This window comes from Aythya ferina, assembly GCF_964211825.1.
Source record: "Aythya ferina genome assembly, chromosome: 1".
NCBI classification, from domain to species: Eukaryota; Metazoa; Chordata; class Aves; order Anseriformes; family Anatidae; genus Aythya; species Aythya ferina.
This window is the reverse complement of record NC_140296.1, coordinates 103306443-103362768: the sequence shown is the minus strand read 5'-3', so window position 1 is coordinate 103362768 and position 56326 is coordinate 103306443. Positions and strand designations below refer to the sequence as shown.

At 38.7% G+C, this 56326-nt stretch overlaps 1 protein-coding gene and 1 long non-coding RNA gene across 7 annotated transcripts; both read right to left on the bottom strand.

Moving 5' to 3' along the window:
* Positions 1–4658: 4658 nt before the first annotated feature.
* On the bottom strand, positions 4659–7901 carry LOC311445977. The gene is made up of 3 exons (XR_014698697.1): positions 7200–7901; positions 6693–6900; positions 4659–4892 (listed from the first exon to the last, which is right to left on the bottom strand). It is a non-coding gene; the product is annotated as an uncharacterized lncRNA (long non-coding RNA).
* Positions 7902–23346: 15445 nt separating this feature from the next.
* On the bottom strand, positions 23347–54125 carry MAP3K7CL (MAP3K7 C-terminal like). Of its 6 annotated transcripts, none has more exons than XM_084538500.1 (7): positions 53758–54124; positions 51380–51523; positions 51099–51159; positions 50736–50844; positions 41721–41782; positions 32118–32233; positions 23347–24524 (listed from the first exon to the last, which is right to left on the bottom strand). In XM_084538500.1, exons 3-7 carry the CDS (start codon positions 51114–51116, stop codon positions 24344–24346), a joined length of 486 nt encoding a protein of 161 aa, XP_084394626.1. In that variant the 5' UTR covers positions 51117–51159; positions 51380–51523; positions 53758–54124; the 3' UTR covers positions 23347–24343. The 6 variants fall into 6 exon arrangements, with proteins under 6 accessions (XP_084394626.1, XP_084394627.1, XP_084394624.1 ...); XM_084538501.1 differs by having other exon boundaries at positions 51380–51492; XM_084538498.1 differs by lacking the exon at positions 51099–51159 and having other exon boundaries at positions 51302–51523; positions 53758–54125.
* Positions 54126–56326: the final 2201 nt, after the last annotated feature.

Genomic DNA, 56326 nt, shown 5'->3' with positions numbered 1-56326 from the left:
ATAAACTTCAAACATCTTCCAGAGCGACACACCTTTCATTCTACTTTTACAAGTTCCTGGATTCTTTAAGAGTCTTTAATGTGGGATGGGTAACAGTTGTCATTTGTAACTGACAATTATGCAGAACAAATAAAAGAACATGAATAAACAGCCTACTATGTTGTCTGTACATGAGATTTAGTCTAGCAAGGCTTTCTCTGAAAGGCCTGGAGCAAACAGAATTATATACCCGTGTGTTAGTCCACGCTAACAGCCAAGATGAAAATGCTGCACGTGTCTTACACCAGAGCTAATGAAGCAGAGGGTATCAGGTCAAAAGAGATGGCTGAAGGACGGTAGAGAACTGCAGCAGTACAAAGTATGGTACTGGGCCACGAGCAGAAGACATGAAAGTACTTGCTGACTGAAAAGCAAATTGGATATTCAATTGCTAATATAATGTATATATGTACACATACATAATTACAGCCTTAGTTTGTTTGTTTTACAAATTGACTTTGTGAGTATTCTGTGAAGGAGGAACAATACCTTTTAGCTGAGAAAAATCTTCCTATCGGAGGAAGGATTGCCTCTCCACTCACTACTTTCCCCTGGAATTTCTCTTGACAAGTTTGCTCACATGCATTTCTGCTAAAGGAACAAGTTATATCCAATACTTTGTAAACAGAAAGAACTCCTCTAACAGTTCCCTTCACATGTAACAGAACTGTTAATCCTGTGCTTATATAGCTCCTGTATTTTGAGTAAGCAAGAATTTGGTGGTGGCCCCAATTTGCTAAATGCAACTGTATTGTAACATGAAGACATGCAATGTTTGTGATCTCATGTGGGATTTAGCAAAATCACACAAGGTGAAGGGAGGGTGTGGTTCTCCTTGCCATTCATGCAAAGAGCGTATAGAGCAAAATTCTGAGACTTTCGGTTTTGCTAGAGGCTAATACCAATTTTCCCTCTTTGACTGTTTCATAACTACCTTTCACCTCCTTAAGAGGGCATTCAGTTATTTTCAGTCGTTATTTTAGCTCTTAATTAGTTGCCCAATATATTCCACTAACACAACCAGGGTTTCATTACAAAATAGCATAAGCAATTTATTGGCAAATATCTTTAAGAACAACTAGTTGGTTGTGATATCCAAAAAGTATCTTTATGTTTGAGATTTGGGTAACGCTTGTTCTTACATTTTTAATAATAACGTATTCCAAATCTCAGTTTTTATAGATGTTCTGTATGTTTTGTACCACCTCCTGCCTTTACCCATGTTGACAATTCCCAATGCCCAAGTACTCAGATGTGAAACAAGCAGCTTAAAAAAAAAAATGTTTAAATGGTAAAAGTAGAGTTACAGAAATAGAGAATGAGTTCAGTTTTTAAGCATAAGCAGAAAATTTAAAATACCACTAGGGTGGTTTGTTTGTTTGTTTGTTTTTCTTTTTTCTTTTTCTTTTTTTTTTTTTTTTTCTTTTCTGATCTTACTCTTAAGATTTTTGTAGGGGAAGCAAGGGAATGAAGGGAGAAGAAATAAATCAAAACAAAAAGAACTCTTACTTTGGCTTGAAGATTGGCTACCAAACCTTGGACCGCACCCACCAAGAAGGGATCTTCATCTCTTGTTCTCAGTCCTAGGGATGATGCAATGCTGACTTCCCACACAATAGAGAAAGAAATTATGGTGTAATAGCTTGTTTCTCACTCATAGTCAGACTGAAGAACTGAGTAAGTACTTTCCTCATTGAAATTAGACACAACTGGAGAGGGGAAAAATTAAAAAAAAATAAAATAAAATAAATGTTAGTCCATTTTTTTTTCCTAAAAAGGAGAAGTAAAACCAGCAAAAAGGAGATCTGGGAGCTAAGCTGAAAAATAAGGAAGTAGATCTTCCTGCAGATGAATAATGAATGTTTTAAAGATTAAACAGTTTTTAAACTGGAATTATAAATGCTTACAGAATTAATGAGAAGAAATGATAATAAAAGAATGCAATTAGAAGAAAATGAAGAATAATGCCATTTTTTGCAATAGATTTTTTTTTCTGATACATTGAAGACAATGGGATTTTAAGTCCCATTATATAATATGCTTTTATTTCCCTAAGAAGTGTGAATATCGCTATCTTTTTCTGAGTGTCATTTACTGCATCAGACACACTGGGTGCACCAGTCTCAGCTCGGTCTCAGCTCATACTAATTTGTGGCTGGATTTCACTGAGCTCCAGCTAGTCTGCATGAGGATAATGACCCAGACATATGAATGTGGTGTAGTTTAGAGTTTTTGTGTTAAACAGGAACAGCCTAAGCCAAGGCACATTTGAAACATCTATAATACTGTGTTTGATCTTTTCTGCCCTTGCCCTTAGTTCCTATGCTGAAGCTGGTTTCATACAGCAGAAACTTGGCTAATAAATTCTCCAGAGCTGAATTGCAACATATTCCAATGCTAAAGGTGAGACTCAACCCACCTATCTTTACCCATCTAAATATTAGCTGTCTAGTCTAAGCTACTTATTTAGGCTCCTGTGCAGTCAATGGAACCAGATAGGCATCTCCACAGGGTAATTTTCCCCTTCCTATGGTAGGTGTCTGAGACAGGTGTGATGAAACTCCTTTTGGAGATGCCTGTTTCACTCCTATGTCTGTGGTGGGAACACAGATAACTGGGTTAGGCTAGGTGGATAACTCTCAGAGGACTGTGGATGAGTTGAATCTGCACTTTCTGCAGGATGCTGGGATCAGAAGATATCAAAAACATCAGCAAAAGTTGTTGAGAAAAGTAAACACCAAGGCCCCATCTCCTTCCTTCTGTGCCCTGCTTTTTCTGGCTGAGCAGGATGCTTTCAGAATAGGGTTTCTGCCTTTGGGCCCGTACCTACACTGTAGCAGACTGATGAGACATACGCAATGAATCTGGCACTTCTGGCCACAAGCCAAATGAGCATACAGTAAACCAGGTGTAAGAGACTTGTCCTAGACACACCAGTTTCATATCCATAGATTGAATGCGCTACATCGGGGCAGGCTTTCCTGGAAGCATTCACCATGCTGTCATAAGCAGTAAAACAAATGGATGCAGGCACAGCAATTCCAGTATCTCCTGCAGGAGGCTGCCACCTGGCCCTCATGGGCCAGAGCCTGGGGACCCTGCTGCGCACACATCCACGTCATCATGCAGCAGACCAGTCCATTGGCACTCTGGTAAATGAAAACCAAACCGCTCCCTCCTGTGGACTTGCAAACACAAAAGCTGTTTTTTTATCTACACTTAGATTGTGTTTTCTTACTGCAGATCTAGCTATCAAGTAGCTAAGTAGTATGTAATGTATTTAAGTGACTTAAACCACAGTGCTATGTCAATATGTATAAGCTGAATATCTGCCTCTTACTTTAAAATTATTTTTAAAGTCTTCAAACAAATTCTTCTAGAAAGCCTTTGAAGACTTTCTACATTTTCTTACAAGTACGTAAGTGAAGGAGCAAAGCAAATTTATTTCCATACTGTCTTTTGCTGTATGTGTGAGGTACTGTTCTCATTCTTAAGAACACACATGCTTATTTTTCATGGTTTTCTTGGTTACAAAAGTCTTTTGTTCATTCTGGGAAAGCATACTATTACTCACAGGAAAATATTTTTAAATTCCCTCTTTATAAAAAAAAAAAAAAAGAGAGAGAGAGAGAGAGGAAAATGTTTTTCATCTAAAGTGAATACTATTCTATTAGACTGTCCTTTAAAAATGCAGTTATAAAAGTGATTATTTCAAAGTTAATTTGGTCCAGAATCTTGTCAAAGCTCCTTGAAGTGAAAACTAGTCTCTCAGTTTAAACTAACTTTCTTTCTCTTTCTTTCTTTCTTTCTTTCTTTCTTTCTTTCTTTCTTTCTTTCTTTCTTTCTTTCTTTCTTTCTTTCTTTCTTTCTTTCTTTTTCTCTCTTTCTTTCTCTCTTTTTCTTTCTTTCTTTCTTTCTTTCTTTCTTTCTTTCTTTCTTTCTTTCTTTCTTTCTTTTTCTTTCTTTCTTTCTTTTTCTTTCTTTCTTTCTTTCTTTCTTTCTTTCTTTCTTTCTTTCTTTCTTTCTTTCTTTCTTTCTTTCTTTCTTTCTTTCTTTCTTTCTTTCTTTCTTTCTTTCTTTCTTTCTTTCTTTCTTTCTTTCTTTCTTTCTTTCTTTCTTTCTTTCTTTCTTTCTTTCTTTCTTTCCTTCCTTCCTTCCTTCCTTCCTTCCTTCCTTCCTTCCTTCCTTCCTTCCTTCCTTCCTTCCTTTCTTCCTTCCTTCCTTCCTTTTTCAGATATTGTTTTTAAAAACAGCATCATTAAACTAAACAGTAATATTTCCACAGGGAAAAAAAATGGGGGGGGGTTGTTTTGTTTTGATTGAAAAGAATGACTTGGGGAGGAGGGAGAGGATTCTGTGAAAGGAGTTATAAACCACATGTAAGCAATGGCAAAAAAGATGGGAAACATATTTAAAAGTTTCTACTTGTGGGACACCAGAGGTCTGCTTAGATAGGCTGAAGGAGGTGTATGAAGAGACCAACAAATGAGAAACGCAGCAGGACAACTAAAAAGACCGATCCAGGTACTTTGCTTGAAAGAGGAAAACAATTGATTTATTCATTAAAAAATGGCTTTTATTTCCTGGAAACCTGGAGAACAAAATGGTAAAAGTTGTAATTTTTTTTTTTTTTTTTCTGGCAGAAATGGTTGATCTGAGGGATCTGTGAAAAGACCAGTAACGCCTGGGAAGTGAGGTGAGATTGCTGCAGTCAGACTGTCCAGGCCATGCATTATCACACAGTGGCTCTTTTGAAGCATGGGAGGAAACTTCAGTGTTTGTGGGAAAGCCAGTGTATGCTGTCCGGAGCTTGATGAGCGTTTTCAGTCTCAAGTAATGCTGTGGGATAGCAGCTGTGTGGATTTTAAATGAATTAGTTCAATGCAGCAGAAAACCACGAAGCCCGAAAACAGCAAAAGCTGTTTTCAGCCAGATACGGATTTGCTAACAGATTCGTGGAAGTGCTGAGTATTTGGGAAGATGTAGGGAGACCTGGTGAAACAACTCGTGGTGGGGTGCTCCTTCACAAACTAAATGCATAACACACTGCGTCGCTTATGTGTTCCCTTTTATATAAAAAGATTGTGCTGGGAAAGGGAGCCACCACCTTAAAAAATACCCTTAGTGGTACTAGGGAAAGAAGAATCATAGAATCACCGAATCATTAGGGTTGGAAGAGACCTTCAAGATCATCTGGTCCATACATCACCCTACCAACAATGTCACCCACTAAACCATGTCCCTAAGCACCACATCCAACCTTTCCTCAAACAGCCCAAGAGCCCATCTGCTTCCTTTAGCACATAGTACAGTCTATCGATAGTCTCCCAAATTAGCAACTTTGATGGCCCCTCCACACACTCCTACTTTAGGGGGGCCTAAGAGCTGGTAGATCACTCTCCCCATCTGTATCAAGCTTGGGGTTCTTCTGTTGCTCTCACTCTAAACTGCTCTGAGGAGTCTGTTCATTAGTGCTAGATTATCAGTGATATCTGGAGCACTGGTTTGCTGCTCTTCTGGAGAAATGCAAACTCTCTCCCACAGAGGAAAACCTGTGAAACATTCGCTGTATCTGTGGAAGGAGGTACCCTGAGTGTTCTTAACAAAAATACTTGTGGGTGAGATCCTTGAAGGTAGGAAAGAAATGGCTTCTCTCTCACAGCAGATTCAAAAATCTCTGCCATACTCGAAACATTAAAACTTTGGACCGATTCCCTAAAAATTGTAGTCATACCCCTGAGAGGAGAAGGATGTTGAGTCATAGTGAAGAAAGGAAAGAAAAGCTGAATGTTTTTTCTATTACAATCATTACAGAGGTCAGACACAACCAAGACAGACAGATGAACAACAAAAACACTGGTTAAATGATTCAAAAGGCTAAGTTTTCTGGCATCAGACAGAAACATTTCAAGGACTCTGAAAGAAAATATGGAAATGAATTGTCATTCCAGTCTATCTGAACATATTTGCCTTTTGAGTCTAATGCCTAAAGAAGGATTAATTTTAAAATTATTTGATGGAAGACTTCTGAAGGACTTATACTTAGGCTATCTGAAGGCTATCATACATATATCAGGAGCAGAACAGCAAACAATGAAATTGCATTTGCTTTTGGAGACGTCTAACTGGCAAAAAGACTTGGAAGCATATGATCTTGTGCAGTATGGTATAACATATGCTTTTTAGGTACCTAAGTACAGTTTTGCTTAAATAAGTTCTTCATTATGATCACCCAGCTTGCTTTTGTTACAGAGGATGATTGCAAAAGTGAGTGATGCATTTGAAGACTTGGCTAAGACTGGAAAGCATACCAAAATTAGGAAAGAATACCATACATTCAAATACTTGGCTAGGTTTTAATTTCACAACATAAGGTTCTTGTTGTAACCTACGGCTTCTATATTGATCCTAGAATGACTTGCCAGGAAAAAGAGTTTGACTGTTCAGCATGTTAACTGTACTGTTACTACAGCTTTCTGAAAAAAAAAAAAAAAAAAAAAAAAAGAAAAAAAAAAAAAGGATTTATTTTTCTGAGGTTGTGTGCTTTCCCGTTTGTCATAACAGAAGAAAAATTGATTCAGAGCCTGCTTCTGTTTAGAACTGCAAATTAAATGCCCCACAACAGAAGCTGTTCAGTTTCTGGTACTGATTACCAAGCTGGAGCCTCAGTCGAGAAGCTGGAGTGATTACAAACATGTATGTCACTGCGGCGATCCAGCAAGAGGAGGCAGCCAGTCTTAGCCCATCTGCCGTGCCTATCTGGATTTCCTCCTGTTCCCGAGCGATTGGCCAGTCCGTTCATCGTTTGCTTGGGTGTGACGGCAAGCCATGATGAGTCATGGTTCAAGTGAACAACTCATACTGAAAGGAAAAGGAGGCCAATTTTAACTCTGCTTTTAATTTTATGTCTAGCTTAGTTAATTCTGTAAAAGTCACAAAGGGTCCAGAACAGCTACATGCAGCAAAAGGTAACCCAATGCATAAAAGATACAGAAAGAGGCATCACCATCAACATGTGGAGGGAAAAAAAAGAAAAAAGAAAAAAGAAAAAAGAAAAAAGAAAAAAGAAAAAACAAAAACAAAAAAAAAAAACAAAAAACAAAAAACAAAAAAAAAAAAAAAAAAAAAAAAAGAAGATATATATACAGAGAGAATTGTACCTGCAAGTCTCTGTGTTGGGTCTGGCTGGGATGGAGTCTCTTCTCCAAAACTAGAATGTCAGATGGTGCACAAATATTAGATGGTGCACAAAGTAGCGGTCGTCTCCTGTTGGAGGATGAAGGTTGCTGAAAACAGCAGGTTTAGATTGGAAAGTGTACTTGCAAACCTGGAACTGGTTATAGAAATGATGGGATTGATTATGTAGTGTCACTTCCTGATAACTCAGCTCTGCGTTAGTCTTTTGTCTTTTGAGGTATTGCCTAGGATACAGTAATCTGCTTGATAGTTTCCTGTTGTTTCTGCTTTTCCTCTCCCTTCTTTGGAAAGCTGGTGATCCACAACTTTTTCCAGAAACACTTTGGGGCTGGATTTCTCACACTGGAAAGTAGGCGCTTCTTGAACGCACTTTCAAAAATAATTTGTCTTGGGAGCATACTGCTTCTTTTCCCCTTTTCCTTCACAGAATCACAGCATGGCTGAGACTGGAAGGGACCTCTGGAGGTCATCTGGTCTAACCTCTGGTCCCTGCTCAAGCAGGGACACCACGAGCAGGCTGCCCAGGGCCATGTCCAAGGCAGCTTTTGTGTATCTCTATGGAGAGGAGACTCAACAGCCTCTCTGGGTGACCTGTGCCAGTGCTCGGTCACCCACACAGCACAGAAATGCTGCCTGAGATTCAGATGGAGCCTCCTGTGCTCCAATTTGTGCCCACGGCCTCTTGTCCTGGCACTGGGCACCACAGAAAAGAGCCTGGCTCTGTCCTCTCTGCACCCTCTCTTCGGGTATTTGTGTATGTTGAGGAGATTCCCGCCCAGGTCTCCTCTTGTCTGGGATGAAGCATTAAAGTAGGGGCTGAAATACGCTGCCTGGTCACTGGCTAAGCTGAAATATCTACTCAGCAAAAACCCCCGGTGCTGTTCCTGCTACTTTCTAATGATTACAGCACTTTTTCAGACACGCTTTTTCTCAGCTGAGTGTGTAAATGTTGCACTTCATGACAGTGCAGATCTTGGGCGCTGGGTTGAGTCTGGACACTGTCCCAGCCAGTTTTCAAAACACTCTGCAAAAACACCTGAAAAAGTCAGTGAATTCTTATTTAGACATCCCAGACCACACGGCAGCCTACCATTCCCATATGCCTTGGGCCTTCTTCAAAATCCAAGCTGTACAACTGTATCTGAGGCTTGGGCACGGTTGTGAAAAGCAGCACATGAGTATGTTGGTGGTGGGTTCTTTTGTATAAGTTGTGTCTTTCCTGAAACAAGCCCCCATCTCCTGTCTAAGGAGAGGACCCCCCTCACATAGGGTCTTCAGTCCCCTGAAGAGTCCACAGGCATTTGGAGGGGTAAGGAAAAGGACGGAGGGAAGAAGTTGCCATTCGACCAGATAGGCAGGAGAAAATCAAATTCCTGCAGGTTTTTATTTGCATAGACTTACTTCCTGACAAGGAGGATTGTAAACACAACCTTAAATTTCCTTGTATGGCGTTTTCTGTTTGTCATTTAGCTTAGGAGATTTTCTGATATTGTTTCATACACCACAGTAATATTTTTTTTCTTCTACACAAAATCCTGATCTTTTTGTCTGTCTAGCAAATTCTGGCTATATTATCTGAGAGGCGACGTAGCTGACTGTACTAGGGCTTTCTGCAAGACTCTTGTCTGTGGTACTCCAATGAATGTCATGACTCATACAGCCTTTCTAAGGGCTGTGACAGCTTATAGCAACTCTGTAGCAATACCTTCTCTACCTGTTTTTACCAAGCCTGCTGCTACTGCTGGGCTTTCCAGAGGGAGCACCTGGCAAAGCAGCCTCCTGTTGACCGACCTCTCAAGACACCCGGGCTCAGGTTGAGGTCTGTGTGTTGTTCACAGGAGCCATGTTCTCTGGGGTGTGTAGTACCTACTATTCACCTCCCTCTGCTGAGGAATCACCTGGAAAAATTTGGGATCCTGGGGTTCAGATGAGTTTTGCAAGTCACAGTCAAGCTACTTGAATCTCCATGTGCAGCCCCGGCAGAGCAGAGCAGTGTTTGGTACTGATAAGATAGGAGCCTGCGGCTCCTGGTGCTTGTTTGCAAGCACTCCCGCCACATGAAAGCAAGTTCTCACCTAAGAAAATGCAAATGCCTTACACTCCATGACAAATATTGCAAATCAGAAATCATTGTAATTACCTCGCGCTAAGTCCTTCTAAGAAGGAACACAATGCTAAGGTTCCAGGGAAATGCTCCTGAATCACTGCCTCGTAAAAAATGACACCACCTGTCGCGTCTCATCCGAGCTCTCAGAAAATGGGGAGGACGTGCTGAATGAGGCACTCAGCAACAGCGTTGTTCAGCGATCACTGTATGACACCGTGGGCTATATCATACTGCACTTTCCTTTCACCCAGAGAAGTGGAGCAGAAGCTGCAGAGCTGAGAAAGTGCTTGGAGGAGAAATCTAAACATAATAGTTTAAGTAACAAAAACAAGCATTTTTTCAGGCAAAGTAGAATACACTCCAGATATTTTTTTCTGTGAACTTAATAAGCACATGCAGAAGTTGCATGTAAATGCACAGTAGTTGCTGTTGCTTTAATATTAGACTGTCGGGTGTAGGTAAGAATGAACAGTTCAGGAGTATTTTTAAAAATGTTTCTGGAACAAAGTAATAAATGAAACAGGAGCATTCAGGATGACAGATGAAGTGCCACTCTTGGTAAGGACATAGGCTTTGGGATTGGAAGGTATAGCACGTGTGACTGTTTATGAAAAATTGCTCAAGTTTAGGGTGGTATGTGAAATAATCCCAAGAGAGCAAAACAGAATATAGTGCACATAGAGTCCTGCACATCTGATAAGACATTTAACAGAGTACATGTCATTAGGCAGATGAGTAGACTCTGAATGAGCAAGCCTTTAAAAATCTGTTTGAAACATATACTGCTATGTTACATATCAAGAAATGTAAGAGTTTTTTTGTTGTTGTTTTTTCTCCATCATTTTCATTTGTGTTATTTCAGTACTGCCTGGCAATTTCACTGGCAGGACATTGTACTTTAGAAGACTGAAATGATGCAGCAGAATGGGAAGGAAACTTCCAGACACTGACCTAGATGTTTTGAGAAAATGCTCTTGTGCAATAATCAATATTGACCAATTTTACAGTCTTTGAAAGACTGCTTTTTTCCCAGCAGGTCCCTACATAAGGCTTCTAAACCTGCCTGCCAAAGTTACTTCAGATCAGCTAAAATATAAACTGATATATACATAAAATACTGTTTGTGGTTGCAGCAGCTCTGTCTCTAATTGTGCAAATGGAGAGAGGTCGTGTGCTAGCATAACTGTGTTTATTTGGATTAGTGTCCGTCCTTGTACCAACCAGAAGTGTAGAACTGCTTTTGTGCTGTTGGCAGCTGTATTGGTTAGGGCAGAAGGACTAAGCTTCACATTTCTATTAACACAGAGTTGCCTGTCCCTGTTATCCATACTTACTGATTCATAGAGCAAGAAATACTGACAGATAACTACTTCTAAATCGCGAGAAACTTCTCAGCTGCACGCTGCTCTGTAGGTTTTGTTTTAAAAGTTCTCAGTTGTACAGTGCCACAGAGGCCTCGTTTCTGTCCGGACGTGAGCAGCTTGCTTGTTTTTTTTCGTTATTTGCCAATTGCAGTGGAAATGATGCAGCACAAAAAACTGCTGACTGAAGAGTCTGTTGTATTTTCTAGGTACTTTCTGGTTTTGAAACAAAACTAGAGTGCTGCAGTTGTTTGAATGCAGCTTCTGCCAAGTTTTTTCACGGCCGATGCTTCTAAGAATAGAGAAAGCTACCTTGGGAGCTACTTTCTAAGTTGTACCTTGGTATTTTCAGTATTAAATTTAGAACAATGCTTAAATTAAATGATTCATCTGATTTGTGATAGCATTCCTTAAATGACATTGTGTGTTACACGCTTGCATAAAGTTTCATAGCGAGTTCTGCAGAGCAGCCACCCACTGCTGCGGACCGCTGGGATTTACAGGGGCAGGGCAACCCCTAGCAGGACATGTGCATGTTGATGTGTGCTGGGGCATAACCCTCCCGGGGTTACACATCAGCTTGCCCCGTGCCAGGTGGCCAGACACACACAGTGATAAAGATGATGCATCTCTTCATCAAGAAGGATTGCATCTTCACCACGTGAGGCCTGCAGTGGGGCTCCCTGGCAGGCAAAGCATAATGCTAAAAATGAAAGAACTGTGTTCTGTTTGCAAGCATTGCTCTTTAGTGTTTCTCCTGGAGGGCTCAAAGATGTAAAATATTAACTGGAGAATGAGGGGACAGAGGCAGCTTCGCAAAGCAAATAGCTAATGTGCTTTAAACACACTGCATTTGGTGTAGCAGCTAAAACAGCAATCATGAGCTTGCAATTGCAGATACTGGAGTATGGGAAATGTTTGGAAATACAGCTGGGTATATCAAGGTATGTAAATATACCTAGGTATTGAAAACTCAAGTCCACTTGCATCCAAAATGTTGAACCAAGCCAAATGCTCCTTGCTTCACCTCCTGAACGTGGCTCTGTTTGCTCCCAGCATCCCTGTTTGACCGGGGCATCCTCTCAGTGCCTCTGGCTGCACTTTTCAAGTACCTGAGTAAGGTGGTGCCTCGTCCCTGCCTGGACCTCCAGCTCCCACATAGCCAATGGGGACACTGCCTGGAAGCTGCCAAAGTTTCTCAATTCTTTCTTCTGAGTGCTTTTAGAATGACTTTGGCAAAAATTACTAGAGTCATGGATAACAAAACTGTGCCCTCACCAGTTTTCAGGAAATCCTCTTTTCATTAGTTCTCAAGACATCAGCCTCTTTGTGTTCCAGCAGCTTCTCTCTGAACACATCCCAATAATTCTGTTTTAATCCATGTGCAGTGCTTTAAGCGAGCAATTGATGGGTTATTAAAATAGGCAGCAGGCCATTAAAAATGTGAAAATTAGCTTGCACTAAACTGAGCTTGTTCAGATGCTGTTGAGGTTTCAAACAGCAATATAAGACACGTTGCCAAATATGCTAACTAACTTCTGGGAATGAGATGTACTTCATTTATTGGCTAGACAACCACCATAGTTGAGTATTATGGGATACATATATTAAAAACAAAGCTTCATCCATTAGGAAAAAAAAAAAAAAAAAAAAAGTTGTTTAGGTAGATAATGCCCTGGGAAACCCTTATAATGAAAGCATAAAATTTAATCATTGATAGAATTAAGTAGAATTAGTTAACCAACAAACCTTCTGGAAAACAAATCAGAAGTGCTGAGAAAACTTGTCTTGCTGCCTGCTGAATTTAAAGACATCTTGCTAATAGAAACTGCTAAAGTATTTTGCATATTAGGACTGTGTTTTTAATGTATTTTCAATATGATTTCAATATGTAAGATACACGTTAGTAACTGCAGCCATGTGTTTGTGTTAGGATTTTACTGGAGCATGGCAAACAACTTCTGTTAAAGCAAGACATTTATGTTTTCAGATAAGGGCAGGAAGCAAACTTCTAGGAAAACGGGTTCCAGGTAGGAAAGGTGCCTTTGACTATCAGTGCCGAAGCAGCCATGCTACCTGACAGGCAATGAGAGAGAAATAAGAACAAACTTGGGATAAAGGTTGTTGCTGTTGTTTCAAAGGAATAAAGAAGTACAGAAAGGGCTCAAAAGAGCAATGAGGAAAAAGAAATCGACGAGTCATGAAGGGAAGCATGTTAATTTGGAGAGCAGAATTATTCATAAAACAGCTAACGTATGTCATAACACTAGTTGTGCAACTAGCATATATACATATATAAATGCTAGTATATTCATAAAAGAACTAGACTCTTACAATCGGGAAAAGCCACCAACCAAAAAAGTTAATCACCTCTTATTATGTTGCTACAAATAAGTTCTGGTTTTCTAACAGTTTTGGTCTGGACATCAAATTAGTTTTTCTAAAGAGAGGAAGAAAGTCTTGTAAAAAAAGCCATCTGACAGCAAGTTGGAGCATTTCTAACAAAAAATACAGTGAATTGGTTCAGTTCTCAAAAGGAAACAAGGGACAGACTTCTAGCAAAATGAACAGGTGATAGAAGTCACAAGAATGCTTACAAGAATGCTTACAAACACCAGTACGGTTTAACATTCATTCATTTAATTCAAACAGATTGCTAATTCATACCACCAATACGTGGATAAATTGCACACAGACTTTCCAGAAATAGGCAGAAGGAAGGAAAAATTGGAGCTGAATTCACAGAATGCGTAGCCCAGCTTTAAAGAAATTTCATAATGAGATCTAGGAAGGAATAATCTGGAATAGGAACTGAAAAAAGAGCAATCCAGATCAGCACATCAGCTGTTGAGAGTGAATGGACAAAGTGGGCTGTAGGAGGGGGCAAGGTGAGGTATATCCTGGGCTTTTAGGTCCCACAGACCTAGGGTGAGGTGTTAAGACATCACTGCATGCTGTTCTCCCCGTGTCCTCCACACATGAAGGAAGCAGTCCCGGAGGGCTTTCCAAGGCAGCCCCAGAAGACCCACATACACTGCCACAAGGCTTGCAGTGAATATTGGCCTTCTTTCCAGAGCTTTATTACTCTAATAAGACACAATAAAAAGTCTATTTTTAAACTGTCATCAAAACCCTCAGAAGGTCAAAGAGTGCAGATGAGTAAAGGCCTTAGGTAATATTTCCTGTATTTCTTATCTCAAATCAGCTAGAAATTTCTTCTTTCAGTATGTTAAAAAAGCAGTGTCTGATACCACTTGCCAGCTGTCTGCTTCCAGGATTTCCACTTTTTATAGGCTTCAGACCAGGAGCATTACAGAGGCAACATCTACCCATCTATCTCTTTTTTTTTCTTCTTTTTCTCTCACAGACTACATAAGTACTAATTAATCTTGTTAGTTAATCTTGTTCCACTTAAAAAAATCTTCAGGATGAACCTTGAAAATGCTCAGCTTCTTCTTGAGTATATAGTTGTCCATACCAACTCCTGCTCTCAATAGTCCATTTGTCTCTCATACCTTCCTTACAGCAACAGAGTGTTATTTTTTAAAACTACTTTATAACAGTACAGTTTCCATTGTCTCATCTGCTTTATCTCCTCTCAGAGTGCTCTAGAGCCTCTATGGAGATGCAGGCGCATCTGATCTACAGGTCTGAAGACTTTTTGGCTGCTTCTTTACTACCTGATGGTGCTTCTCTGCCTTTTGCCAGTCGCATGAAGAGCAGCAGCTGGAATGAGCCAGGCAAGAAGTAGAGCAGCTCCTTTGGCCCTCCCTTCCCCTGTAAAACTTGGAGGTGGCTCCACAAGGAAGGAGTCACACCAAATGGATGCAGTGTACATGGCACACAACAGGGCTTTATGTCAGACCCACTAAATTCAAGAGATCAATGACTATAGCTGCAGAGACAAGCCAGAAGAATTTCAAGCTCCCTTTTGCGTGAGCTCAGTTTGTAGCCATGACATACCTGACACTGTGGGGCTAGCAGAATAGCTTCTTTTGCAAGTGTCTGGTTTCTGAGAGGGGGTTTTCAAGTGAAGACAAAATAATTAGGCACTGAGGCTACTCAGAATCTGAGTTTTAGGTACTTTTTACGTCCACGTAGCATGACTCAGAGTACCAAAAGTCTCATTCTCAACAATATTCCCAGAAGTCTTAAGTGGTGAGAGCCAAGTTTTAAGTGAATGAATGGTTCTTTCATACGGGGTCAAGATGCAATAAGAGCCCCTTGGAGACCCAGCTGGTGGGTGACTGGACTCCGAGGTCCCTATACAGTCAGTGGAAAAGAAAAAGATTGCTACAGGAGGCACTTATGCTCTGGATAAATGCCTACTCCTTGCTATTGACTGCATTCCCAGAATAACACCAGCCTTAGATAACATACAATATGAATTGTTCACATCGTTTTTGAACTGGGGCGCTATCTCTGCTGTACAAAGCTTTGTCAGATGTTAGCAGAGGTCTTAATACAGCCTTAATTGTCAAAGGTGAAGTCTGGCTTGCTGTGATGTGTCAATTTTGATTTATTTAAAGAAATCTGACATTTGAGAAGTCCTATTGCCCAGTTCCTGATAATGAAGCCCTGAAAGACTGCTGCATGCTGCTTACCTAAACACTAGTTAATTTTGAGAACTTGACTTAAATTGTGTAGTGAGCAATCTGGGCCCACTGTGGACTAGTCCTCCTCTTCTAACCTTGTCCTTCAGTTGGTATTGACTCTTGTAACTAAAATGGTATTTATAAAAGCATGGCTAATTAAATGGGGTTGAAAGTTTTTACTTATTGTTTTTGAATAAAAATCCTCAATATGCTCCAGTAAGGCTGAGACTAGCTGAAGATGGTGTGTTTCATAAATCCTCTGCTTACTTCAGACACTGATTAAGTAATTCTTACTCTTGCAATAGGAAAGTGTGTCATCAGACAAAAAGCTCCAAATGCTTAAGATCATGCTGAAATAGTCATTTTGTTTGTTCAGCTGTACATATCACTGTAGGTCTGAGCTCACTGCCTATCTGTCTTATAAAGGCACTCTACTTTAAATCGCTTATCTTTTCTGAGAATATGCTTTAATACTCCTGAATGGGAAGGAAAGGGAAGTGGTCATATACGCCTGTCTGAAGGATGCATTTGCAGGGGAGAGCAACCCATGTGCCAGACAGTCATATATACGTCAATGCTCTTGGGTTAAAGAATAAGTTCAACTAGGAAATAGTTTAGCTCCAAGTCTCAGCTTACCACATGCAAACTGAACATTTTCTATGCCTATTACACACCCAGATTTGATCAGGCACTCACGTGGAGGGCAGAGGACACACCTTTACCCAGGCACTCCCCCTCTGCCCAATGCTTGCTCCAAAGCAGAGGGCATGCAGAGCTCCTCAGGCACACGGGTGCCACAGCCACAACTCCGAGAAACATTTTTTCTCTGTCACATCTTTGAAGCAGCTGAGATCTCCTCTTACTAGAAGAACTGGAAGGGGTATGTGAAGGGAGAAGAAAGGAGGAATGGGATGTATCTGATGTAGAAACCCATGGTATTTGCCTCCTAGCCCAGTATTTCTGCTATTTTTTTCCAAAGAAAAGCCGGCAGAGTATTTCTAAAATTGTTTAACAGTATTATGCTGTCAATCTTTTAGTCAAAAGCAGTTTCTAGATGTGTTTCATATTGCTTAGTAAATATTTGACATTTTTTCTATGTTTGCTTGCTTTTCTTTAAAGTCATATAGTTCCATATAATGACTCCACAGAGCCACTCCATAAGCGTTGGCATGGCTGTAACCGTGCGAATAGGAACAAATATGTTTAACAGGGATGACAAAAGAGAATGTTTTCTTCATTACTTTGACTTACACCCAGGGCTGGCTTCTCAGAAGCTGAAGCTGGGCCTAGTCCCAGCTCCAAGTGCTGGAGCAGGACGCTCAAGTTTTGTACACACCTCCCAGCGTGAGTGCCCTTCCCAGCATCGGGCTCAGTGACGACCTGTTTAGCTCACTCACAGCTCAGTGGAAAGGTACTGACTAAGCACGGTGTTTAAACACTCCTAGCACATCATTACATTCAGATGGTCTTTTAGCCGTCAGGTTTCAAGCTGAGGTGCTGGTCTCTTTGGCCTGGATCCAACCAAACACTTCAACATGTGAATAAAACCCTAGCGCTGCCAATGGGTGGGAACTCATTGCTTCAAGTCAGGTACGTGTTTGGGAGATTTGTTTGATATGGCAACAGTGCTCCACACTAAGTGCTGTGTTGAACCAGGGCCTAAATCTATTTTACCACATGGTGTGTTCTTCATGTTGCTGATTAACCTACCCAGCAGCCTCGCTCACTTAGATGTGGACTCCTTCACTTCAGAACTCACATTCAGCACATTTAAATGCCCTTTCTCATGATAAAAATCCAGTGATGATTCCCTTTTGGATGTCAGTATGTTGTAGCGTCACGTCAGAACACTCTGATGGTCAAACATTAACAGTCTCTTGAATAGAAGCTACAGGATCAGGAGACCCTCACAAACATCTGAAAACCCTGCATGTACAGCCATGCTTAGGAGATACACAGCTATCACAGACTGCTAATAAAAACGTGGTCCACTGCTTTCGGTAAAATCTTGTCTATGTTTTCTTTCATTTTCATGTTTCATTTTTAAAACCATGTAACTACAGCTTTGTCTCTTGCCAGGTTTCAGCCAGGTGAGGAAAGAGGCTTCTTTTTATGAACTAAAGGGGAATTCTGAAACAGCTAAAATAGCAAAGAAAACTTATTAGCATGCTTTTTCTACTCCTTTTCCTTCAAAAATGTAATATGAATCCATTTTTTCAAAAAAATACGGTTGTTCAAATAAACTGTGGGCAGTGCAAGAGCCACAGATTTCATGGCTTGCAAAACAAGCCTAGTACTCCAGCACGGCCACTTTGGGTCATTGAAACTTGAACTGCGGCTGGAAAATTTCCCATGCGTTAGCGTGTGCTTCCAAAGTCCAGCACTTTGGATAATCAGGTTACTTAACCTGACTGAACACAGAGAGAAAAATAGAAAGACAACATTGCAATTTCATTTTGTTGTTGTTGTTGTATTTCAAAATGTAACTCATGAAAACCATGCTGTAAGAGATTTAAGGCCTCTTAAACTTTACCAATAAATAGAAAAACAATTCTGAGCTGTCCTGTACTCTTATTTAAAATATATTTGATTCTTAGGTTTTTTTTTGCTGTTATATAAATAATTTTAACATAAATAGTCCACAATCAGTTAGTACTGGGTAGAGCTTTGTAAAGTAAAGCTATTTAGGCCAGATTTCCAGGCAGGAATCAACATTGATCAATGTAAATCCAGCTGAAGTCAACGGAATTACTTTGGACACATAAAGATATTTCTGTATGACATGGAAGTGTGATGAACTCTTTTAGCTTCTCAAGGGTGCCAGAACTCACTCAGCTCAGGTGTTCATGTTAGCTGTTGTCCAATGCTTTGCTGGAAACTACTCCCTTGTGCAAGTATTTCTAGTATGTTAAAAACATTGGATATCACCCTTTTGGTATTTTCACACAGATACGATCAGATGGTGAGAAATTGGTAAACTGTCCTATACCAGATGAAGTAAAGAATGAGTAGCCAGAACCACTTAAGCAACAAAAACTCTACTTGGATAAATGTGATTGTATACTGAAAGTATTTACTGAGGCATCTGTATCTGCCTTGCAGTGGTAGTGGTAGATCTCACGTTACCCACCAGAGGGAGCTCAAACAGTCAGATGTAAGAGCATCTTCCACGGACTTTTGAGAGCTTTTCAAAGGGTCATAAATAGATTTAGGCACATTTTTAGCACATTTTAGTGCATACCTGGATGTAAGTTAGTTTAGCTGGGAACTTTTATGTAGGTATTTTTTTTCCTTGAAAGAATCCTCCTTTTTTGGAAATTATTTCAAAATTAGCATTCACATTCTCTTTCAATGCAGATAATTTTGAAATTAGGTATTATTTCATTAGGGCTTCTTTTCTGACTAAACAGTCAAAAAGGGGCTGAGCTCCCCAGACATGCCAAACATTTAGAACTGTATTTATGAGTATGTTTGAATGTGCCAGTCTCCATGGCACTTGGGAAATATTGCTTAGTATTTTCTGTAGTGACATGGATACAGAAGGGTCTGACTGAGAGGTGGTTAAGGTATTTAGCAGGTGGTGTTTTTAAATTATGTCTTTGCTTCTGGCTACTCTTAGCAATTCTGAGTGTGGTTGACTTATTTAAGCTGCTCAGGCAGCGCAGGGGAGAGCGACAGGCACGAGTCAAAGGAAGAAGCAGGAGGGACTGAAGTAATCACAGGGCTGCGGAGGAAGTCTGTAGGCACAGGGCAGCCTGGGTTGCGCACCGGGATGTGCCATATGCTTTTGGAGCAGTCACAAGACAGAAGTGGGAGGTTTTTCATCACAGAACATCACATCACTGCCCCTTCATGTGGGTAACTGCGGATCTAGTTAATAAAAGCAACAAACTCAGCTTGTGCAATGAAAGCAGTAAAGGCCAATTAGTGGGGATGCATTTATTTCAGTGCCAAAGTGCTCTAGCTTCAGTGTAGTTTTTACAACACATAAGCTATTTATCAAGGCTATAATTTGAGTATTTTTAATGCAAATACAGCCCTCGGCATGGATTCATCTGTACTAGAAGATCAGAGCCATATAATGGTTATTCCTCTTTCTATATGAGAACCACCTACAGTGCTATAAGCATCTATACCACAGGTAGCTCCACTGGTACTAGGCATATTAGACAAAAACATAACCCTAAATGAAGTAAATATTGCAGTATAAAATGTTTGTGTAGAAAAGCCTTGGGAAACGTCCAAACAAAAGCTTTTTAATTTTGAGCTAAGGATAACAGTCTGTACATCCCACTGATGCCAGCCATAAAAAGCAAGCAAGAAAGCAGTTAAGGCGTACAACTCACTCACCAGTTCCTCTTCTCAGCTGTAACTAGTTCCTTTCTGTCACTTGCAGTTCTCATATCCCTGTACTAATCCTGAGCACCCAAAAGATAGCCTCGCCCCTCGCCACACGTTTGTTACATCAGCACACACATCCTCATTTCATTTCCCTAATTTCTGTATTAAAATTTAATATAAAATTCAGAGAAATAATTAAATCCATGGAGCAACTCTTCTCATATGTTACTAAGTAGTTCAGAGAAAGAAAACATATCTCACAGCCAGCACCTACAAGCTGGCAAAGGATCTTGCTGTTGTGTACCAGCACCAAGCCACAAAACATTGTATGGTTGTAACTTTTGGAAACCGTATGAAGGATGCAGCAATCATCAGACCACGTCATGAGACCACTAGTCAACCGGATCTGAGCTCCAGACTGATGCTGCTTGCTCAGGAAGGGGTAAAGAGTATGGGGGAATTAAAGGAACTGAGGTTTAGAAGGGGGAACTGGTGATCAACGTGTAGAAATGCTGAGTGACTCATGCTAAATCTTGTGCTTTCTACAGTTTGAACCACTGGACTGTGCAGTCTAGAAAGCCTGGGCTGAGGTATTGTGTGAATGATTGCCATCTTTCATGCATACAGCTATGACTAATGCATAGCACTCTTTGTGAAGAACACTGAAGAACCTGTAGGTGGCTGATACTGGTTCAAGCAAGGTAGATTGTCAAGAAGACAGTCAATAGTTTCATCATGTATTTTCCAAGGATGTTCATCAGTGTATTATCTGTGAGTCTCCCACATTACTTTTCCTACATTGTGCCGTGGTAAGATAAATTAATTTTCCTTATTTGCCCACCCACCTCCTTCTTTCAGCTGGAACTGAGGCACACTCAGATAAAAACATAAAACGTGCATTAATGGGGCCTGTTCAGAGATACACAAGGTATCACAGTCTGGAGTATTTAGAGCACCTTAGATGCACTGTGGTGCATCACAGAGCACTTTAAGTATTGGAAACACAACTTCTGCATACATCACAGCAGGTATTAATGCTCACTGATTTGGGAAATCAGAGCTTGATTTGGCATCTTCTCCCCTCTTCTCTGTGTACATATGTGAAGGATGCTGTAACAGGAGGGAGAAGACCCTCAGGGCTGTGGGTGTGTACATGTAGAAGTATGTGCTTGGGAGAAGAAAGCCGTGCTATAATGGGTTCTGCCAGTTTTCCTGATAAACCTGCTGGCCAGGGACAGTGGTCCTGCTGCTATGTCTCTGCCTGAAGCAAACTTCCTTTCACCGCAGTCCTCTTCTATCAGTGCACAACGTGGTGCTGCCAAAATGACAGCACCGCTGACATCTGCGTGCTGCCATCCTGAGCGCTGAGCAAGCAAAGAATGTTAGGTAGGGAAAAAGGAGCCATGTGTCATGCTCACAAAAGCCTAGGTGGCAATAAAGCCTTTGGGGCGAGGAAGGTGACACATTTCCAAAGATGATTAATTCACAAAAACAGGTGGAGCAGAGATAACTGTGGAAGGGGAAGTGTTAGAAAAAAATAAAAAAATAAAAAAGTCAAGCTGCCAAACTCAAACCTGCAGGTTCTTATCTTCCAGACTTTTCAAATGTACAATTACCCTAGAATTTGGCTGTTTCAAGGCTGCATGAGTCATATCCTTGCTAACTGGAATACTTAAATTAAGCTTGTTCAGCATTTGTTATGATGGAAGGAAGTTACTTAGTAATAATAGGAAATAGATAGCACAGGTCTTGTTTTTTTAAACTCATTTACTTCACTGTTTTCTTAAGTGGTCTGAAGCAAATGCATTTGCCATTGTAGTGGCACGTTTACTTTTGCTAACCTGAATAACAGCAAGAAATGCACTTTCTCTGTGTAACAGACTGCATCTGTATAGCTTTAGCCATTTAGAAACTCCTGCTGCCATCTGAGCCTTTCCCTGCATTCTGGCCATGGGTGAATCATGAGCACAAGCTTCAGATGCTCTGCTGGTTTGTTTGACCACAACTGCAGTTGTCCCATGCTGCAGTCAGATGTTACAAAACTGGAGGTTTCATTGGCAGCTGAACCCAAAAGCTGAAAGTGGCTTCTACAATCCTGGGTGAAACATGACATAAACACATCTCTGAAACAACAGTATATAATGCTTTTTTACAGTGCTATACTTACAAAGAACCTAGTTAGCAGAGTAATCTAAGGTCTCTCCTTAAATAACAGAAGGACACAAATCATATTATCTTTTGGAAAATACAGTATAATATGACAACAAAAGTTTTCCTTTAAAAAAAAAACAACTAACTTTTAGCTATTAGGTCAGCAAAGCTACAGAGTTCAAAGTAGTATCTTGAGAAAAATTCATCATGTCAAAATTGGGGATGTATTGAATATGAAAATATATATCTTTATTATGCTCTTGATAAAAAATAAAATCAAGATGTGAATGCTAAACAGAGCAGTAACTTCTCAGGAGGCGGTTCTACTCATTATAACACCTAGCAATATTTGAAAGATCTTCTGGATTATGTTGACTGTTCTGCACTTTAATTTATTTGTCTATGAATATTTTTGGAAAATTCTAGTTTTATACTCTCTTCTCTTTAAATAACATTTTCCCTGCAATTTTCATTTTTCTTTATTATTTTTTTTCATAGGATATTTCGATTTTCCATTCTTGGTACTTTTATTTTAGTTTTACCTAAATGTGGTAAAATGTGGTAAGCTTCTCTGGGTCACTACTATCTGACATATGAGCACCCAAGCTGGCATGCAAATATACTGATACAAAACATTTATTTTTTACTTGAGCCATAGCTAAAAGTAGGAGGAAAAAATGATTGCAAATAGCCATCATCCAGTTTAAATACAGATCTTTGAATTAATTTAGTTTGGGATGTTTCAAGAGTTCAATATTTACCCATGTTGGTAACTGGACCATGACACAGATTTGGTGTCTGTGCACCTGTAAAAATGTTTCCTGATGACTTCCTTCTGCTGCCTGATCCATCTGCATACAAAGCCAGTTTGTTAATGAAATAATTGTATGTGCAGTTTTCACTGAATTCCCTGAAATCACTATGCAGACCAGCTGACATTTTCAAAGCTAGATAGAGAAATCTGTGACTAAATCCACAAAATAATTTTGACAATGATTATCCTGTTGTTCAAAACACATAAATCCAGCCAAGAAGACTACATCCCAGACCCCGCAGCCTGCTGTGCTCAAAGCAAAACTCTGAAGTCCACACAAGGTATGCTTGCCATCAGCAAGGCTTTTCCAGCATTCCCAGGCTTGACATCCCAAGTGTTTTTATACATTATGGTGTTGTTGTTTTTCCCCTCTCTCTAGCTCTCACAAGACAGAGTGCAGACTAGGCCCAAACTAGGGGAACACCGCAGGGAGTGGGCACAGAGGAGCGAAGAGGCAATGTTGCGCTCTTTGGTCTCCTCTGCTGCCAGAGTAACTGGGGGAGCAAGTTGGCACCAAAGGAGTTGTTTGGATTAATCTGAAATCCCATTTTTTATAAGGCATTAGTGGTAATAACTGAAACTAAAGTTACGGCGGAAATCTTAAGTGTGTAGCTTTCCATTACTAAGACCTTTTAATACTAACGAGAAATCAAGTTTGTATTGAATTCCAACCACACGAAGATGTATCTGTCAAGCAAAATTAAAAATACAGGGCAGTTTAAGAACATTCAGAACATAAAATGGCTTTTCTATGTATGCTTTTAATGAAAAAAATACTGTATGAATAGAAATGGAAGTATAACAAAGAATTTCAATTGATTTAGGGAAATACAGGGATAAATAGAGCAAGTAAAACAAACATTTTAATTCCAGGTTATTTGTATATCACCAAACTCCTGTCCCTACTTACAGCCACTTACGTTTCAAAATATAACCAGGAAATAAGAACAAAATACCCTCATGGTACTTTTAGTGACATATTCTCAGTTAATGCTATGACGGTAGCAGTCATACACTAATTTTTCATTTCTCTCATGGCAAAAAACACAATAAAAAGACTCTCAGGCTATTTTATGCCTGAGGAAGGAAAGCCTGATCTCATCCGTTTCCTTTCAATTTCATAACTTGCAAATGATTATTGGCAGTACACTCACTTCATAAATAGTAATTGGGTTACTTCAATTTTAATGTGCAATTCCTCAGATTTTATACAACATTGTAAAGCTGACAAGGGATAATAAAGTATAGTTTTTACCCACAAGGAGATCCATTTTAAGATAACTTCCAAACACTTTAGGCATGAGGAAAATAATTAAAAAAATCTTCACCAAACTAAAATTAACATACATGTATTCCATATATTAACATTGTCCCTGCTGTATGCCTTAGTATGGTCCAAATTCCCAACACAGAGACTATTTATATCATTTTCTAGTGTGTCCATATCTTCTTAAATTGGAAGAAATATGTTTAGAAAAGAAACCTGATCTACCAGAACATATAATGGGGATAGATTAACTTCAATTATGTTACTTGAAATAAAATATCCATTATATAATGGATGAAATATCCATTATATTAAGCTACTGGCTGGCAAGCATTAAATCAAATATAGACTTCTACATACTCTGTATCTGTAGTGAAGTATTATAACATATTAAACAGACCTTTATTTTAAAATCTCCTTCCAGCACAGGGCCAATCCTGTATTAACTGCCTCACATAAGCCAGTTGTGAGTTACGAGGATCCCTGTCTCTTTTGGTACTGTATTCTGAGCTTTTCCAGCTGCTCTACGCACTGCGTCTGGGCCAGCTTCAGCGTTCGGTTCTCCTCCGTCAGTTCCGCGTACTCCTTCGCCAGCTGAGCAGCATCCATGCTTTCTTTTTCCACTTGTTCCAGCCTGGCAATCAGCTCCTTTCTGACAAGAACAAACAAACAAGCAAACCAGCCACAAAGATTAAAAATGACAGTGAGCAAACACGTATTGTCATGTGTCAGGTTAAAGCTGGGCTACAGGCTGTTGATACAGTATTACCTGAGCTGTTGTGAAATAGGCCTAGAAACCTAATCTGTTAGAGCCATCCGTCTTCCTTCAAAGTATGAACCTGCCAAAATCTCACAGGTCTGTTATTCAGTGACCAAACCTGCAAAATGCAGATGGTCTACAAGTCAGTATCTCTAACTTCAGTCAGAGCTGGCCTTGCATCTTACTGAAGAAAATCAGCTTCCCTTCGGACCATACACTAGAATTTTGCTTGCAGAAGAAGAATAACTTTTTTTTTTTTTCCTCTTAATACTGAATATATTTGAAAGTGAGCAAGGGTTTTTGTTTTTGTTGTTCAGCTGTTCATCTTTATGATTATGTTCTGTGAAGTATGACTGGTTTTGTTTTCTTTTCTACAAAGAAAAAAAATATATATTCTGGTAAATGCTAGGCACATGAACCCAAATTCTACATATTGTGTCCATAATGTTTTTATTCTCAGCTCTTAGTCCTTCTGCTGCGGTACAGTCATCCAACTGCAAACCTGACCCCTCCTGGTCTTTTTAAGAGCAGACACTTGAGGATTCAAGCTGTTGCTTCTTCCTGGAGCGAGTCCCCCAGTGCCCTGTGTTCCCAGGGCTGGCCAGGAGCCGGAGCCCCCTGTAGAGTATCAGCTGAAATTCCCTCAGCAGGAGCTGAGATAAAAGAGGCCTTAAAACAAAACACACTGAATGCATGAGTAACTCATGGGGTATCTAATCGCTCTCCACTTAGTTACCCAGCAGACTAGCCTGGTCTCTGCTTTATTTCCCTTTGAGTCAAATCATTTCTTCACCCCTGCTACAGGAAGCCTCTTCTAAAGGGTTCTTAGCTCGTTTGATCATTCTATCTTGGAGATTAGTTAATCTTTTAACTGTTTGTAGCCCTGTGACTTTACTTCTCAGTCATGTCAAAATAATGCTGGTAGATCATCTGTGGGAAGATGTAATGCCTTCAAAGTGGGTAGCTTGTTCCTGCACTCTTTGCAGGAGCCCCCTGGCAAGCTGGACCAGTGCTTTCATACAGGAAATTCTTACAGAAAAGGAATTCTGTCTCCGCAGGTCAGAGTACTCCCAAAAGGATAATATTTCAAATTGAGCACTCGCATTACATGTACCTGTAAAATTACCACTTCCAGCAGCGTAACTTAAAGCACCTGGGTTTTGAAATAAGAGTTCTCCTATCTGGTCTTCTTTTAAGATTAGTCTAATCTTCAGTTTTCAGAGATAGCAAAGTTTACCCATGGCTTAACTGACTGCAGTCACAGTTACTGCAGTTCAAGGAGTCACAAAAGACCCCTGGCACACTCATTTCTTCCAGCTGTGCTTCTCATATAAAAAAGAAATAGGGAACAGTTAGCAGCCATTACAGCAATTTAAATCATCCGAAAGTTGTAGTATATCGAAGACCTCCTGTAGCTAAATGTTAGCTTTGTTTTATGTCACTGGTGTAATGCATATCAGCTATACTGTAGCAAAGTCTCTTCTGTTTGTTTTCACCAGATATAAAATATATCTGATTAGCTCTGCAAGAAAAAATGTTAAGGGTCTATTTTTCTTCAGCAGAATTCTGTTAACATTTGGCACAATACAGCTTTATTATTTTTTTTAAAGCAGCAAGCCAGATTCATTTCTCTTTGCTTAGACCATGCTAGATCAAAGAGTTTTCATATTGGCCAAGATGAACTAATCATGCTAGAAAATGTGATATTCCAGCTCCTATTAATGTGACTATCAACCACAAAGGACTAATTGCAAGTACGCTTTAGAGAGTAAGAAACATATTTAAGGACAGTGAGATTTTACTAGTCTAACAGCCTCAATCAAGTTCAGCCCTTTGGGCTTCGTCTAGATGGTTTTTGTCTCTTAGGACCAAAAGAGAGCTTCAGCAGTATTGCTCTGCAATTGTTCTACTGGTACAATATTGGATGGATGGATGGATGATATGAAACTTTTCCAAACTACAGGCTGTTGACTAAGTCTTCCAAACACATTTATTTGTAATAATTCTTACTTTTCTTACACTTTACAAAGTTCTTAATGGGAGGTGCAGTGAACACACTAATAAGCAATCAGCATCTTAAGAGCAGGTAAACCTTTGCCATGAGGAATTTTAGTACTTGTGGGAGAAAGGTACTGTCTACTCTACTTGGACTTGAGCCAGGCAGACAGCGTGCAAACTCAGACAGCTCTAGTAATGAATGTCATTCCTGATTTGATAAGATGAGGCTATGTGCAAGCATGGTTTTCATGCTGCCCTCTAATAAACCTAAAGCAGTGCAGGTGGCTTCTTTTTTTTTCTTATTTCTTCCTGGGATTAAGTTTTGCTGTTAAAGAAAGCAAACAAGAGCTAAGATCAAAGTATCCTCATTTCTGCAGTCCACTCTCTAGGACCTCCCTCCCAGAATGCAGTTTCCTTGCACTGAGGTAGTAAAATTGCCCTGTTCTGAGTCAGCAGAACCTACTTATTCCCTTCCCATCAGGATCAACACCTGTTTACAGGGTAGGGTGATGTTTCAGGCAAATACTGCCAGCCTGCCACAGAGATCTAAAATTAGAGTACCAGGGAATTGCTAAATGTTATGAATGGTGTGGTTTACGAAGCTCACAAAAGGATGAGGACAGTAACTAACATTTGCTTCTGATCTAATCCAGGATTTGAACTTAGCTCTCAGAGGTTAAAGAACATCATACTAAACTCTTGCACCATCTAGTCTTTGTTATGGATGCCTAATAAATAGATCTAGCATTGTGTAATCTGTGCTTGCTGTTAATGGTTACCCTGTGTTTAAATATTAACAGCATTGATAAGGTATTTTCTAAAATGGTGCTGGGGTACTTGAAGCTGTGAGACAATCTGTAACGTGCACTTTAAGTGTTCTTTTTGGGGGAGGGGCTGGGGTGAGAAGGGAAGACCAGTGTGATTTGCATCAAAAACAAATAAACCACAAGCCAGACCAGACCACGAGAAAAAAAAAAGAAAAAGAAAAAAAAAAAACAGCAACAAAAAATAAATACCAAGAAAAGTGTCAGGTAAGACAAATATACTTAATTCCAGAATTCCAGATAACTCTATTTGGAGATGAACTGGACTCAAGGCAAACAGCTTCCACAGTGCAAAGAGCTGCCTTTGTCTTCACCTGGTTGTGAGCAACATATTCATGATTATGAACCTGTGGTACTACACACTTCTTCCTAGCTGACGTGTCTGTGTTCTGGTGGCCATAAGGTCATTTACTCTTCCCGTATTTGACTTTCATGTCAGGAGGAATCAGGAGATTCCCGTCAGGTAACTGCTGACTGAGGAGACTGCCCTTGTGTGTTCAAAGTCTGGTAACTAATTTCTTAAAATGGAGATAGCCTATTTTAATGTAAATAAAACCATTCCTCAGATGCTGCCAGCACATAAAGGTATGTAAGTATTCATTACTACAGCAGGGCATGATGAGGTTTCTCTTTGTATTTGAGAAGACATTTCTACTGATTTGGCGAGTTAACAGGTATTTTGTATGTGTTTGAGTTGATGAAAAATCAGGTCTAGAATGGAAAAATTAGTCAGATAAAAGGTTGCCTTTATGTCTTAGACCAATCTTTTTCTGCAGTACCTGCAAGCCTGAAGACTACTTGTCTCAACAGTGTAGGTACTCTCCAGAAAGTGTGCCTGGAGGAACCTTGGGCTTGAGACCTTAGAAAAACTCCTTGAGTCATGAGAGCATTCTAAAGCATATCCCACAAAATTAAGTGGACATCTCCACTGCATGTCTACTGCAACACATGTGACGGAAGGAAAAGCAATCATCTCCATTGCAAAGAAAAAGAGCAATCCTAAACCAGGTGGTGGTCAAGTGATATTTTCTGGAGAGTTATATTAGAATTGTCTGGGGGAGGAAAAAGAGAAAACCAGCCAGAGCTAAGAATATAAGATATAGCTAGCAACCATGGCAACTCTAATATTTAACTACATAATCCAGGGTCATTATCTAGTAATAGCAATATAACAAGTGCTCAAAATAACCAGCCATCCCATCCCTTTCACCCAAACTTAGATACCCAAAAACATCTGTTATGGAAATACATGTGTGTTTCTGGAACATAAATTAAATAACATTCTGTGACCTAAATGTAGTGTGTTCTCGCTCCCACACCCTTTTCTTTCTTTTCGATCATGTCTCCCATTCCAGAGTGATTTTGTCCCTTCTAATACATATTGCTGGCATAAATGGCATAACTGGGAAGAGTTTGAGTGAAGACTGCAACCAGAGTTATGATGATTTATATTAGCAAAAAATAAATAAATAAAAATCTACACGATGTTCTCTTAAATTCCTTCAATTTCTTGCTTCCTTTTATTTGTCTTTTTCCTAACTTTTTTCCCTTCTCATTTGCTTTGCCCCATGAGTTTCCCTTTTATGAACATACAACCTCCCCTGCTCTTTTACGTTTCCTATTTCCATGTAAAATAGTTATCTTCCCTCCCAGTCAACCTAGTACACTCTCTTGCAAGCTGCATTGCACACAACAGAAAGGGGCAAATAAGCTCTGTTCTTGCTCTGAAGAAAAGCAAGCTCTGTGATTTCACACCACTGATTTTCCATACTCCAGCCATACATCATTCACACACCACAGTGTGAGACAAGAAGAACTAAGAACTGAAAACCTTTGAAAAGTTTAAAAAGAGTAAATATTTTTTGACTATTTTAAAACAATGTTATTCACCTTTCTAGTTCTTAAATACACCTCCTTTAGAAATACACCTGTGTGTATTATTTCATATATAATAGGTTAAATTGAACTTTGCAGGTTGGAAAAAAATAATAATGTATTTTCTCTTGTTTGTTTTACTAAATATGTGCAATACTTCTATAGATATTTATTTCAGGTTAACTTAAAATAATTTCTTTCTCCTAGCTACCAAATTTTTCTCCATTTTTAGTCAATTTTTAGTCCATTTTCTGCTTTGTTCCTGATAATCATCATCTTCAGTATTCTGTGTACCACTGCCAGGTAGGACTTGACATTGGACTTTCACAGGTGAGTTGACTTATGGTGAAGTTCAAAACACTGGCAGGGCTAGTGTCTTGTTGTCTTCAGTAAAAATGTAAGTCAAAGAACACTGCACAAATTACTTGTTCACATTAAAAAGCATAAAACTCTACTTCTGTCCATTTTATCAAATTAATATTTAAAAGAAATGGACAATAGTAACAGAGAGCAGATGTATTAGACAATTGTGAATCTGCATTTCCATACAGTTAAATTCAGATGTAGAAGATCAAGACACCTGTAACAGTTCCTAATCTGCTCAAATTTCTGAAAGCTGCAGACAACTCCATATTTTCAGTTGGATTATAACTGCTTTTGAGTCTAAAAGCTGTGCACCACACCACATTTCTTATAGAAAAGATGAATCATTTTTCTTGAGAGGAATAGTCAATATGTGTGTCACCCCAGATGTCATGATCTACTCTTCGCCTCTTTAATTCAGCATATGCTATCCTATAAACTTCCTTTAACTTTCAAACTGTTACTGTTGATAATGTTTTTAGATATAAATAAATGATTGCTAGACCAAAAACCTCATTTATGTTTTGCTTACTTCTACACCTCCACACTTGTACCTCCTTTCTACCTAGTTTTATACAAAAATCAAGATAAATTTATTTAGGTCATATATGCTTACATGTGTGTAGAGGTCCATATGTCCTAGTAAATTTCTAATCCACTTTCTGATTTCAACCAAATTTTACAGGACAAAGAAGTCCCAGTTTCTGGAAGGTTTAAAACAAACAAACAAACAAACAAACTCCCCTACCCCCTAATGCTACAGAAAAGACAGACAACCCAAAGGAGGAAGGCAGTATGATGAGCCCTCCTCCAAAACACTACACAATAGAGAATCTACCTGAAGGGAGGGACTTCATAAATAATTCCCTGGAAAAATAAGCTTCCGTTGGCAGTTGCAGCTTTTTAAACCTCAAAATCAAATAATCACAATGCACCAATCTGTAGGAAATTAAGCATCTTCAATTCTAGTGCTTGTAGGATTACTTCTTCTGATTAAAGGATCTGGGAGGTCATGAAAGGTGCTGCACTGACACCTTTCATGTCTAAGCACTTCACAGCTACACAGCACATGAACATCTAAGCCACAAATATGTAACCAGGAGGCACATAACAAAGGACAATAATAGAATTCTATTTGTTGCCTTATTCAGCTGCTGTTGCATTAACATATTTACTGGGGAATTAAATCTTCTGTCCACAAAACAGGTTTAGCAAAGGTAGAAATAGTGGAAACTGCCTCACATTATTCTACTGTTGACATTCACTAGTGGAACGAAGGAAAATGCCAGCTTGAAGCCCCTTAATTCATCCAGAATGACACTGCTGAAAGGCTGACTTCTGGTCTTAGAAGTTAGGATAGTTTTTGAGTTCAGATAAACAATTTTTTGCATGTATGTGCTGTTCTGAAGAAGCAAAATATTTCTAATTCGGCTAGTACCACAAATTGTATAGATATATAAAAATGCATTCAAATAGTGCCTGAGTGTCTCTCTTCCATAGATTGTTTCTCTTCCATACATAGTTACGAGCTATATTCCTTCTTTCACCATATGCTACACCAATCACAGAAACTTCATGCGGCATTTGGAAGAATGATTGTGTCTTTGTTTTCCTAAGAAGCCTCCGAGATCCACACTGAGGTAATTCTTCCTGAGTAATGCAACACTTCTTGAAGTCACCCTCAATGTGAATATAAAAACAAAAAAGCATTTGCAGGAGAAATTTAGCAGTAACTGTTATTGCTTGGGGTTGGTTGTCTGGTAGAAGCTTTCACTGCTCACCTTCTTTCCTCTCTCAAAATTCCTTTGTCAGGTTTCTTGTGGAAATAATCACAGAAAGCACTTTGCCATTAAATAGTCATGTGAAAATGACAGGGATGTGAATATAGATAATAGATAAAAATTAAAAAAAAAAAAATATATATATATATATTATATATATATATATATATATATAAAAGCCTATGTCCAGCTTAGGCACTTTGGATATGAACAACTAAAATGTGAGTGTACATAACAATGATGCATAGAAAAAGTTTACTAATATTGTCAAGTTACCTACACCAAACTGAGGATTCATTAAGCTTTTCAATAAAATATATAAAGTTACACTGAAAAAAAAAAATCCCTAAAACTCTAAAGGGGACTTGTACCAGATGAACCATACTGTTATGTGATAAAGAGTCCTAATACTGTCAGTGAAGGTTTTAAGAGACATCTGTAAAACTGAGGGCCCAGAGCTATGACAGCTCTGTGTCCTCTGTGTTCCCAGTTGATCCTAAGGACCAAGGCCCTAACTGTTGTGCTGTACAGTGACTGCTGGGCAGAGGAATAAGGTCACAAAATATTATCTAAAACCTGCATGCTTAGAACAGGATTTTACAAGGAGAATGTACAGCAGTAAATACTTTGTGGAAGTTACTCACTTTCTTTCTTCCAGTAAAGCAATTTCTTTCTTCACCTCATGGTACTCTTCTGCTATTTTGCAGTGCTGTTTGTACACCTGCATAGATTCTGTAGAGTCATGACAAGGAGGCAGAGGCTTTATGAACAGAGGAAGAAAAAAAAAAACCAACATATATATGTATACTGCTTTTGAATTAAATATTCAAAATAAACACATAGTTTTTTTTTTTTATTTTGGAAGATACAACCCTTATTTTCATCCCTGTGAGAGTACTTTGAGAAAAAGTTTTTGGCCCTAGCTGCAGTGTTTAAAATACCCCTAGTGATAGCCTTTCACAGAAGGGAAAAAAACACTTTTCTGCATAAGAACATGCATAAGCCTTCAAATCTTCTTATGATTTTCAGAACTTTCCTTTACAACTTTGCAAAGTATCACTAAAGATTGTTCAAAGAAAGATTTCTCCCTTACCTCCCCTTTTTTCAGCTATAGAGATATAGGAATGCTAAAGTCGACACATTGTTCATACCTGCAAAATACATGAGCATGTTTTCACTGCCGAGACTACAGCACTGAACAGAAGGGTAATTTGAGTGTTCTCCCATTCTGCAACTTTAGGAGAAAATATATGGAAAGCTATTGACTAAATACTCTTTCACAGATTCAAGGCTTCCTCCAGCTTATCACTAAAATGGACAGGACCATGAATTGAGACACCAGGTCTGATTATGCTGGACTCCATAGGAGTTTCACTGCTCACTCTGGTGAAGCCAAGATTTCACAGTGTTTTGTAACCCAGCAATGCTTCAGTCTCTAAGTAGTTTGCTCAAGATTGCATCCAGTTTCTCTGCATCACTACTTCATGTAGAAGAAGGGGATATACTTGGTAGAAATGTTATGAGAGTAATACCAGTTATATTTGCAAAATGTTTTGAATTTCCATGAGAGGTGCATGTGAGATTGAGAGTAGAAGGTAACAGCATTTAAAAAGAAAAAATAAAGAAGAAATACAGATTAAAAAGACACAGTGATTGTAAAAGCCTCCTAACCTGAATACCTACATTATTATACTTTTTTTTTTTCTTTTTCCCCACTGCACACTGGAGTTAATAAGTATGGCAAATAAAACCACTCTAACCTGGGACTCCTCATATGATTTTCAACTAAAATCTTGAAAATACAGTGTGGTTAAATGTCAATGCTTTTTCTTCCTTAAAAAGTATACAACTTAATTTGGGCCTCAGGCTTGACTGTCACATTTTGACCATAACACTTACAGGAAGTGTAGTATTTTTAAGTTATTAGCCATGAATCAATTGACTGTAAATGAACTCCAAATAGCATGCTTCAGCCACCTGTTTGAAGCAAAAGGAAGCACTTAAAATAGTTCCTTTACTGTCCAGTTAAAGAAATACAATTGCTTTTCACAATGTAAGTAGATTTTTATTGCTTGTTTTCCTACTTTGACTCTTATTTGTAGCATAATATTCCTTCGATTGCATTGTTAGAAAAATAAAAGCACAAGTCTTCAGACATTTCCTATTTATGATCTTCTAATCTTTTGTTTTAGCTGCACTGGAAATTTAGATTTTATCTAGCATATTCACAGACAAAGATTAAAAATGTTTTTATCCTAGGGGCAGGGTAAGCTGGCTTCAGATGTACACTAGCACATAGATGTGACTAATGTATGGACCTCTGCAAGTATTTGTAGATGGTATGCAGTTCCTCATTGAAATTTTAAAACGGATACTCCTTTTCCATGTTAAAAATGTAAAAAATGCTGTAGCAGAATTGTTTCATGACACAGTTCTGAGCTCAGAGAATTTGGGACCCCAGGGAAAGTGCAGTCCATTACTTGATGAATCTGGGCTTTTAATTGCATTTCGATGTGGATGAGCAATAGCACCATTCATATAGTCACCTAAATAATAAGCACAAATTTAACAAGACAGAATATAGAAGTCTCAGTGCTCTAATCCAAGAATGCAAGGGTGAGCCAAAGTAGCATCTCTGGTATCTACCAGAGATCAGCAAACAACAAATGCATCATAATAAAACAATTTTAAACAGTTCCCAGGGGGAAAGTCCCCAAACACTGATATTTCTATAAAAAAAACTTGCTTTTGCTTCCAACTTAGTTTCCGCAAATCTAGCTGGTTGAAACCAGTTTAAAAATTAAAGCAGCATTCAGCTTCTATATTCCAGCTTCCCACTCAAAAGATATATTTAGAGAGCTAAAAATTATCTAGTCATGCTGAGACTCAGTATCTAATTCCCACTTAGAACCAGTTGCTGACTTTCAAACCCCTTCCTACCATTGTTTTCTCTTCAGCATCATTTTTTCTTATATTGATATTTTATCACTCAAAATAAACTGACAACAAAATAAACCATCAGTTTATTAGTATTCCACTTATACTGTTCTATTTCAATCTTGATGGATGCTATTAAGCACTAAATCAAAAACTTTTTTAATTGTGAAAAGCTACCTATTTAATGCATAAAAGTTAAGCCAGAACATAAAAATTACTGTAAAAATGTACATTTGATTATGTTTTTGTCATCTGGATATTTTGGTTTGCACTTTGTAAAACTGACATTTCTAAGAATGGTTTTGGAGATAGTGCCAAGAGTTTGTATGAGTAATTTCTGGCCAGTAGTACATGAAACACAGGCTTATGCATTCATTATTTAACAAACAGCTCTACTATAATCACAGGAGACATGGGGAGGTCCAACAGTCTAGCCATTTTTTTGCTCTGCACCAGAAAATGTAAGCCAACTCATAAGCATGTGGAAATTATTTTAGCCATGTCTAAAAGCATATTTTTTTGACATAAGCAAGAGTACAGAGAATTAATAATGTGTCTGTTCCCATCAAGAGAAGCATTTTCAGAAGATGGCAGGGCAAACTCCTGAAAAAAAAATGCAGAAGGAGGCAAAGCTTACTTGTACTTCAGTAACTCCAAATTAGCAGATATTTACAGTGTTGACACACTGCCACAGAAAACAGTAACAGCACAGTAGTAGTTACTGGACTAGCCCATACTCATCTAAACTGGACTGGGAAGAGCCTACAAAATCAGTGAATCCAGCTCCCTGATATCAGGAGCAAATTCTGTAATCCACGGGCTTGTCATGTTCTTAGAAATACTGAAGTCCCCTGCCCCAGGTAGAAGACTGGCCCAGAGCCCCACAAAGGATTAGATCATTTATTTATTTATTTATTTATTTATGTCCTTTCCAATTCAGTTTTGTGGGAGTTTACATATTTTTTTATTTTTTTTTTTTATCATGCCAGCACTAGCTTTCATTCAAATGTTGGCAGCCTATCTGGGCTGCTTTTCCCCTGTGATGTACTTATAGAGGGCCCTCAAGCAGCCAAGCTGCATTCTTCTAATCCCTCCCAAATTAAGCTTCCTTTTCTTATTTTATCCCAGCAGTCTTCCTTTGCTGCCCGTTCCACCTGGCAGGCCTTTTTTTGGACACCTGTGAGAAGCCACATGAACCATTTCAGTCACTACCCTTACAGCAGTCTTCTGGTAACTCGCCTGCAGCAGAGAGGCACTGCAATTCCCAGTAGAAAGCACATCCATGAAGTCTATGTGCTCTTTTTCGGTAAGAGTTCACTAGTTTCCATAGGTGACAAATCACAATAGGCCTTAATAAAGTTCAGTTTACAGTATGTATTTTCTTTCATTCAGAATCCGAAGCCATACTATAATTTCTCCTTTGTACAGCCTGAGCTGGTTACTTCATGAAGTATCTTGTCCATCTGTGATTAATATATATAAAAGCATACCTGCTATATAAGCAAAAAAAGACCCTGCCAAAGAAAGATATATTTAATGGTAGCAGTTGCTACTTTTAATCCTGCTTATTTCAGGCTTCAGTGTCATCCACCCTCATTTTCCTCCACTGGCAAAAAAAATGCGCACGCAGCATCTCTGATCCTGTTCACAAGTCTAATATAAAAGCCATAGCTTTCAATGAACCTAGTGTCTATCCTGCTATCCCTAGCTTTCAACAAGGTCCTAGTATTTTCCTAGTATTTTGTGAAACAACTCACTGTGACCTTGACAAGCTTTCTACAGACTCCAGCAAGTATACACTAAGAGATCCTGTTATAGGCTATTCTGTTACTTCACGTATGTATGTACATCTGTACAGGACATCTGCACTGTCTATTTAGATTTTAATTTCAAATCCAGATATGAAAGATGTTGAAAGATGGTATGCAGAGGCAGTTCATGAAGAAAGAGCTTGTTCATGTAGAAAGAGATTTCTGCTTGTTTAGGACAGGTTGAAGGAGCTGTTCTAACTACAGTCTTTGCTGGGGATCACAAAAAGACAATTTTCATTTTACTGTTTTTTTTTTTTTCTTGCTTTACTCACTTGACAAAGTATATTTTGCCATGCCATATGAATATTAGCATTCCACATCCACAGAAATTCACAGCCAACAGTAACTTTTGTGTAGTCAATAGTGTCACCCCAGCGCTGAAAAAACTTTTGAAGAGTTTATTTATTTTTGTTTGCTTTTACTTTTTGGTTCTAGGCACTTTGGAAAAAAAAAAAAAAACAAAAAAAAAAACAAAAAAAACATCAAAACCTGTTTCTGAAAAGTTCAAAGTTTAAAGAAAAAAAATGTGCCCTGCATTTTTGCTAGCTGAGCACATGGACTCATCTAGAAGACAATCTCTAGCGCATGTGTAGAATAGTTGACCACTTTTTGTGGATTTGGTAAACCAAACCCAGCTAAAACATTCTGGAAAAACAGAAACTCCACTGACACTGTTTTCCATGTGGTCCATGCTCATTACATGGCCTGTACACTCTTCCATGATGGAAGGAACCACATTATACCAAGCAAAAGTGATAGCTGCACATTGCTGAGAGTTTTACTCTCCTTGCCTGAGAGATTTTCCATCCTTTTCCCACTTCAGTATGATGCCTGACTTTGTCAATATCTGTCTTACATAATCTAAGATCGTAGTTATCACAGCAGCATTACGGGAGACTTAGCAAGTTCATAGGCAGTCAAATCTAATTATAGAGTACCAAGGTACTCTAGGAAATCTCCTGAAATTTAATACTGACCATACTTTTTAACAACATTGGATATTTTTTTTAACTTTGTAAAATAATTTGTATGTGTCTACCAACGGTCTTGTCAGTCACCAGAAGCAATAGTTGCACTGTTCAAGTTGCAGAGTAAATGAAGCTTCTGCTAAATGCCTGTGTCACATAAAAACTGTCCCTTTTGTAATATTTTCATTGTTTCTTTTGTATAGACGTTTCCCACTAAAGCATGAAAAACTTCCCTTGACTTAACAAGCTATTATAAACGGTTGGAGTCGCTGCATCAATTTTACAGTCATCCAACTCCATCAATGTCAGGAGATTCATAATATAAAACACAATATAAATGCCTCTCTCAAGCTCATGATTTCATGAAAAGAGGATAAAGAATTACAGAGCACCCTGTGTGCCTGTACGTGACATGTTCTTTCCTATCCCATACTCCTAGCTGGGGTAAAGACTTTCTTGGAGAACTGAGCAAATCACAGGAAATGTTGGAGCAGGACAGATGGCATACAGGGCTTAGATGGGGGTACTTAACGCTAGGCACCTTCATCTATATTCAGTGACTTAAACAACAAGGTCTTAGATGCTGATGTATGTATCTAAATATAGACAATAACTACTAGCAGAATGCCTGTCAGAGGCCACCACCACTATGCAGCTAATCAAGGAAGCACCTTCCAAGGCCTGGTCCAACTTTGACACTAGGTAAAGGTTAGCTTTTCCCAATGGCAAACTGACAAATGTAGGAGCCTATCCTCACTTCACTACCACTACATTGCTTGCATAAGCATGGGGGCGAACATGACACTGAAGCCCACATAGGCAAACTGTTGCTCTTCAGTGGAAATATAATAAATTGCAATACTGCAAATAAAAGAAACAAAAATTAAGAACTTATTAATACAAGCTTTGTTTCATTTGAGCATCTCAGCAACCTCGTTTTATTTATTTTATGTATTTTATATATAAGTAATAAAGGTTGAAAAGAGACCAGACTTTTTCTGTATGTAGATTGAACTCCTCTGTTTTCATTGACAGGGCTTTTGTGTCTGGTTGATCATGCCATAAATACATTCAAAAGCATCAGTATCTTATTTAAAGAAACAAACTATAAAGGAAAGGTAGGTGTCTATACAGTACATACACAATACTTTTTTTAAGGCTTAAAAAAAAAACAAGAACAAAACTTTCATGTTAAAGATTTTTCTTACAAATTACTCCATGGAACTTTTTCCTATTAGTGGAAAATGTAACACTCAAAAAGGTAGTTGGACAAGACAACATTTTTGGTCTGAACGTACCTAGGAACACTAGGCAGATCACTGTTATTCTTCAGAAAGCAGCTCTGACTTTCAGCTAGGTTTGTCCTCTAGTAAGAGTGCTTATAGAGCATTAAGTATTTGCAGTTAGCCTCCTAGAAATACCTTTTCTCCAGCCAATCCTACCTCTACCTCTGCAAAGCTGGCACTGGTGCTTGGACAGCAGGCTCTATAACCCTGCCAGGGGGCGGCTGCACTGAACTTTGCCTTGCCATCGGACACCAGTGCCCAGAGAGGAGGTATGGTAGGATTGTGGGAGGAAAACTGGGAACACAAGGTAATTCTGCTCAAACAGCCAAGTTGTCTGCCAGGGCCTAACATAGAAGGACAAGGGCTTGAAGCCCAAAACAGAGGTGCAAATTGCTTGGTACTCAGGCTGTGGTCTGCTGCCTGCATGCATAAAATACTAAGGCACTGATTCTCCAAGTGGCTTAGTGAACGTACATATCTTTCAAACTGCTTTCAAAATCCAACCTGAAGATCAGCTAACTTCGGCTCTTCTTTTACAGGTTTCAAAATCTTGCTATTTTTCAAATGTAAAAAGTTAGTTGTTACCTGATTTGGTTTCTTTTAAGTGACTCTTTAGACATCTACCTTGCATTTTTAGTTTGTTTCTTTAAATAAAACACTGATGCTTTTGACTGTATTTATGTCATGGGGATGAAAATCTTGTGGCTGGCTGTAGATGTGATGTTTTTATTATGGAAATATTTACCACCATTCTTACAAATTCAAGTATTTCAGGCTGCTATGCCGCAGTTGATTAGAGGGTTTGCTTACATGACACCTCATGCTGCTTTATACTAGCTAACTCTGGGATACAGAAAAGCTTGGATGGAATGACAAGGAGCACCACCATTCAATACTTCTGCAGGTCCTGGTGAAATCCATGTTGTTGTAGCTTGCTTCTGAAATATGGGAGCTACTTGTTTCAAAGCCGGTATGGATACATTAACATAAATTGCAACCACATACCATACAGGGCCAACACACCCTTACTAATTTGGATTACAGTAATTTAAAATTGTAATTAATAAGAAATTGTAACTAGTTAAATTATAACTTTATTAGAGTTACAATTAGTTCAAAGCTTTAAAGCAGTTTAAACACAATATAGTTACATTAAATGTGTATAACTTTAAGCCATGATCCAGATTGATGAAAGCAAGGAAATTCAAGTATTCCTTGTTACAGCTAAATGCACTGTTACCTCTACACAAGCTGAGAGCCCCATGCTGACTTAACTGTCCCTAGTTGAGCATAAAGACGTCTAAATATAAATATGCACGTGAGCTTGAAAAGCTAAAGGATGAAGCAGCACCACTGACTTTATACTTTCAAGAGCTTGAGTCAGATAATCCACATAAGTTATCCTTTGAACTACCTCAATATCACCAAGAAGTTTTGGAAGGATAATAAGAAGAGCATTACCTGAATCAAAGCCTTTGATTGCTTCTTTGAATTTGTTGTCATCCTGAGATGATAAAAGTAAAGGAAGGTTCTCTTGAAAAAAAAGTAAATGTTAGGTACTTAACAGGCCAAGAGGGTGTACTTTGTGCAGCTGCTCTAGTGCTTACTTAGAAAACTTTTACTGAAGGCCTATTATTTATCCAACAGATTTGAATGCTTCCAGAGGAGCAATTTCAATCTATCACAAAATTACAAGCTTAGAGCACATTATATGTTCCAGAAATGGGTCATAAGTCTTAACAAAAAATCATCACCCGGCCTGTAAAGTACCTACATCTAACACTAGCAATCTTGTTTTTATGCACCAACAGTAATGATAATCATACTTCGCTCTTTTAGAACAGTCTTTACTCACTGGTCTCAATGCTCTTTAAAAAGGAAGGTAAAAAATATTAACCTCATTTTACAGATCAACAGAGGGATGAGGCAACTTCTCCCAGATCACAGTGTGTCACTGACAGAGTTGGTAAAAGACAGCAGGTTACTGACATTCATTCACTTCAGTGCTTCTGCCACAAAACAATATTGCTTTTCTCAAATGGAATCCTTCTGAGGGAAGAAAACATCAGTCCTATCTGCTGCACTGGAAGAGCAGTGGAATAAACAGGCCAGCATATTGCCCTGCTCTTTTCAGCCCTGATCTTAAGTTGCTATTAATTGCTTTAATCCTTCCTAGCTATGCCTATGGATCCTGCCTCTGTTCTCAGGATTACAGGGACAGAGCAAGTGGAGTCTCTGCCATCCTCCATTCCCTCCTCAGCCATCCTTTTGATGAGAACAGCAGGAGAGAAAGTGAAGCCCATTAAGTCAGCAGCCCTCCAGAGCTGTCTCACTCGCTGATGGGGACAGGAAGGATGACATCATTGGACACCACGGCCGCTAATGCCTTTCTCAGTTTACACTCAGGAAACAACTGCCTTCATATTGAAATATCAGAGGAAGTCTAAATGCTCCTGGGAAACAGATGATCTGAAGTAGCTTACAAAGGCCAACAAACACTCCAGAACCGCCACAGAGGAAAGGGAAATAATCCCTGGATACAGAACTGGCTCTGTGCCTGGACAACCATGGACTTGCCATCAACTTGCCGCTGGATCACCCAGCGTATCAGGGCTCTGCTGTGCTACACTGCCATCACAAGTCAGAGTGGTCACAAAAGGCTTCACCTCCATTCTCCAGTACTGTCTGCAGGCCTCTGCTAGGGCAGCACGCTAGGGTTGCCAGCTGTGCAGCATGAACTAGAGTAATTTTGAGAAGCCAGTCTTGATGACCAGCCTTTGTTACCCGAGATTAGAGATAGGATGGCACTGCGTACCTTTGCATTCTCTTGGGATGCTTCAGAGAGAGCTGATCATACCAACCTTAGCACAGCCTGTAGGCGTAAGAGTGTAATACCTGGCTCATTCCTGCTCCCATCAAAACCACAAGAACTCCCTTCACTGCAGTGCAGTAGTACATACTGTGTTTTGCAAAGGAATTGTAAAAAAAATAAGAGTAGGTGAGATTATTCAAATAGTAGTTTCCTTGCAATTGGATTAAAAACATCAAATCACTTTTTCCGCAGATCTTAAAAAGACAATGTTTTCTGCTATAGAAATTTGCACAGCCTTATTAAACATTAATAGGTTAGAGAAGCACCACTGAAAACTTTCATCTTAGTGTAACATCCAAAGCCTTTTAACAAAACAAATCTAGTCAATATGAAGTAGAACTGCAGTCCAAAAAATAAAATAAAATAAAATTACCTGCAGCTGCTGATCTAGTTCTGGAAATGCCAAAGGGAAGGAGTTTTCAGGTGCATCATCATCTAAAAGGTACACATTACATTAAAAGCCAGTATCTACCCTAAAAGAGCATTTCAAATGATCTGTTCAATGTAGCTCTAAATTGAATATACTCACAATAATACCAGGATTAGGCAAACACTTCCATATAGGCTTATCTTTCTACACCTGAGATATCTTAACAGACTCATTGTAAATAAAAATGGGTGGGAAATAAAATGTTTAGGTGCTGGGAAAGCAGAAATTGTTTTTATTATTATTGCAGTGATTAAGAAACAAAACAAAAGCAGTTACAGAAGTTAATACATGTGGTGTATTACACCACATGTATTTAATACATGTTTATTTAATACAGAACAATAAATTCAAGCAATCTTTCTCCCTGAGATATCCATTACAGTGCAAAACAAAGAACCCTCCACAGACAGCATCCTTACTATAAAAGGAGTTCATGACTGGAATGAAAGGGAAAGATATCTTACACATCACAGTACAACGACTTACCAGGGATAAAACAACAATAATAGAAATCTTTCCTCCCACTATCCAAAGGCAACCACAAGAACATGCAAACCAGACTGGCAACCCTGTAATTGGAAGACCATTACCTACATAGACATGATTAGAGCAGCAAAGCACCACAAACTTCTCCATACTACAAGGGAATGCCTTTACTCTAACCTGTAGATAACACTCCTTCTGTACTAGAGTTAGTTCATTCATGACAACAAGCCAAACTGTGTTTTCATTTATTTCTTTATTTTTAGTACAGGCTTTCAGCAAAGGTGGGACAGAGTGTGCCAGTTGCGTCAGTGTTGTGGTGTGGACACCTGCCCACTAGTAGCTGGACTGAGATCAGAAATATGAATCATAGTAGCGTCACAGCTAGCCACTGCAATATTTCTTTCTCAGTGACTTTCACACTATCAGTTTTGCATTGGATTGTGATGACTGTTTATGTATCTTACTACAGGTTACGGGAGGTGAAGAGAAGGTTACTATTAGCTAGCTTACAGAGTTATTTGTAATGTGTCAAAATTAAACAAGGATGGCTCTCACAGGAGAAAATTGCTACCATAGGTCAGATCTAGCAAACTGCTCTATGCTGGCTGACCTGTACGCTACAACAAAACCCAAACAGGATTAAAAGAACCACGTGTCAAAGCAGGATTCTGTACGTTCTTAAAGAGTACAGGCTAGGATTTAAATTATTTGACAAGCATTTGTTATCTCTTTATCCTGACATACAGCAAAGTAGGTTAGGGCAAACAAGTAAACTAACCCCTTTATCCTACAAAGAACAAACATACTGGATAACAGTTTGAACTTTGCTTTATCTAGCACAGGCAGAGCTGTACACCACTGGGAAGGGATGCCCAGAGAGGGGAAAAAATACCATGATAAAGAAGGCAAAAGTAAAAGTTTTTGAACTTCTGTAGAAAACAGCGAAGGGGTATATTTTTATGGGGTAGGGGTCTTGCACACGATGTCATACCCCACCACTTAACTTCATTTTGTACACCATGTCCTGTACATGCCTATTCTGGAAAATATTTAAATTGCTTTAATTGTAGAGTTCTATCTCATTGACATGCAAGTGTTTACCTTTAATTTGCAGTTGCTTTCTTGTACAATATTTAAAAATAGACTAATATTCTAAAAGAAGAAAGATGAATCATAGAGCAGGACTAAAAGGAAGGACAGAACAGGACTCAGTCAGACTAGGGGTACAGCTGCTCTACAAATATTTGGCTGAATAGCTGTTAAATATTCTGACAGAGATATTGGACCAGAGCAGTGGACAGCAGTTAAGCTGCTATTTGTTTTGACAATTCCTGCACTACAGGCATTGGTACAGTAGCATTAAGGACGGAACTCAGACAAAATTTTAACTTAAGGAAAATTGAAGCAGAAGCAACCCCGGAAGCATTTAAAGAAACAGCCAATAACTACTTTTTCACTGAATCAGATATTAATAAGAAAAAATAGTTTCAGAATATTAGAAGAAAAATGGATTATCCTCAGAAAAGAACAAGAAAAAAAAAACTTGGAAATACTTTTGAAAGGATGGAATACAGAGAAAAATTACTACAGAGGAAATCCTTTCAATAAGCAGATGTTCCCTGCTTATTTTCTGAACTCAAGTGACTGAGTCAATGGTACTAAAAATAGAACATATTGGTATCCTAACCATTATGGCATACCATAGTACATTTTATAATGGGCCTGCCCTAGCATCTATTGAACAGCTGTTAGGTTTTTTTTTAGTTATGCTAGTTTAAGACTTGTTTAAATCATCCTCTCGATGATGTTCAGCACATCAGATAAGCTGGGGTCTTCAGTAGCTTGAAATTTTTCTGAGCTCCCAATTCTCTCGGGATCCTTTGAAATTTTCATCTTAAGTATTCATCCCACAAAGAACTAATGGAAACCTCCACAGCTAACTGCAAGCTTGTTTTTGAGAACAACAACAAAAAACCTTCCCCAAAGCTTTCAGTTAAATAAATTATTTCTTCAGGATGGTCTACATTGCACTGTTGTCAAAGTAACAACCACAAAAATAACAACAAAGAGCACTTGGTAAAAATTAAACACATTTAGATTTCGCAGAAGGGAAAAGCAAATGACAGCAATTATTCACCTCCAAAGACTCTTATGAGGATGTTTGCAGAAAATCAAGAGGAAAGAAACTCTTGCGCTTTATTGCAAAAGAATCACTAGTGCCCTTAATGTTACACAGGGGATAAGGCTAAATCACATTGGCTTCTAGCCTTAAAAATCTATGACTCTGAAAATCAGAAACAGTGAAAATGTCCCAAGTGTCAAAGAAAATATTCTGAAGATCAAAGCACATTCATAACTACCTCCTTATCTACGTGTATTTGTTCTTTTCTATTCTATATCTCCTTTACTAGTCAATAACGAAATCTCTTTCTCCTTTCCTCAGTTTATTATTAGCATTTAATGAATGCCTAGTTATAAGTAACCATTGATATGATCAAGGATATTCCTTCTAATAAAGTCAGTGGCTTTTTTGTGCCACAAAAGCCTGAAAATAATTAGGCTGATTCTTCACCAGACACAAACAGCATCTCGCCCCTGCAGTCATAATTTCACTCCTCCCTTCCTGGTTGCTCATAAAGAAAATGGATTTATAATGAAAGCTGGTTGTTGAGAGTATATCTTGTGACAAAAAAGATCATGGACAGCAATTTGCTGTATCTGAAAATGAGTCAAGATTCTGGTCAAAATAATCCAAGAAAGAATGAAAAATGTGCGTGTTGAAATGAAACACGTGAAATGAAAAAAGTGTGTGAATTTTACAGCCATCCCAGTAAACTCAACAGCACTAACCTGTGATGTGCAGGAGTCAGATGAGACACTTCATCAGTCTAAGTGAAAATACCTGATGCATGATTTCTAAATGAGTAGCACTTCCTGATTGCCCATGGATCCTGAAACTAATTTTGAAGGTCTATATTTAAAAGTGTACTAAAGGTAAAGACCTGTACTCCAATTACAAAGACGAACTCGTTGCACATACAGTTGACATTTTTTTAACCAAAGACTCTGTTCACATATATGGAATAGTTTGACTTTCATGTTTGGTTCATCAGGTTCACACATTCTGTGTTTGTTGCCGAAAATTCTCATTATAACGCAGAGCATGAGAGACAAAATCTCCAGGGAATTTAATTCCTCCTTTTACTTTCCTTTCTCTTGGGCTGAGACAAAGCATCCTTCTATTTCAAAGCCAGCTCTCTGACCATTTCTGTAAGAAAGCTAACATAACAAAAGAACAAGGTCTCTATGCTGCCCAGCCAACACACCTTCCCGGTGAAATGGCGTGGTGGGCAGAGGTGTGTGGCCTTGCAAGGCTAAGTCACTCAACCTTTGTTGTCCAGCTGAGGTCTTGTCTCTCTGCTGATAGCACCTATTAATACAAACGTGATGATGGGCTTATAACATGTGATACAGAGGTTCACTCAGGCAATCTGATTTAGAAAGATGAACTATACTGAGATGCACTGTCTTCACAAAAAAAAAAAAAAAAAAAAAAAAAAAAGACATATTACTACTTATTAGTGATCTCCAGATGCATTCTGTCCCCTGATACATTCTAATATTGCATGGTTAAGAATGCATCACGCTTTCTGGAAATCTTCACGTAATTGTGTTCTGGACTGAGAGAGATTCCTATAGCACAGACCTCCATGATGCAAATAAACAATCAAAATCCCTCTCACTTTACTGTCTGACTGGCAAAATGTCTGGTACAGCGGAGAGTAACACTCCTGTCTTTCCCTACATGTCTACTCCATTTAGCTGAACTGTGGGCTACAGGCAAGAGTTGATGAATAAATACTTTAAGAACAACATCTGATTTATCTGCAATATAAACTCACAAATTACAGTTTCTCTAGAGTCTTTGCAAAGATAGAAATAGAACATAAAAATTTAAATGTGTTAAAAGCACATTAAGGTTGCTAAATCAAGCACTCAAAATTTAGGAAATGCCAATCACAACTCTGCTTCCTTGAGTAACTGAGTTATGATCCAGTCTTTAATTATACAATCAGATACTATTTTTCTCTTCTACATGCGTGGGCAAGTGTATTCAGATCTCTTCCTCCTAAATTAAAGAATTAAATTGGTAACATAAGTAGGCTGTTATCCTGTAAGTGGATCAGCCCTTGCACAGGAAAGCTGCTCGAACTTGACTGCAAGCACTGCAAGCGACCATGGGACACCAGCGGGAAGCTGTGTATGGGGGCCCAGCCTTGGCCCTCGGAGGGCAGCAAGGTCCAGAAGCCACAGCGCTGGTTACTGACAGACGAGCATGGACCGATCGAGTTGATCCTGGAAGGCTGTGTGGCTAAGTGACTGGGACTTGGCACTGCTGCATGAAACTCCCTGGGTTCTATTCACAGCCCTGCCTGAAACGACCTTACGCAACCCCTCGGTTACCTCACTCGCAAAATAGTGGGGAATGGTCACTGCCTGACCCAGGAATAGGCTATGAAGGCTTGCTCAATAATAAGAGTTGTAGACCTCCCCAAAATAGAAGCAGCCCATAACACAGGAGGTAAGAGCAAAACCCTCCTACTCAGTATACCTTCACCTAAGCCTAAAGTGTCCTACGAGGAATGTACAGCCGTTATTCCTTTTTAGGGTATCTCACTTAAGTTCCTGTCTAACTTCCCCAAAATACAACAGTAGGTACTTCCTATCCTAATAAGGTCTGGCACTCAGAATTTATTAAACATGTGGGGCTGCAAAGACATGCATGAGCCATAACCAAAAAGTGAATGCACTGTGATGTTCTCATGTTGTCCTGCTGTAAAAATATCTTACTTATAACACAGAAATGCCCCAAAGTCCTCAAACATGGGTCCATTATGCCAGCCTCTGGACAGACAGGCAAAGTGGCAACATGTTTCCCCTTCAAAAGCTAACAGCGTGTCTTTAGATAAGAAGCAGCAAGTGGGGTGAGGTAAGTGAGCGATGATTCTTGTCATTTCCAAAGACCAAGCCACTTATTTGAAGGTTGGGTGCAGATTTAGGAAACTAGCCTTATAATTTCTTGCCATATATTTTAGAAAACTCCATCAGTTTTCAATCAATATTTTGTCAGCTGGAAAGCCTCTGTTGCCATTGCAGTGAAAATGAGTATGGAGTAGGGATTTGAAGCTTGCTATTGAAAAACAGCCATGGCAAAACAGTCCCGCATGATCAGCTATATAAAGCAAAAATTCTTTATGGACACTAGGAAAACAAAGGCATAAAGAAAAGTAAAGTCATTTACTATGCTTGCAGAAATACTACATTGTTCTGCTGTCCGTTCGTTTCATCACAAGATGTGTGTTTTGCCTTTGTTATCAGTGATTTTTCCTGAGGGTGCTACCAGAGGTAGAATAATTTCAAAGGAAACAAACAAAGTTAAAAATAATTTCAAAACAAGTCACTAATCACCACTTGTTACAAGCAGAACTTTTCAGCCAGATTCAAGCTCTTTTTTTAGAAGAGAAAGTGAAGAGATGTTTACCTATAAAACTTAGATCTATTACATAAAATAAATCCAGTACTCTAAATTTAATAAAGTTCCAGTTATAATCATTCTATCTTAATATGTTCAGTAAATTATGTTTAAATATATAAATTAAGACATACTGAATTTAATTGGTTTAAATAAATTGATGTTGACAAACTACAATGAACTTTCTATTTGGGAACACTTACTTAAATTTTGGCACACCACATTCACTTTAACATGTATTAGTTTCCAAGTGATATAAGATAGGCTGATGTCTCAGATTCATCAATTTAAAACAGTACCTTAAGTCAAACTGGTGCAATATGGTGTGCAGACACACCCCAGGAAACCTATGTTTGATGCCAGCTTAGTGAACTTGAGTAAAAGAGCCAAAATAGACATCTATATATACAGGAATAAGAGATACACAATAAAACTGTCATCTTATATAGCACCCCTGCCAGCCACTATTCTTGAGACTTTTAAGGAACTGGTTAGCCTACTTTCACATTAAACACATTGCACAAATCTGGCCGGGATTTCAGTCATCATGTGTTGACTGATAAATAATATAACACAATTAAGTTATTTCTTGTATACTCAGGATAAGCCTGCTCCTCTCTTGTAGGTCAGTTAACACAAAGTAATCTCTTCTCAGGAGTTAAGAGCAGTTTCTCCTTTCACTGCTTCTCACACCCAGCACTTGGTTACAATCCTAGCCAGTGAGATAATCACCACCCAGAAGAAACATTCCATTTCCCCTTTTTATATCTAGTTATGCTGCAAGTTCCTCCGAGTAAGCAGTTGCACAGCCCCCGGAAGGATAATGCAGCATTACTTAGTGAAACCTATCACTGTGCCTTTCAAATGAGATAAAATTCAAGGAAAAGTTTAAGTCATGCAGATTTCCTCACCACTTAGCCCTGGTGAAGGACTTCTCAGATATACCCTAGCAGTACAAAAGCCTCACCTGATGCTTTACTGTCACACAAAAAGCAAGTAACTCCTGTTTGAATTAAAAGCAAATATGCTTGTCAAGGAGGGAAAAGATGTTTCTGTTTTTTTTTTTTTTTTAAGATGAGCTGCAAAAAAAAGCATATGTTATATACTTATTTATGCTATCTCGATTCAACTATGGTGTGCTGGAAATCTGCAAACCTGATAAAAGTTTATTTGCTTTGCCTTCTTTGAATATATTAAATATAATAACATTTATACGTTCAGGCTTACCACTAAAAGCAAGAGTAGAAATCATGTGATGTGGTAAAACAGGATGCCAATTGAGACCTCTTACTACTGCAAGGGAAAATATGGTACTCACTTTACCAGTTTCATTTCAGTTTTATCATTATTAACAGAAATTCTGGAACTATGGAAAAGTTCAACAAAATGTAACAGAAAAAGATTACCTTTCTGCAACTAAGATTCTTTTTATAAACGTTAAGAGAAGCTGAAATTATTAGCAGGATAGAAAAGTAAAAAATAAAATATGATGCAATGTTAAGGAAGCTAGGCTTCCTGCCTTTCATGTCCTTCTTCTTCCAAGCTATTCACAACCTTGTTATTTCCTACTGCCGTCTCTTGTCACAAACCACTCTACCCTCTTTGATTTTCCCATGGTCTCAGCTTTCCCTGACTTGTTTTCACTGTCTCATATAAACATTCTTCTTCCACAATTCATAAGAGCACTCCCTTTCTTTTACATCTTTCTTCAAGACCTAGCTCTGCCATAATTCCTGTAAGAAATGTACCATGCTATTATATCCTCAGAGGTGAGAATGATTCATTATTACTTTCTATAATAAAAATGCAATTACCAGCTTATTATAATTTATGTAAAAAGGGCACCGAGACAGCCACATATATTTCTTTATATTCCTTCTCCCAGCCTTTCAGGATCACTCATCTTTATGACCTCCAAGTTTTGTGCAATAATATACTTAAATGTTTGTTTTTAAATCTCCTTGCATAATGGATTAGATTCTATTTCAGGCTTGTAGCTGCAAATTAATATTATGCAATAAGAAGCTATTATTATTATTAGCTATGTATATTCTAAAATATCTTTAAATGAGAAAATGATATCCAAACTAAGACTATTTACACAAAGCTCAGGAAGAGACCTCACACATTATCCTACAGCACATGTCGTCCAATAAAGCAATCATCAGCACTGGGTTTCAGTTATCGTTATCAGAGATCCTTATATTTCACACCATCAACACGTCTCAATCCTTACTCCAGGCACTCACCTCTATCAACAGCTCAGCCAATTTTTTAAAAGATGCTTCACAGCTTCCTATCTACTTTATTACACTCTGATTTTTACTGTGTGCCAACAGCTCTCTAGATCTTAATAATATTTAAGGTATAAAGTAATAATATTCATTTATTCCAAAGGCCAAAGGGGCCATGTGCACACAGGGCACATTTGGGGAAATTAATGCTCAGTCAGCAATTGCTGACAGGATAAACATCAATGAAATTTCTGCTACTTTCTTACGAAGCATGACATGTGGGGCATCCGTTTCCTGAAACCTCTCACCAAGCTGGGCACATGTGGCACTTTCCAACCTGAAGGGAAAGTCTCTTCCTGTTCTAGCCTCATCCACAGTACAAAATGTCTTTTTTCTTTTTTTTTGTTTCAAAACTCCCCCCAAACCAAGCATACTTTAAATACAAATAATTTTGATAGTTAATGAAAATCTTTTGTATATTCCACAAACCACATGAAAAAAAAGTTAAGATCTAAAATGTCAGTCAAGTCATTTTAGTCTAATGAAATTGTTAGTGGAAACAGAAAAACTGATCAAATGCTATTACTCAGGAAAAAAATCCACCCATTACACTGGACTTCATTTGGTATTGTAAACATGGGTAAAAACATGTAAAACTTAAAAGCAGTTATTTCCTTGTGGTTTGATCTGTAAATTAAACTGTACCTGGGGTTTCATTCAGGCTGAAGGCAATTCGTACTGGCTTATCAGCAGGTACCCTGGCGGTGGTGATCATGTGGGCACTTGAGCCAATGCTTTTACTTGTTTGTTCCAGCTGAAATAATACAAACAATATATTTATTACAGAGCATGTAACACCATTCAACAAATGAGTTTTACTGCTTTTCATGCATTCATAGCTGCCTCTCTCATTCTAGCTAAGCAATGTTTAGAATGAAAGTCAAGGGAGCGCCATTTCACTTTTCCATTTAAAAAGGATTTAAGTGAAATTCAGTGCACAGCCTGCCTTTCTTCTGCTATTTGTAGGTTAGAAAGAACGATGGCAAAGGAAGCGTCCCCTCTCCTCACCTGCTTGCTCCCCGCCATTGCCCCTTCAGCAAGCCTTGACTCGTGGCAATGCTGCCTGGTTCTGAAGGTGAAGAAGGAAGAAGGGGTGGGGAGATGAGAGTAACATGACCCCAAGCCTGCCATGTGATTGGAAACGTGCACACCACTCCACATGGTGTCAACGAGGAGGCACCCATCCTCCTACCTTCCACCCATCCTCCTACCTTCCACCCATGCTCCCCCATCAAAGGGTGCCTGGTAGTTGCACACTCAATGGTGAGAAAGTTAGTGGCTCGCCAAACCTTGGTGGTGATTCCTCAGTGGAACTCTCTGCAGGTGTAGGGGTCTTTCTGCATGGGTTGCCTCCCGGATCCAGACCTTAGTCAGTCCTCGGTATTTCTTCTGAGACCACCAACTCCAAAAAGTGGTTTTAAGGAGATGAGACCCTGCCCATTAAGAAAACTGCTAATTCATTTCAAGCAGGGCACCGAAGAGTTGTTGAGCAACAACAAAAAATTTTATTACTACTGATCTGTAATGCTACCATTAAAACGTCTCAGACCACTCAAAAGTTGTACACGGATTTCGTAGTGTTTAACCTTTTGAATAACTTTGGTTGAACTCTATTAAATAGCTGAACATAAACTTAATCCCCTTGCATACCTAGCACAAAGCTGCTAAAATTCACAGATATTAATTTTCTGATTAGCTCCATGTGGGGAGAACATGAAGTCAGTGGGACTTCATGCACGCAAAAGATCTGCCCATAAAGAAATTATTTTAGGACTGAAGACTATGCTATCCAGAGTGCATTGTACTCATACCTACTATGTGGACAAATATGAGAGTAGCATTTAAATCACCATAAAAACTCTTCGGTCAATTAGAAACCAAATTCTTCAGAAAAATACAAACAAATTACTAAAAGTTGTACCACATATCACCAGATAACATGGCATTTAGCAAGTGAAAACACAAGCCAATTTCCTAAGCCAGTAATTGTGCAGTTTTTCAGTGAAGTAGCGATTGTATTGCACTGAAATCCCAACAACCCATTCCAATTTACACTTAATTATTTGGCAGTCTCAGAAAGTCAATAGAACAGAACAATATTACAGGATTACAATCTTCCTTGGTGATGCACAAGTGAATCAAATTCTTCCCTGGCATCACTGTCTTGCAATCAGGGTAAGAGTATCCTATTTGCGTTTGGCCCATTAATTTCAGCATTTCTTTTTATTTGCTTTGTCTGCCTTAGTATTTAGCTAACAGAGTGACACAGTTACTCTGTAGCATTGCTATCAATCATTCATTCACTCTGATCAAATAAATTATTATTTAATATTCTTAATCTTGGCTAAAAGCAACAAATATTCTAAAATCATTGCTTTAAATAAATCTGATTTGGAGCTGTGAATTTCTCTTTCTACTGATACATGAAAGATATCAGGAATTATTCCCTATTCTGTATTACTAATCTTTAAGACACACACAAAAAAATTGAACTGATATCTTTTGGGCATAGACAAATAAAGGTCAAATAACTGCTCCAGTGTATGTTTTTGGTCTCAGGAAAAGATTTCTGGAGTTGACCGAAATATTCTATTTTGAAGTACACTGCATCAGACTAAATAACTTTTACCTTTTTGGCATTATTGATTTCTTATTTTTCCCCTGGACACCCACTTTATGAGAAACATCTGAGACATCTCACTATTTTAAAAAATCAACAGAACTACTAATCCAAAATTCTTTAATCATATTTCCTTTCTGTATCTCCCAATACAAGGTAAAGGGGAAGAAAAAAAAAAAAAAGAGAGAGAGAGAGAGAAAGATTTTAAATGATAAGAATATCCTTGAAACAAGGCTGTTCCCTATTCTGCATCAGTTCTCCTGATACCTGCTATCACAAGTGGTCTTCCACATAACAGTATACTTCACAATTCATATCATAGTCTAAGAAATTAAAGTATTCTGCCAGAGGATTTAAATTTGCCACAGCACATTGGCAGGAATAAATCTGTTGTCCTATCCCAGTCACATATTCTGTGGTCTTCAATATCTTTAAATTACCTCTCTTAACTACCTGCTATGTGAGGGCAAAAATCAATAGCTCTTCAGTAAGTAATGGCGAATTCTATCATAACACAAGTGTTTGCATTTTATTCTAATTCACATAATTCACCAATAAATAAATAAATAAATAAATAAATAAAAGGGAAAAAAAAATAAAAAGCAAAGAAATCTCATCTTTATCCACAGTCATTACCATGCTATCTGGTTTCTTATCGTACATTTGTACCTTTACTCAATTGTGTGCAGAATCCTCAAGCTCTTCATCACAAAACAAACAAACAAACAAAAAAGCAATCAGACAGAAAAGAGAGGGGTGGAAGCATTCTGTGTGCAAACAAGGTGATGCAGGAAACACAGCCTGACTGCCCCCCATCCCACCTGCCTCCTCCACACATGATGAACAGGATCTCTGCAGACAGAGATGAGTGTGAGTGGGCAACCTGGAATTTAATGAGATTTAATGAGCAGCCCTCTTGATCGTGGCAATTGCCTATAGCACTGGCTGCTGCTCCTGCTTCATAAAAAGCCTGTAGCAGAACTCAGATAATCTAAGTGTTGTTACAGCTCTATCAATTTAGTTCAGTTTTCACACCTGTTGCCTTACCTCACTTAGTGGAGTGTCTGCACTTGTATAATCCAGGGCCAGCCACTGCCTTGGCTTGTCGTTGCCTTTATGGAGTAAAGCTTCAATAAAAGAAAAGGCTGCACCTGCTGCATAGCAACAAACTGACAAGGTCTGAGAAGCTGAGACAGCTGTCAGGGCAACATGCTGCTACCTGCACTTCCCATAGGCTTTGCCGTCCCAAAAGATCGCCCTTTTCCGCTTTTCTCCACAATTCCGTTTTCCTTCCTCTCCTTTCCAGTGGCGAGGGATTATGATGCTGTCATGCTTCAGGGTGGAAAAAATCCTTCTGTCACAGGCATTATTAAGCAGCAAACTGTGGCGAGCCCAAGATTTTTAATTCATTAGTCCTGGCAAACCTAAAATACAAACAGACTTGCTTCATAGGACAGGAATGTTTTCAGCATGACCCAATCAGTGTCTGTGTCTATTCCAGCAAACTGGCAAAGATAGCATGACTCCAGTCAGCAAAAATGTCTGTGGCTCCAATCAGCTTGGGGTGACATTGCCAACTTGGACCGGCTACAAGTGAACTATCAAATGATAGCAGCAACTATCAGAGCGAGCAGCAAGGGATGGGCTCGGTGTTTTAGGCTCGGTTCATGCTGGCTTTGGTAAAGCGAGGCTCGGCTCATAACAGGCGATAGCAGGGCCGCTTTGGAGAGGCAATGGGCGAATTTCAGAATGCATACACTGTGAAAGCAGATGTATTTATAGATGAACTGATGAGGATGGTGATAACTGAAGCTGACTAATTCAGAGACTGCACTGAACTCAGAGATTTCCTGACTAACTAGGTTTCCTAGTGTGATTTCTGACAGCATTTCTCAGCCTTGAAACCACAGGCAAGTAATTAATAGAGAAATCTTGAACTACCACAAAAAAAGAACTTCTTCAGCTTGAACATTTATTTTCTGTAGCTGTATCCGGCACAAGTCCTGCATATGTGACTTTTTTATTTTGATTGACTGCTATCACAGACATTAAAACAAATGGAGAAAAATGGAAAACAGTTACAAAATGGTTAGACATAGTATCTTTATATTTACTGTTCTGTGATTGAAAAAGGGGTTCATCTTTTTTTTTTTTTTTTTAAATATATATAATTCAAAATATGTTTTGAAGATCTATTTTTTTTTAATTCCATATGGAAAAGTTTTATCTACCCTAAACCTCCTGTACAGGGACACTGCTAGATTCTTCTGTTGGCTCAGCCAAGATAGCACAAGGTTGCAGGACAGATTGACAAGTAAAGGTTGTCTGAAGTCAAGTTTTCATCCTCACCTTCTCACCCTTCCTCACCTTCTGGCCCCAGCCCAGGATTGGTCTAATCAGTGCAAATCTCAGGAACCCAGCAGTTGCCCTTGTGGCCTCAAAAGACCTTTTTCATACTTTCAAATGACTAAACTGCAAAGATATTCTACCCACACCGCCTTTCCGCCAGCAATGACCCGGGAGGGCATCAGACAGCTACACCATTAACTAGGTATCTGGTGAGGCCAGCTTTTTAACTGCACTGTGAACTCAGAACAAGTTATAGGCTCTGGCCCAAAAAGTTACTCAAAAGCAGGCATTTTCTCTTCTCTTCATGTGTTTGTGAGAAAAAAAAAAAAAAAAAAAAAAAAAAAAAAAGAAAAAAAAAAAAAAAAAGAGTGTTCCTCCCTGTATGTCTCCTTTGGAAGGGGAAGGAAAGAGATTTGTCTCCAATCACAGCCACTATTGCTGATAACATTCTACAGCTCAATACCGTCAGCAGTTGATGTTGATCTCTAACTCTAGGTCCAACTATGGTGAAAGTGTTTGTTTGAAGATACAGAAAATCCTGGCTCCACTGAAGTTAGTAAAAAATATTTTGCTTCTGTTTCCACGTAGCCAGGGTTTCCCTCAAATCATATATCCTCTTCTCCCTTGTGTGGACAGATGGTATTTAGATGGTATGAGAGTCTTCATTACATGCCATGACAGTAAAGCCTAAAAAAAGGCTCTCGATGTAAAACCTTAAGGCGTGCAAAATCTTCAATAGCCATAACAGCGAGGGTCTTGGATAGAAATGATGGCTGAATAGTTCAGGAGTGTTTTTTCCAGATGGCTCTGACACTCCACATTTCCAGGCTGACACTTCAGTTGTACTGAGTTTAAACAGTATATGCATTCAGAAATTGAGTTCATAATCATTTGTATCCATTGTGCATATATTTTTTACACATCAGTGTTTCTAGTTAAATCTGTATTATTATACACACTTTACCCCAAAAAAAAAAAAAAAGAAAAAAAAAAAGAAAAAAGAAAGATGGAATCACCTGTGCTTCACTTAATATGTGCACTCCTCTTCTAAGGAGGCTGCTGCTTCCAAAGATTATGAACCATGAGCTAAGATACCAAAACTGCACAAACCAAAAAGCCCCTGATTTGCATTTAAATATCAGTTCCGTGCTTTACACAATGATTAGTCACCTGTATGGAAGGTAGTGTATTTTAAAACTGAGACCATTATGGCATTCTGTATATTGAACATTAAATCTGAAACATCGGGATAAATGATTTGACTGTA

Excerpts from the sequence above, each read along its gene's own strand:
- MAP3K7CL (XM_084538498.1), bottom strand. The coding sequence starts at position 51,322 with ATGGGGGAGCATGGGTGGAAG. Across the intron at positions 41,783-50,735 it reads CAGCCTGAATGAAACCCCAG|ATGATGATGCACCTGAAAAC; the intron begins GTACAGTTTAAT and ends TGTACCTTTTAG. Across the intron at positions 32,234-41,720 it reads AACTAGATCAGCAGCTGCAG|CCTCTGCCTCCTTGTCATGA; the intron begins GTAATTTTATTT and ends CTGTTCATAAAG.